Below are 69,236 nucleotides of genomic sequence, written 5' to 3' on the forward strand. Positions count from 1 at the left end.
GTATCGGCACCGTCGCTTTCGCAAGTCGACGGCACGCGAGGAATTGTTCAGTGTGAGTTCTTTCTCGATCACTTTCAGGTCGATGGTGACCAAGAACGTACCTTCAGAACAAAGCTCCAACCCACTGAGATGCCTCGAGAAAATTCTATACACCAAAGTGCTTTAAAGCCGATTGTGTGCCACGACAGATTGACTGAATCTGAGCAATTAGAAATAAACGCTTACGTAGCTCTTGTGTTCCAGCCCTACTTCGCTTCGTACTGACCCCCGAACGTACAGGCCTCGCAAGATCCGCTTAGGAGCATCTTCAACGTCTTCCTTTATCAGTCACTAGAAGGCCGCCATTGGTATGGCACAGATGCCGTTCCACAGATGATGATAGTGATCAAAGTGGCCAGACTGAATTTCGGAAAGGGTCTATTACGCGTTATAAACGTGTTTTTATGCATTTAAATCTCGTTAAGAATACTAATTCACCTTTCTGAAACAGTTTATTTCCAAAAAAAACGATCGATGTCAAACCAGAACCAAGTCTTTCGGTGTCATCATCACCGGCACGAGGTATCACGTGAAAATTTTGCGTCCCTGATTGGATGCAGCCGCTTTAAACGCATTCGAATTGCTCCGAGTTGCTTGCTTATTTCAGCCGGACCCGATCTCAGCAATTCGTGTCGATCTAGGGAAAGCTAGAGAACAACCCGCCATTACTACCAAAATTGCTGAGAAAGATGCTCGATCTGAAGGGGGCCTCACGCACTCACCGCCCTCACGCACTCATGGCCCTCACACCACCTCATGCACTCACCGCCCTCACGGCCCTCACGCCTCTCATGCCACTCACTGCCCTCACGCACTCATGGCCCTCGCACCCCTCACGCACTCACCGCCCTCACACCACTCACGCACTCATGGCCCTCACGCCACTCACCGCCCTCACGCCCCTCACGCACTCATGGCCCTCATACCCCTTACCGCCCTCGTCGCCTTCATGGCCTTCACGGCCCTCACGGCCCTCACCACCCTCACGGCCCTCACGGCCCTCACGGCCCTCACTCACCCTCACACACATGAATTTTCCTGGTTCAGAAGCTCACTCACCCTCACCTCACCTGTGAAGATGAGGGTGAGTGAGGGTGAGTGAGGGCCCTCATGAGTGAGGTTTTCCGAGGTATGATCATCTGTGTATTGCTTGCTGTGCTTCTGGTAATCAGCAATGCATTGGCGGAGTTGCTGCATCTCGATGTGAACGGGCTCGTCAAAACTTGGGAAGCCCCCGATGTCCATACGGGTACGCATTTTACGTCCGTGGATGAGCTCAGCGGGGAGAGCTTCGTCGCTGCATGTGGTGTGCTTCGGTAGACACCCGGAAACTCCTCAAGGCCTGTACGAACGTTGGTTTGTTCCTGCAGGATAGTTTGGACAAACTGCTTAAGCACTTGGTTGAAGCGCTCAACCTGACCATTGGCTTGTGGATGGTATGTCGGAGACCGATGGTGGTAAATCCCTCTGGACTTCAGGAATTCCTGGAATATGCGGGATTTAAACTATGGGCCATGATCAGAAACAATCACCTTCGGATACCATTCCCGGTTGAAGATTCTAATGAGGAATTCACATACAGCTTCAGCCGTAAGTTGGTTACAAAGAGCTACCTCTGGCCACTTACTGAAGTAGTCGACTAGGGCGACTGCAAATCTGAATTGCGATGGAAGTTTGTAAAAAGGTCCGACAATGTCTATTCCTAGTTGTTTCCATGCACCCAATGGGAATGGAACTGGTTGTAGGGGTGCCGCTGCCGTCACAGCTGTCTTGTCGTTCGTCTGACAGGTGTTGCAGTCTCTAATGTAGGTGTCGACCTCGATGTCGACTCTGAGCCAACAGAAGTGCTGGTGTAGACGCTGCTTCATCCGCACAATTCCAGGGCGTGACTTATGAGCTAGATCAATGAGTCGATGCCGTAGCCAAATAGGTGGAACCAACACTTCACCACGTAGTAGTAAGTCATCCACGGAGGAAACCTCTTCTCGCAACTTGTAGTATGTAGATAGTACTTTATCACATTGTTGCTCGTGACCCCATCCAGTGCAGATACACTGGATTACTCGAGGCAAATTAGGGTCTTGCCTGGTTTCTTTCTTGATTTCTTCTTGAGCGATTGTGCATAGATTGCGTACCGGCAAGTGAATTCTTCCTTGTCGTCACTAAACTTGCTGCAATCCGAAGGATTCGGAGTAGGCAGGCGTGACAGTGCGTCTGCTACGACACTCTTGTTTCCTTTCTGGTAATGTACCTCGTAGTCGTACCTGAGGAGTCTCATAGCCCACCTGGTTATCCTCATTGGTTGTCGACCGGATCCTCGTGTAGAAAGCAAAGTAACGAGAGCCTGATGATCTGTCTTGAGCGTGAAATGGCGCCCGAAGAGAAAAAAGCGCCATTTCTCGCAGCCCCAAAGGCACGCCAATGCCTCTTTCTCCCCTGCAGAGTAGTTGCGTTCGACGCTTGAAAGTTTTCACGATGCGAACGACACCATTCGAATTTCTTCCGGATGTGCTTGCTGCAGAACCGCGCTTAATCCGTAATTAGATGCATCCGTTGTGACGACGGTGGGCAGCACCACGTCAAAGTCAGTGGATTGCTGTTTCGTATCGGATCCTTCACAGCAGTGAATGCCTCTTTTTGTGCCTTTTTCCATTAAAAGGGAACATCCTTCCGCAGGAGCACGTGCAGAGGCTCCACGATGGTCGCAAAGTTTGGTACAAGCTTGAGGTAATATGTGAGCAGGCCGAGTAATGATCGTAGTGATGTTATGTTTGTGGGGGCTGAAGCCTGCACGATAGCCTCAATATTATCTTTGCATTGCTTGATTCCCTGTGGTGTCAGCTCGTGTCCTAAGAATTGAAGCTGCTGGACTGCAAAAAAAAAACATTTGTGCTGGTTTAGTTTCAAGCCTGCATCTTGAAGGCGTGAAAGAACTTGCCTCAGGCGGGCATCATGCTCTTCTCTTGTGCGCCCGAAAATAAGTACATCATTCAGGTAGACGATGGTACCTGGAGTACCTCAGAGTATAAAGTCCATCATTTTTGAAAGGCAGGGGCGGCGGATGCCAGCCCAAAACATACTCTGCTGAACCTGAAGAGACATTCATGAGTCACAAATGCCGTTAGGTTTCTGCTTTCCTCTGCCAGGTCGAACTGGTGATATGCCAATGAGAGGTCTAGCTTGCTGAAGACGTGGGCACCGGAAAGCTGATTAAAAAGTTTGTCGGGGCACGGTAGAGGGTGGGAATCCAAACTATTGCAGTGTTCGGCTTGCATAGGCCTACACAGAGCCGGATCTGCCCATTCTTTTTGCGGGCCACTACGATGGGAGACACCCACTCTGAAGCATCGATGCGCTCGATAACCCCGGAGTGTTCCAGCTTCACCAGTTCCTCAGAAACTTTCTCCCGCACTGCGAAAGGTAGTCTTGGTAGCTTTTGTTGGAAAGGAGCGACGGAGTCTTTTGTCTTTACCTTATGTACAAATCCTTTCGCATGACCTAATCCCTCGGAGAACAGATGGGGGAAGTCTTTTGTGATCTCTGGAAGGTTTCTCGCGGAGACCGTTGCCACCTGTCCTCCGGTGGGAGGAGCAAAGTTTAGTTGGATGTCCAATGCACAAAAGGCGTTTAGGCCCATGACAGCCGTGCCTGTTCGTACGACGTGAAATGTGCAGGTGCTGCGTCTTTGAGCGAACTGCACCGGTGCGTCGAATTCCCCCAGAACGGGAATGTCTTTTCCGGAGTAGTCCAGAAGTGTTGTACTCAAACATTCCAACTTGTAAGAGTGGAAGTGTCTTTGGTAGACGTCTTTTGGCAGGATTGAAACGGATGAACCCGTGTCGACTAAACGTTTGGTGGGAGCATGTGCCAGATATGTATCTCACACCTAACCGATTGTTTGGTAAAGCTGGTAGTTAGCACCTGGACTTGGTCGTGCGCTTGTTCCACTCTTCGTACGTGGGATTTTGCTTGTGAAACTCCCTGCTTGCAAACAGAGGCGAACTGTCCCTTCTTGTTGCATTTTCTGCAAGCTTCATTCTTTGCCAGCACTTAGGATGGTCCGCCATGTGGTGTGGTGACCCACGTCTGTAACAAGTGCCGGACGACTTGCTGGGACTTGCCCTCGAATTTTTGGCTTTTATTTTTGCCACTTGTGAACTGGATCCCTCTTCCGTCAAGAGCTTGGCCTCCTTCATCGCTTGCTCAACTTGAGAGGCGATGGCAAAAGCAGATTCTAGGGAAAGTTAGACTCTAGGAGGAGTCCTAGAGTCCTGTCGACTGCACCAATTGTGTTTTTAATACGAACGCCTATGTCAGACAGTACAGAAAAACCAGCTGCTCCATCTCGTGCTCCATTCGTATCCCCCTTCCTCTTCGTCCTCGTCTACCAGCAGCCAGGATCAGCTTGTAGACACAACAGAGAGTATACGCTGCTAGAAAGCTCGCGCTGCAGAACCCAGGGATCCTGGGTTCGAGCCCCACCCCTGCCCGTTTCGATCTGGATGAGCATCGTACCGGCGTGCGGTCGTGTATCACTACTGCGTGAGCACGTTAAAGACCCCAGGCTAGCGGTTGTACCTCACTGGCTAAATTGCTCATCTACAGTGGGTAACAATGTCGCCATGTTCTGGCAGACTAAACTCCTGCTGTATAAACAACTAACGACTAATTTGTTTTTTTATACGCTGCTATTTAACAAAACGGTGAGGGCGACGCGCTCACTGAATGAGTCGAGTATCACATTCGTACATTCGTCCCCTTCTGTGTTCCTGAGTCTCGGGTTTTATTACCATGTATCACATTCTACTCTGATAACACTCTACGCATTCTACTGCAGTAACAGGGCCAGGCAACATATGTGACCGAGTGGTCCGGTCAGCTTTAACCGTGAGTGTGTCATATGGTGGGCACACCTTTTCAGTACTGCTCGGTTTGATCGAAGGCGCAAGTGTCAACACCTACACAAAAATCAGCCTCAGAAGAAAAAACTAAATCTGGTTCTATATAAAAACAAACACAAAGAACAAATGCATAATATGTAAAATTAATATGCATGATTACAAATTGAGTTAAATCCCAGTTACAATTCTTTGCTTCAAGTTGATTCCCAGTTAGGTCCCCATTGGTTCCCAACTGGAACCGGCATATCTCAGTAGTAGTGACTCCAAGTGGACCCAGTTTCAAATCTAACTGGCGTACCCGCAACGACCCCCCTCCCCCCTCCCACCCCCGTTCCCTCCCGGGGTTCCGCGGGGGGTCCCGGGGGTCGCTCCTATCCGTTCAACCTTCTTGCAGCTGGGTTACGCACACTTACCACCTGTAACTGAGAACCTTAACGTCGTAACTCCGCTGTTGGCTCGTTGAAAACTACTCATTAGGTTGCGATAATCAATGATTCTGGTCACGTTTAAGGTCTTTGCAACAGCGAACACCCATCTAAGCGCGCGGGCGTACTCGGCCGGCCGTCACTACCTCCGGTCACGCTGGTGCAAGAAAGCATTGAGCGTCGTGCTATGTTCCGCTCGCTGGCAGTGTAACGAAGGCTACGGGCACGAGATCAGCTGCGAGACGTTTTTTTCACAGGACGAGCGCCCGGGCTGGAGGAGCGTGCAATGTACAATGCAAGGGACAGCCGATTCGGAGCACACTACCGCATCCGACGCACGCGCTAGGGCCACGGCAGCCACGCCCACAATAATAACGTCACGTGACACAAAGACAATAAAAATGTATTTATATGCATTAATACTATTTTTATAACTCATAACTTTTGTCAGGCTGCGTTTAAAACGTTGTAAATAAACAAATGTTGTGACAAAAATGTTTAGTCACGTGACCTTTTACTGTAAAGCTACATTAAAATCAAACGGGTTTATTTTTATTTGTACTTATTTTCAAAGGCACATTATATTCTGTATGTAATAATTTATATTAGTTATTAATAACTAACAAGGTGACGTCACTTCCGTTACGTCACTTCCGGCGTCGGAGGAGTGATTTGCACACAGATGTCACTCCTTCGACGGGCGTCGGAGGAAGTGCGGCCTTTGGAAAAGGGCGTGGTCAAGCGAGGTCTTTGTTGTCATTGTCCTCCCTGAGAATTTGAGAATGGGGGGAGCGGCCTCGTGTCTCTCCCCCTCGCTTCGGTTCACCAGCTGGACGGGAGGTAGCGAGAAGGAGAGGGAATGGGAATAGCAACGTTACTTGTCTCGTCGGCCTCGTCGGCCGTGTTCTTTCGCGCACTCCTTTTCCAAAAATGAGGCGATCGGTTAGAGTTAAATCTGATCAGATAAATTGCTGCGCATGCGCACACTGTACTACACATTCCGTTTCACGCTAAGCCCGACCGGAGCCGACACTACAATTCAATGTTGCCGATCAAGCGGCACCAAAAGTGCATTGTCACGGCTAAATCAAGACGCACGTAAAGTAGCGCAGGCTCGCGGCGCACCCATTGTGTGCGGTTGACTGAATGGCTAAATCGAATCGTAGCGTCGGCCACGCTTGGACGGCTCGGACACGGGATCAATTTTTCTCCATGATGTAGAAGAGTGTAAAGGCTCCAAAACGTATACGTGAACGATTTCTTTTCTGCCAGTGTACCATTACGACGTCAAGGTGACCCTGGCAACTCTGGCAAGGACGATGAGAGGTCGCGTTTCCATGTACCTTAAGGGCGAGGAAGGGCACGTGACTCTCAACCTAAGTCTGAGGTACGTATATGTTTCTATTCTGAATCGTTGAGAAAAAAGGCAGTTGTGTGATAGCGTAGCGTATTGACCCTATTCCGGCACCTTAGCAAGAACGATATGCTCGTTACTTTGGTTCACCACTAGCGACAGTGCGGTCAGAGGCTATATATGGTCATCGAAAGCTCAAGACATGCGGGGCTTGGCGAGTATAGAGGGTCTCATTATCGCCAACCAGCCAATGAGATGGCGGCACAGAGAAGACCGGCGCTGTGACGACCCACTTTCTGACTCTTCTCGATTGGCCCTATCCAATCGCAGCGTCGGTTGCAATCGGACTTAAAGTGAAACGTAGTATAATAATCAAATAACAGCCGCCACAACCCCAAATCTGTTGAACATCGACCTTAATTAAGATACACCAAAAAAAGAAAAAAGCAAGAATTACGAGAATTTGAATTTATATTTTCAGTGAAGAGGAGTACAAGTCCGACAATCAAATGACTATACCTGACCACCACCAGGGAGAGGATCGGGTCGCCAGTGGCGTGCTCTCTGCGCTTCACGAGCAGTTCTTCTCACTCCCAGGCCCTGTCCGTGCTCCGAGTCGGAGTGTTTCTGATGAACGTCCTGAAGAGCATGAGGTACTTGTCTCTGCTGCAAATCTCCGTCGCGTGGGTGCTGAGATCTTGGAATCACGTGACGCGGCCGCCATAAGGTGGCTTCAACTCGTCGCTTCGCTCTTTCCTCTGCGCCTTATCGAAGGCGTTGTATTCGTGTTTTGGTCGCGTTTCACCGGGCTTTCCGCCTTATCGTGTGAAGTATCGCCTGGTGCTTACATTTAATATTTAACTGCAAGCCATCATTATGTACACGACATCTGCAGTTAATTTTGTAACGCGTTTTGACTATTCTCATTGTCGGAATACATGTGAGAAGAGAGGATATGCACGGGGATCAGCGTGAACCCTGGCGCACATTTAGCACAGTTACTTATGACAACTAAAATTTGCTCAGTGATAGTGGCGTAATATTTGGAATAAGTAGCGCAATGTATATGATAATCACGCATTTTCGACTTTAAGGAATGAGACCAAAGTAATCAGCATATGATTCTATGTGTGTTTCCTGAAAGCATCGTGTTTTGCCTTCATAACAATTTTAAGATAGTTGTTTTTGGTTGTAAGTGGATACATGAAATAGATAACGATCGTTTAACTCGCATTTTACGTGATGCTCGGGGTAACGGTAACTTCCACGCCAGGCGATTTGTCCGTTCACGATATTACACCTAAATGTGTTAGACGGTCTTAATCGTTTTTGCGATATAACCACTCGCTTAATCTGCTTATGTAAGAATTTAAAAGAATCAATAAAAAAAAACGACACCGCGCTTGATCTCATGAGTGCAGACATTCAAGTGCTCTTACACACTTCAGCCACCTCGGTGGCTCCGAAGCAAAGCGCCGTCATACCGATCCCCAGGTGGCGGGTTCAAATTCCCGCCGAGGTCCTCGCACTCCGATGGAGGCTTATTGCGACATCAACCGGATCACCGGACATCAAAAGATCCCCAAGTGGTCTAAAAAATCCTCATTCCTCCGCTGGGGCGTGCCAGATGTCCTCCGTTAGTGCAACACGTAAATCCCCCAAATTTGACTCGGCTTTAACATATTTCTTAAGACATACGATTTCGGTCAATTTATTTCAATTATCTCAACACAAAGGTTGCGACTACGTCAGGGAAACAAATCTGTCACAAGGAGCGTGAGAGAACCTAGGGCTCGCATTATGTGATGCCGAAAGGAAGCCGTCTGCATGAAACTCACACGACTTCAGCGGTCTTGAGAGCAGATTGTATCACCTCAAATAAAGATATGTCTACACGTATTCATGAATTGGTGCCTATCATTCGATTCCACTCAAACTTAAGAGAGGTCACATCTCTTGCCGCCCTTTAATTTCATTTGACAAAATTTACGAAAAAGACAAAATTTAAGACTTGACATGACCCTACTACTTACCTCATATACTCAGTACGTCGGGTTCAAATGCTAGTAAAACAAATAGTTTCTTCTCCAACGCCGACGTTGTGAAAATGGTGTTAATGAGTATTTAACAGGGCCGATGGCTAAATAAATTTCCCACCCGGCCTAGGACGGACTGTCGAAATATTTCTCGAGTACTTAATTTCTCTAAAACCAAACAGCCCCAAACAATATAACTTCTTTTTCAAATCATCTGCGTTATTATAGGCAAAATTTCTGAAGTTCGCAAAAGTCTGGTGTCCGCGAAAATAAACAGTGAGCAGTGAACGTGCGACTTCATGCGTGTTTTGCGATTCGGCATGTTGCTAATTAAGTTGTCGTCCTGCTTTTTGTTTACTATACATTTACGCATTCGTCTCTTCGAAATAAATGTTAGGGCGCAAACGATCTGGTGTACATTAAACATGATTCAAAAACTCCGAATCTGCGAATGTGTGTGTCGTTACCTGCAGTCTCGGTTTTTATTTTTGTTGCTGTTTTTTAATCATGTTTAGTCTCTTCGTTAGTTTATTTTTTCTGTAAATTAGAGTCGGGGGTACGGCCGTAGATAATAGGAATCCTCCCTGCGCATCAGTTCATTCGTTTAGCCGCCAAACCTGGCCGAAATTAACGACGAACATGACCAGCTCCATCGAAAAGTGCTCGTAAAAACGTCGGCAATTATGACTCGAAACCATTTCGGGGTTCTCAAAGTGGCTCAGCACCACTGTTTTATCGGTTGTACGCTATAACGAACACATTTGTATCACAAAATCAGGCAAAAATTACATAAAACATGAACACAGCCGCGAGAATGAATAAATGGTGCCCGCGAAAATCTTCAGAAAGAGTTTTAGGATAGCGTACGCAAACACATTTCGTCGTCGTCGCCACGCGCACCAGCCGAACTCAAACGCGCGCTTTCGATTGGCGCAAGGATACAAGGCCCTTCGCGTGCGCCAAGCTTTTGCGGCGCCATTCTAAAACTTGCCTAATTGATTACATGCGAAACGCGTTACGCTCAAGTGTAGCGAAAAGCCGTTACACCAGGCCAAGCCAACATAAAGCATATATAGTCCATAACTAGTCATGGCAAACGCATACAAAACACGAAGCATACTTTGTCGATGCTAAATCATAATTTCTCGAGAATTACCGAGTGAAGTAGCATGGGTTCGTACCCCGGACCGCAAGATCCTTCACACAACACCTTAGCTTGGCGCCATTAGCGAGAGACGAACGGGAGAATTCAAGCAGCTGGAGTGAGTATTACTCAAGGAAGCCTGCGGTAGCATTCACTTGGCGCACGCACCTGACTTCCGACTTCCCACATTACGGATCCTGAATAAATGTAAATTTGTTTCGATTTTTCTGATAAAGCCGGGGAGTGTACGAGTGTGTCGTACGCGTAACGCATGATAATCCACCGGAAGCATTTTGTAACCAAGCATAACAAATCATAACGGATGCACAATACATGCACGACATGATTCTGTGCTCTTCGGGCTTATTAGAATGGCCAAGACGTTGTTTTTCGTGCAAATGTATTTTCATTTCTGCAGAATTGACTTCATCAAAGTGGAATATTCATTATGAAGTCAAGTTCCAATAACTCATTCGACTCCTTTCCCCTCTTTTCTTTTGTGCAGATTCAAGAAAGCAGCAACTGTTTCGTTTTGCCCCGACACGATTGAACAGAAGCCAGGTGGTCGAGCAATACCTTTGTCGTTGTGTAAGCTTTCCGACGACGTCAAACGGAGGCGGTAATAAATATTTAGCGACATTTAAACATTCAAACCTTCATCTGTGACGTTTTTGACCCCTTCTACCTAGTCATATACTTGCTTAAAATTCAACATGGATGTGAGATCTTCGCTGAAGAAACGGTTAGCTTTCCATACAGGTCGCATATTCCAGTTAAAAACGTTGGGAACTTTTCTTTCTAAAACCTGAGGATCGACTGGTTCGCAAACCTTCAAACTATACTTCAAAAGTACATCAAACAACATTGGCGTTCGCCATGTTTTAAATATATATATATATATTTTTTTTTTGCCCGATCTTTTGAAGGTTATTTTTGTGATATCCCACATCGCCTGGTGATAGTTACGGGAATTGCAGAAGGTGAGCAAATTGGCGAAAGGAAGAAAGCATAATTTTGGTTCTTTTCTTCTGGGCTAGGTGGCACAAGCTACCGCCCGATCTAAAGGGTACAGCCGTCAGCACTCATCCAATCATCCATCGGGACACGAAGCGTAGGATTGGATCCGATAAAGCACTATATAGCTCATTCGGAGCAGAGTACCGCAATCTAGAACGCCCTTTTTCGGCGACTAGCGGCGAACGCCCGGGGGTTCCAACTTCGGCCAGAAATGCATGGGGAACGTGAGAAAATCGCTGCTTCCTGATTATTTTGGGGATCTACGGAACGACAGTAGTTTTTGACATAATAAGGGAATAGTTTACAATAATTTGCGCTAAGTTGTGCGCCATGAAATAACTTTTTTTTTTTAATTGCCTGAGCACCATTATGCAGCAGACGACGCGGCGACGTCACACCGTTCACGTGACCCGCTCCGGCCAATCCATAAAGTCCATCTCCGCTGCGTAAAACAATCGTCTGCTTCAAACGCCATTGCTTTGAAAATTCCCTTCGCAAAATTTTCACACGCATCCAATATTATTAAAACTGTGATAAAGTGTTTAGTGCTTTACCAACTTCACGTCAGACTAGTTTTGAAAAGTGTGAACTTGGCGTTTATTTTTTAATCAGCCGTGTTGAGTCGATCTCCATGTATTCTCCTATAGGGCGGCGGGCCTCCTGGAACCTTGAGTACCACGTGACTCGCGCCGAGCTGCTCTGTCGGCCCTGTCGGCCATGTTGTCGGCGAAACACGCGGATCAAAGGATTGCGCTACAACACTGTAGCGCTACTCTACTCTGTAGGAGCTATATAGTGCTCTAGGATCCGAGTCCTCGCCGAACTCTGACGAAGCACTCGTTTTCAATACGAGTGCTTCGTCCAGCGAAACACTCGTATTGCGAAGGCCTAGAAATCCGCTTTGAAATTGTAACGTTTATAAATTTCCTAACCTGAACATGAATAAAACAGCGATAAGCGATTACTAAGTTATCCGATGAATCCACGTTCAATAGAATCTTCAGTACCCCTTTAAAGGGATACTACAACGAAATTTCGGCGCTCATTTTTTGGTCTATACGTGTTCAAAGGAGCAGTATCACATCGGACATACCAATATCTCTTTAAAAAAGTCTCGAAAATGAATTTTAAAACGAATTAAGCGATTAGCAAAGAGCACCTGGTGGATGTCGCTAACGCCTCGTTTGTAATGCTCGTCTAGGAACCTTGACAGCTAGTGACGGAGGTTGTCTCGCCTCCGGCCACGACGAAAGAAGAGGGGAAGGAGGAACTCGCCTCTTCCCGAAAATGCCTTTTGTGTGTCGCAAAAGTCGCTATTGACCCCCTACAAGATTATAGAAGATTAACCCGCCACTCAAAATTCGTACAAAAGCAGCCGCTTCGGTGGCTGGAACGACTAGGCCACCTTCTCGACGTCAGCCTCGCCATAGTTTTGCTCGTTTTGAGACGACCTACGTCACGATTGCGTTGGATGTCACTTGGTCTGCGTTGGGCCTTCTTCAAGCGCTTGCCAGAGTGGGCCGTTTATAACGAAAAATACAGCCACCAGGCTCAAAATACAAACGTGCGATTGTCTTTTACGGATATTGTGGATCATATTCAACCTATTTTTGAACACGACGGTACAGTACCACCGACGTTACTAATGGTCTCTATGCCAAACACCTGCTTAGTTTGCAAAGCTTTCGGAGTCGGATATTTCAAGTGCGGCCCCTGCAAATCTGAGTGAGAAGGCCTTGTGTTTTAGTTGCAAATCCAGGTTACATGCGTAAGCATATACACATATATTCCGAAACAACGATACAGCATCTTGATCTTCAGATCTACCGATACACTCCAGAGGCACTGTTGTTATGATTTGTTTGAAGCTTTGTGTTGTTAGGCACGTATCATTTGCCTTTCTTGGGCTAGTCGGTTTTCCCTATTTTAGTACTTCACAGCGCGTAAACGTTTCGCAAAGGCAGGCACTCGCTCAATTACAGGCACAAAAACATAGACACACAGTACTAAACTCGCAACTCTTTGTATCTTGTCTTCGTTTTCTTCTTATTGTTAAGACAAAATCTGGAAATTGTTTTGTCCTCATTTTTTCCTTCCGCCTATTAAAACGACTTCGTAAAATAGTCCGTGATTATCAGGCCAATTCTTTTGCAGATAAAGTGAGAGATAGGCTCTTCACGGATCCATCGTCAAGCATAGCGATATGCTTCGCTTAAGTTATTTCCTTTGTTAGCTCGTTCTTGCTTCGGTCTAGCAAGCTGCAACTACATAGTTGTGCCGCACCGCCGCAATCCCGGCAGTACAGACCTAAGGTTCAAAAGATTTAAAAAAGAATAGACCTCGTGCTCTACTCACAGTTTCGCCATTGAGTCTTTGGATTTTATTTGTTTATATGAATACTTTCGGCCCTCACCTGATGTGATAACGAAAATTCAAATTTAAATTGAAACCGCCCGCCAACGTGCTCGTATTTTTAATACAACAAGAGGGCAAGTACGCTGTCGTTCCCGTTGCTCAATTCACTCAGGAATTAACCAAGCTCAACATGACTCTAAAAACCAATCAGTTCATTTGACAGCTCTCTTTCCTCGCGATTTTTAATACAACACTCTGAAAAAATGCCTGTAGTTTAATGGACGTATTTTTTTAAAGGCGAGGATCTTTGGCAACTGTTCCTGCTGATCAAGAGTTTACGCATCCGAGATGCGTAAACTCTCAGTGATCATCTAAAAGCAAAGAAATAATCTCTGGTGTGCCTCAGGGTAGCATTCTTGGCCCGTTGCTTTTTAACTTATACGTCAATGATATCGTACATATATGTCAACAGGCGAAGTTTATAATCTATGCGGACGATACTAGCATATTTCTACACTCTAAAAAAAAAAGGTGTCGATTTAACTCTTTTTGGAGTGTAACTGGCTTGTCACAGAATCCACTCTTTTAAACAGTAACTATAACTCTTCGGAGGCAAGTGTATGTTTAACTCTTCCATACAAGTGTTCATTTAACTCTTCTATAGAGAGTCACGCCAATACCTTTGAGAGAGTCAGGGATACTCTTTTGATGTGTAAGTGTAAGTGTTACCTTCACTCCTTTGTGTAGAGTAACTGTAACTCCATGAGAAGTGTTGCCTAAACTCTTTGATGAGAGTAAATTTCACTTTTTTGTGTAGAGTGACTATAACTCTATCAGAAGTGTTGCCGAAACTCCTTGTTGACGAGTGAAGGATACTCTCCAGGAAGAGTTACCTTCATTCCTTCGTGTAGGGTAACTACAACTCCTGAACTCTGTATTCAAGAGTTACGCGTACTCGCCAGGGAGAGTTACCCTCCCTCCATCGTGTAGAGTAGCCACAACTCTATTAGAAGTGTTGCCTAAACTTTGTATGCAAGAGTTAAACATGTTCTCCGGGAAGAGTTGAATCCACTCGTTTGTGGAGAGTAATAACAACTCCATTAGAAGTGTTGCCTGAACTCTATATTTAAGAGTTAAGCACGCTCTCCAGGAAGGTTAGTTTTAACCTTATTGTGGAGTAAATACAACTCCATTTGAATTGAACCTTGAGTCCGTATTAAAGAGTTAACTCTGCTCTCTACCAAGAGTTAATGTCACATAGCAGCACACTTGAGCAGTTTGTATGACCCCTCCTTAGATAGTACTTAACTCTTTAATACAGAGTTTAGGCAACACTTGAATGGGACTGTAATTATACAGAAATAATTGTGTACAGTAAGTACAGACCCATCTGATGTGCTGCCTAAACTCTGTAAAAAAAAATTAGCACCCTCTTCAGGAAGCCCTAAAATCTAAAAGCAGCTATGTACATGTTCACAAGGAGATGAGTGCAAAGGAAATGTGGAACTGCAGCTGAAAAATGACAAAATATAAAGCATGAGCCTGCACAGAGGCTATAGGTTCTCATAAAAAGTCAGCACTGAAATAAAACAGTAGAATGGAGTTTAATAAACCAAAATTTTAATTTCAGCACATGGCAAAAAAGGCAAAACCGGCACACACATTTCCGCCGGCTAACAAGTTTTTTTTTTTTTTGAACTTTGTAATCAAGTCTAAAGCCAAGACGGACTTTATTTGTCCTTCAAACTAATGTAGTGCCCAATCACTGCGAGTGACTGGCTTGCTTTTTGACGGTAAGAAATGTCGTCGACTCCGTGCGATGGAAGAACGAGCGCTGCACCAGCCCGTCACCTCAAAGGAGTGGTCCTCCAACACCACAGTTATGGCGCTTGAGTCCTCTTCGTCAATTCTCGTCACCGGATAGGTCGATCGGCCGTGTCCCTCCTCCTGTGAAGAATGAATGCTTAAATGCAGAGTCAGCAATATTAAAAAAGAGGAAACAGCTTGCGAAGTGCTTTTAGTTAATACCAGTGCACTCATTTGCGAGACAATAGACCATTTTCGAAAATCCCAGGAGCCATTCATAGGATGCGCTCCAATAATTGGCTGGGGCTCGCTTTCTTGCCGATTGAATAAGAGTCCCAACCGAACACTAAGGCAGCACTGATTTCTAGCTCGCACAGCCGCAAAAATCCAAAACCGTTCGTATCCCCTGCTATGAACACCTAAGAGAAAGCTAAACCACATCCCTCGCTCTCTCTCTATTTGTTTCCTTTGTATGCAATAGCAGCCATAAGCGGTTGCATTCATTTATGGTATCCTCAAGTTTGCACCCCATCAGAAAAAGGGGGCAAGGAGAGGGGGCAGTTCCCCTCCCCCTTCTCCCTGACTTTTGAAACAATTATAACAGGCAATATGGGAGTGAGGAACAGAGTTTAGCTTCCTTGCACATCACTCCTCCACCTTCCAAACAGTAGCAAATCAGCTGGCTTCTGCCCATAGCGGTGCAAGACATAGCTTTATTATATAGACACTAGACTGAGGGGTAGGACGAAAGCAATTTCTTAACATCTCCATTTGTCCAAGTTGCATACAATATGTTAGGAACACTTTTATAGATAAATTAGTGTAAACAACGTATTGCGTTTCAGTGCTGACTGCCATATATTATAGTTTATTTCACAACTTAAGAAAGGAAGCTAACGAATGCAAGTAACATCTAAGTTTGGGGAGACCAATCATTAAATATTGTAACTACAGCTCTACCAGGGGATAATTCGCCATAAAGTACCATTGAACCTTAATAAAAAAAAAGTTGTACCTACTAAAATTCACGAATTCTAAACAAAACAAAACAAGAAGAAAAAGAAATTTAAAAGTAGGCCATACCAAGAACATACAAATTAAGATTGGCGAGTATTAAAATAACTGATAAATATGCTACATGTCAAAACAGAACATGCATCGCGGCGAGCTTAAGTTCTACCACAACCGACACTACTAGAAAGTCAGCGAGCTGCTCATGTGTGCCAATTCATCGTGCTGCTGCGCAATAGATGTGGGCTCTATGTTTTTTATTGCATGCGGATGAACTGGTTGCACCACTCTGAATGCAGGGGCAGGCACATGCATTGAAAGGTCGAATTTAGAGCTCTTTTTTTTTCCACATAGTAGAAAGGTTAATCTATAAGTTGCTTAGCCCTACTCTGGCAGCATCACAGCGTCTCTCAATCCTTCATCTAAACTTAAAACATGTTTATTGCAATCTCGACATTTAAGTTCACACCTATATTTATACGTTGATTTGAAAGAAGAAAAGAAACAGTTTTAAGGAATCGCGGTGTTTGCGGCGCAGAAATATGTAGTTATAAATGTACGCATATTGGGGGGGGGGGGGGGGGGGGGGGGGGGGGGGGGGGCCTCTATATTATGTACAAGTTATAAATCAAATCGCTGGCCTCCCCTTCAGCTCACCAGTGTCAAAAGTACTTTTAAATTATCAGTCCAATAAATACCCTGTTATACAAACAAAATATGACAGTTCAACGGAACATGATGCTTGAATCAATAAATCACTCACTTAAAAAAAAAAAAAAAAAAACTTGTCGAGTAAAGACGATTACTGGCAAATACGCTCGCATAGCGCAGTGACATAGCTGACACTCCACAACCACCCGACTAGCTGAATCTTGGCAAAGAAGGACTACTGAACGCCCCGTGCAATTCGGCTTTGGACATACTGGGAGGACTGCACATCTACCTTCAAGAAGACTGCCATATTTTAACAGAAAAAATGAACTAAATGACTTCAATCACGAAAATACCCAATCAGAACGTCTCTCACAGACTATTGGAATAAAAAGAATTTACAAATAACGCTGTACAGGACCTTTCAGGCCGATCGCTGTGGACTACACGCGGGACTCGCCGGAGACTCCCCGCCCAGAGTTAGACACGGTTCAAACGGATCGGATCACGACAAAACGTACATTACGTAGCAAGACCACATGTCTCCGATGGTCAAGAAGAAGGAGAGGATCCTCTCATTGTCACTCACGTGCAAAAGAAAGTGGTCCGTCGTGTCTTCGGTCCGTCGGAGCTGGTGGTGACATGTATGGCCACAACAAAGGAAGATCACGGGTGTGTAGGCGCTGCCGAGAGAACATCCAAGGTCTTGACATTCCGCATGTTGAAGATCGCACTTGGCAATAAACCATCGTTCTTACCGGTTCCAGTTGGGGAAGCGTGGATAAAGGAGATGCCGAGCCGGTTGACCCGATAAAAAAATAAAAATAAATGTCCGCTAAGCAATCAAATGAACCTAAACAACTTAAGAAACTGACACCACGGTGTCCTGATATGAGCATGTTGATCATGCCATTCTTGAAAAGAGCTATCTCTGCCGGAAAAAAAAAAAACTCCATAAATTGCGAAGCGCCTCTGCCCCTTTCCAGTTCGCGGATGCGCGTGTTGGACATTGAGGGGACCGTCCCCACCGTCGTCCAGCCCCTACCTTATCGTTAGGCCTTGGCTCACGCGACTCCACTTTCTGCGTGTGTGTGTGCGCGCGCTTCGCGGGCTGGACTCCCTCACTCCTAAGCTGAAAGTGAAGAGGAAGCTGAGGTGTTCGGTGAGCCAATCGTACATTTGGCTTTAATCACATGATCACGCTCCCTCCCGTAACCACGCGCAGAGAGCGGAGCACGCGATAACTGGCATGGCGGGCTCGACGGTCCTCCGACACTGTCAGCTTAGGTATCAAGGGAGCCCTCCTCCTTCAAGGACGCGGACGCCGAGTCCCCTAGGCTCACAAGAGATTTGGAGGGATTAGTGATGGTGGGTGGGGAAAACGGGAGGGAAATTATTTTCTCAGCACCTTCTCTCGCCCTTTTCGAGGGAGAGATATAGAGCTCTTGCGCCAGGCCGAGGGACCTTCGTAAGCAACCCGTTTCGAGGCCATAGGCGCGCCCCTCCACTACGCTCTTCCCTCTCTCGAATTCGTCGGTTTGTCTCAGCTGGTATTTGCTATCCGGGTAACCAAAAAAACAATATAGTAGAGATTGCTTACACATGATAACTCTAGAACAAGGGGACAAAAAGGAATTGACAGACACGAAGGACTGAACTCAGCTTGAAGCCTCGTCAAAATAAAAAAAAAAGATAATGATAAATCAAATGTCTCCCAACGAAAACAAAAGGGGTGATATAAATTGCAAGAAGATTGTCGGCCACTTGGCGTTCCCTCAGAGCACCAGTGAAGCTAACTAGCTTATGCCTCAAAATACACAAAACAGGAGAGCATGCGCTCAAAGAGACATGCACACAAACATGAGGAATGCGCCACATCGGTAGTCTAAAATATCAACGACATGTGGGCGATCGTACGGGTGTAGTATTATAGTTCCACGTGCAGAATCCTTGTACACGCTTGAACCGCCGTTGTTTCATGTCATAACCTAATATCTTGAGGGTCTACAAATGACGGCATGATTACCTTCCACGCGCTCGCGTGCACACTAGCTGTCTCTTAATTAAAAGCAGAATGCTCCGCCGTCACAGTGAGGACCAGGCTACATGATCTAGGAATTCGCGTCATGGGCTTCTGATAAAACTAGCCCTTTGAAGGCAGGGCAAAAGGGCGGGTGTCAGTCGTGGGGCATTTGATATCGGGTGCTTTCGTGCACTACCCGATCGCACATAGGGCATGAACTTTCTGTAAAGCGGTCTTCTTTAGGGAACTTGGCAGTCCACTGTGATAAATGTTCGTACGACCCTTTGCTGGATAAAACACAGGTTCCGGGCAAGCAGGAACAGAAAACAGAGGGGAAAAATTTCGAGGTGTTCAAAATCAGTGTAAAGGAAGATGACAGTTGCATCAGTGCGTCGTCGCTCGTTTCATCAAATAAGAAATTCAGATTCATTTGGCTTGAGGTATAATAAAGTGTGTATCAGTGGCGTAGCCAGGGAATTTTTTTCATTGGTGTTTTTCTTTGCTTAAGCTGTTTGAAAGACACAAAGAAAAGAAGAGACCGGGAAAAGAAACTGCCCAAACACAATTTTGTTTGCTATTTTCCTGTTTCTTAGACGACAAAAGTCCAACCTTCTTATCCACCATCTCGTTCGTCCAGTATTTAAAAAAAAGTAGAATTTAATGTTAAACGACGAAAGAACGCAGTCAGAAAATATTATAATTGACTTCGAGCAAAAAAGTCTAAACAGGCTCACAAAAAATTACGGTGCGTGCACTTCAATGCGGAATACTCGGGTATCCAATGACTGAAAACTATGGAAAAATTGCCAGAGAATAGCGAAGTTTAGAATACGATTAAACACAAAAACTGCAATGCGCAGAGGGGCTATGAGTGAAGTGAATAGTGAAGCGTCACGCTCATTGCTCCTGCGCGGATCACATTTTTTCAGAAATTATTGTTGTATAGTCATGTTTTAGGCTATTTCCGTTCTTCGTTGTTGTTTTACGAGAAAGTGTGAGAAAAATACCAGTTTCTATCATTTTGTGGAGTCTAAACATTTAGTGGAAGCCGCCGTCTGTCGATTGGAAGAAGTGAGGCCTGGTTCACACTTACAGCTAATCCGCTGCCGCCGAAGCGGAATTGGCCGCGGCAATGCACAGGGGACGCTACGCCCGGCGGCCGAATTCTTGCAGATTCGCCCGCCGATTCGCAAGTGTGAACCAGGCCTGAGAGTACCCTTTCGGTGCTGATTTGCTTATTTCGGTGAATGTTTAAAAGCGCAGCACCTATTAGAGGCGAGATGTTTTGGTGGCGCCCTCCTATGGTTTCCTCTCGTGACGTCATTACCTTATGGACAACAAGTTCGACGGTGTTTATAATTAGCATGGTGGAAGCTATTGCGCTAAGCAGGCGGGTTAAGCTAAGCAGGCGGGTTACATTAGGATACAAAGCCTCTAGGCAAATGCAAGTTGACTGTACCGCCGAGACGCGCTACGCGGTGCGGTCCCTCCACATCTCTGTCAAAACCAGTACTTCCCCAGGAAGTGTATTTAACAAAACCAATGCTCCGCACAGGCCGCCGATTTGATCGAAGTCGAGGCTTGCGACATAGAGACCGACGTCGTTGGCCACAACATCGCTCTCGCCTAGGGTGGACGATGCTGCCTGACGTGAATGTGCCGACTCTAGCTGTTGGAGACGGTGATGACACGCTTTTTTAAGAATAATCATTCTTAAAAAAAGAAAAAAAAAAAAAAAGAACGTCAAGAACGGTTTGGCTTTTGAACTCATTTTTGAAAAAAGTTTCACGACTCACGTGCTGAAAGCAAGCATGTAAACATTACCCACTTCGGCGATTAAAGAAGTCAACTAGATACGCTTTGAAACCAAGTGATTATGAGCATTACAAATATGCTTCAACAGAGCATATGCTGTCGCTTTTCTCTGTTGCTTCTTTTCTTTTTTTTTTAACGATGGCGATGTTTGTGTGTGTGTGTTTTTTGCATTTTTGTGCCATACTGAAGCTAAATAAGCGCAAGCGAGTGAACCCTAAAAAAAAAAAAAAAAAAAAAAAGACGGAGCAAAAAAAAAAAAAAACGCTAAGCTGTTTGTTATTTTGTCGTCCGGTTTTCTCCGCATTGTAGGGTTCGTAAAGTCAAATCATTGCTATTTCGGAATTTTGTTGTGCTGCCCTGAAATTGTCGTCGAGTCCTTGACACTCAAAGGGTAGAGGAACTTTAGTTAAGCCGCCTGCATTCCCCGAAGCGAGGCCAGCGTCTTTCGAGGTCAGGATTTCGCGGCTTTTATGACGTCGGGAGCTAAGCCATTCGCACCTGCGAGCCTGAAGAAAGGCTTCGGTTACAAACGTGGCCGAGTTTGGAGAGGGCTGTTCGAAGAGCCGGAGCCGGAGATGTGTTTTTCACGCAGTCCACGGACAGCGTCGTCTTTTTCGTTTTGCTTCGGTATGTTGTGGGCATGCACCGCCCCTCGCCGTAGTGGATTGTCAAAACGAAACACACACACACAAAAATACTGACATTGGAAAAGCGGAAGGGGTAAAGGTAACAATGAAACTTCGGCGGTGTTCCGACCCTTCAACACCCAACGCCCCGTACCCTGGCTACGCCGCTGGTGTGCAAATATGTTCGTGTTTCCCAAATAAAATTGAGCTGCCGGTAGCCGCTCTGAGTTTGCACTACTACTTCTTTCAGTTCGGTTGTTTGTTTTTTCTGGCGCTTCTAAGTATAGAGTCTATTCACATGACCTCAGACCGCCTTTTAATGTCGAGTCACTACACACAAGCATGGACGCCGAAGGCCATAGCGGTTCGCCGATAGGCGAGTTTGCTTTGCCTTCTTTTATTTTTCACCAAACTCACGAATAAAAGTTCCGCTTTATCGCTCGGCGGCCATGTTTGTGGGTGATGACTCAGCAAGGGAATAGACCCTATAGGTTTGTTGCAGCTGACGTCACTTCCGGCTAAACTGTAGGTCAAAACCAACATTGTCGTCTACTATCAGTGCCTTGTCAACATGTTGGAGGCAAAAAATGTTCTTCTCCTGACACGAAGTGCAGTCCATAAACCCGTAGTTAGGGTACGAAGCTTTTCTATCAAGATCATAAGTCTACGTAATAATCTAAAGCGAAAGTCCCATGCGTTTGGCCGCGACGGGAGGGCGATGCATAGACGCGGACATCGGAGGCCTCATTTGGTGGTCCCTATAAGCTCATGTCGCTGGCGACGCATATGCACAAAGGAGCAGCAAAAAACCACCTGTAGATTATGCACTTTATTTTTTTTTTTTAATTAGCAGAAAAAACATTTGAATTGCGCGTTGCCAAATTTAATACAAAGGTAGGCTGTATCAACTCACTTATTAAAATATCCTTGCCCATCTCCCCTCCCACCCCCGCCCCCCCCCCCCCCCCCCCCCCCCAAAAAAAAAAAAGAGAAGCGGCTAGGGAAAAAAAAAACAAAAAAACCTTCCCCGGAAAAAGAAAAACACGACAACAACAAAAATCTGCGCCGAGCAGCGTCGAAAATGCGCCGACCCCATAGCAGCGCCATCTGTTGACAGCCCGTGATATCGCGAGGAGAAACTAACTCTAGCTACAGTTACTCTAGAGTTCGAGTGAGGGTTAAGGGAGAGTATCATCGAAAGAAGCGGTCGCGAAAGAGTAACTTTGATGAAGAGAGGGTTAAAGTAGGGTAACTTAGGGCAGTTACTCTCCTTTGACACCTTTTTTTTTTTTTTAGAGTGTATCGTCCAGCTCCTACGCCGAGATAACCAATATGGCAAATGATGTTCCACGTAAATTAAGCTCTTGGTCAAAACAGAACAGTCTAAAAGTTAATTCTAATAAAACTAAAGCCGTTTTCTTCTATACAAGAGGAACACCTATCCCATTGCATCATAACATAGCGTTTAATCACACAAACATCGAAGTTTTGGACACTAGAAAAGTGCTTGGCACGTACTTCTCCAGTAACATGCAATGGGACGAGCATGTTAACTTTGTACTACTCAAACTTAGTCAAATAGCTGGTATACTGAATCGAAATAGGTATATTCTTCCGGAATCAGTTAAATTATTAATCTACAATACGCTATTTGTATCTCATATTAACTATTGCCATCTTGTATGGGGCACAACAACAGAATCTAACCTCCATAAATTACACTTAATGCAAAAGAGAATGATACGCGTTATTGCCAATGTCTCATACACCGAACATACTGACTACCTTTTCAAGAAATATAACATTCCAAAAGTTCATGACATATACCGAAGGAGGCTTATGCGGGATTTTTATTATAGCATTAGGAAAAATACCTCTACACTCTTAGAAATAGGAAACTTAGAAAAAAGGCAACCTTCGCATAAAACACGAACTCCAGAACCATGGATAGTTCCTCGTTCTCGAACAAATTATGGTGACCAAATGCTTAAGAATACTTTGCCTCGACTACTAAATTCATTTGAGGAGGCTGGCACCGATATATCCTCTATAACAGCTTCTGAACTGAGATATCTTTTATGTTCATTTTCTGATACCGGTGCTCTTAGAACTGCCTGAGATGAAAACGAGCTATTTCCTAGAATTGTTTTGTGTTCCTTACCCGACCTAATCATGTTAAATTGCAACTGTATTCTAATGTGTGGAGCTGTATCGAATGAGTGAATCTGATTGACCAGGAAGTGTTTTGTTACTTTGTGTGAGTGTCTTGTGAGTCCAATGCTGCCATCATTTAAAGGGGGCCGAGGGCCCCACAAGCTGCGTTTGTAGCTTTTTTCCTCGGCCTCCTCCATTCTGTATGAAATGGAAAACCAATAAAGAAAGAAAGAAAGAAAGATGCATTTGTCAACAAAGAGCTCACGCTTGCAGCCTGGTATGGGAATCGTAGTAGAGATTTAACATGATAAAAAGCTGGGAAGCAAAAAAATAAAGCGAAACAAAAGGCAAATGAACACAGAAAGGTATAAACTATGTGAATATGCCCATTTTCAGCGATCGATACATGAGAACCGGGACTCGTAGCCGGTTGCCTACGGACCGCTTCCCAACGAGTCGCGGTCCGCATGCGGCCCGCGGTCCGCGTGTTTGAGACCCCTGATTTATAGCCTAGAATCTAGATCTTTGTAGAACTTCCCTGGCATACCTCTGCGGACAATTTCGCCCACTTTATTATTCCCCCCTCCCCCGCTTAGGGTTTTAGAGGTAACTTTTATATTAGTTCACATGATTAGAAGTGAATTATACGAAAAAGAAAATATAAACTTCCTTAATTTGTTTATGATCAGCACTCTTTTTGAAGGCCAGGTTATTTATTTGCTTTCGCTTTCAATCCTCACACTTTTTTTCTTTTTTTACTTTGTGCAAAAGAGGTGCCATTTGGTCGAGCCAATCAAGGGTACGTTTTAATATGACGTTTCGCATAGGGCATATCTCATTGGTTGTTGAACTTCGGTCCCTCGAACAAACCGAAACACTTGAGCCTCCCTAGACCGAAATGTTTTTGTGAAAGATTGTTTGCACTATTTGCACTTTTTTTTTTTTTTTTTTTTTTTGTTCCACCCAATTTCAAGAGTATTTTTCTGTTATCTTGAGAGTTAAAAATAAGTGATTACTTTCGCTGTAGCATGTAAGCAAAGCACTCGTCCTTTGGCCTAGTGGCGTCACAAGGGGGGGAGTGGGGGGGGGGGGGGGGGGGGGGTGTTGCAGCGGGCTGCCGCCCCGGTGCTGCCATAGGTGCTGCTGACCCTAGTGACGCCACTGCTTAGGCCTAAATGTATTAGCTTCACTCAGTTTTTTTGGCTGATGAGTATTGCATGCCTGAAGGTACACCTTCAAACGTACTCACTGGAAAACTGACCAAAAGAAGTCAAAATACTCCGAGCCAATGTTTTGGTCGAAGGTCATAACCGCTAACAGTGTCTGTGTCTGCGTCGGTGGTTCAGTGGTAGAATACTCGCCTGCCACGCGGGTGGCCCGGGTTCGATTCCCGGCCGACGCATGTTTTTTGCTTTTTTCTCGGGTCCTTGTTTGATTTGAATTTTGCAGAGATATTGCTAAAATATACGAGACACCTGCCAAAATTCGTGCAACTTAAACTTTTAGCTCCCGTTCTCAGACTGTGTGCTTTCGAGTCTGCCATCGTAAACTTTTAGCTCCCGTTCTCAGTCTGTGTGCTTGCGGGTCTCCCATCGTGGAATTTCGGTGGTATTTGTTAGTTCGTTAATATATATCAACCAAAAAATTCACGCCTTCTGCGTGACGCCTCATCACTGCTCACGCGATTGTTTAATGTTTATGGTAGGAGAATTCGTGCGCCAAATAAATACCGGACCAAAACAAGTTTTCCCAGAGAGATGCCATCATCCTCATCATCGCCATGACTTCGCGGCTTGGAGAAAAGCTTTTTAAATAATACTTTGAGTTACAAAAGTGTCATAGAGGCAAGAAAACAGTACTCGTAAACTAGAACTGTAATATAAGGACCATTGTAATACGACAGTTGACATTAATCTAAAAAGAAAATACAGCGTAAAAAACACAAACGCGCAAATAGGCGCGAAGCCGTAGCCGACCAACGATCCACATCCAAGTCGTAAATATGCGGCTGACGCGGCTGAAGGCAGCTCAGAAAATGCTCAAAATGTCAGGATCCGCTGCAGGTACTACCACCGCAGCTGGTTCGCGAACCAATGCAACCCCCAATACTGCTTCTGCGACCATTCCCGCATCCGCCCCATCCACCGGTCCCACTTCAACGGGTGCCTCCAGCTCCACTCCCACATCGGCCATTGTTTCTGGGATCGCTTGCGCGGTTCCTCGATCCCCCAGCACCGTTTCTGCAGCGGGTGCCTTGGTCACACTGATGGCTGGCATAGGACCTGCACCTGCACCTTCGGGCGCCGTTGCTGTCGTTCTTACAGCAGGAAACACAGGTACCGCGTCCACCGCAACCGCAACTCCAGTCTCTGCCGCCTCTAGCGCGGCGGGAACTGGCGCCGCACTTCACGCGCCCGGTGCCTCGGTTGCTCCTACTAGTACTGGCGGTACATCAGCCCCCACCACCGCCGTTTCTGCAACTCCCACGTCGGTTACTGCGACAGCTACAACCGCTGCCGGGGGGTACCGAAGCTGGTGCCACCTCAGCAACTACCGATGCTCCGGCTGGCGGTACTGAAGCTACCGCCGCCGATGCCGCTGGTGCCACGCCCGCCCCGACCAGGGCTCCGTCCCCGGTCAGATACATAACTATCTTCAAAAATGTCCTGTTCGGAAGACGCGCCCGACAGGTGGTGCTGAACGTTTACGCTCGGCTCCGCTTGGAGCACCCGAAGGCATCGTACCGGGACATCGTGAAGCAGACGACTTACCTGACGGGCATACCTCACGCCACCATCTTCCGGTGGAAGAAGATCGACGATCCGTACGGCTCTGGCAAGCCGCCGCCGGTGAAGCGAAAGCGCCGCAAAAAGGACCCTTCCGCCAACCCGGAGAATGGCGTAAAGAAGGCTCCAAAGGCCAAACGTCAAAAGAAGGCGGCCGCGTCGGACCAGCCCGACGGGCAAGGGACCGCGAACCCCGGCGCTCCGAAGAAGGTCCAGCGCCGCAAGAAAGCGGCGGCTACGGGGCAACCGGGCGAGCCGGGGGCTCCGAACCCCGGTCCGAAGAAGGCCCCGCGCAAGAAGATGGTCCGCCTGGACAACCAGACCAACCAGCCAGTCCCCGGACCGGGCGGTCAGCCCATTCAGGCCAACAAGGTCCAGCGCAAGAAGCCCGTCCGCTGGGAGCAGCCACCGACCCACGTGGCCCCGCAGTCATTTGAACCCGTGCACTACCAGCCGAGGCAGTTCGCGCGCCTGGAACAACAGATCAGCCAGGCGACCGCGCAGTCCATTGACCCGGTGCACTGCCAGCGCAGGCCGTTTGTCCGCATGGATCATCAGCCCGACCCGGTGAACAGCGGACCGCCGCACGATCCGGGGAGTTCGGGCGGCTACGAATCGTGGTGGACATATCATTGAAGAGCTTGGGAGGGATTGCGGCGCAGAGATCAAGACACACGCCTCGCAAATGACAGGTCTTCAATTTAACATGCAAAACCATTGGCTTCTCTTCTTTTTTTTTTTCCCTGGAGCTTGCGAGGAACGAGAGCCTCAGAGGTGCGAAGTTAAAAGCATGGTGCCCGGAACGTATCTTCGACTGGCGTTTAACGTCCTATTCCGCCCTTACATCGAAGGTGATCCCAAAGTGGCAAACCGAGTTGACGCGTCGTGCTCCTGGATGTTGCGATCCCAGCAGTCAATCATAGAAATGCCCGCGAAAAAGGCGAGCGAATGCACGGGTTGTTGTTGCCGCCGCATAACGTCTCGTGTCGGCTTTGGTGTTTGTCGACAGTCTTGCTTGCAACAGAACACTCACCTGCCACATCCACCTCTGCCGACGTGCCACTGCTAGGATCGCAGCGGGCAACAGCCTGACACTTTTAAAACACCATCAGGCAGAAATCAAAGGACCACTTTTGAGGACGCGCTCCTGGCACCATAGTTAAGGGAAGCCGGAGGAATGCTCTCCAAAGCCCCTCGACGAGATCAAAAGTTGCAGTGTGCGTGAGGTGCTTGTCTTGTGCGGCCCCTGGGGAGTATGCCGCTAAACTCCACTGTCGAGGTAGCCGCCAGCAGGACAAGAATGGCAGGGAGGTCTTTCGGTTACACGCTGCCAAAGCACAGCAGAAAGCAATGAGCGGTTGCTGGAAGCTGGGTGCTCGAAAAAGACACCTTGCCGTTCTAGCCTTGTCGGTAACTGTTGTGTTCCTCCTTGACCTCGCACGTGACGAGCGCTTCGTGCATTCGCGCAACATTGCTTTTCACTGCTTTTACATGTACAGGTGCATAAACACGAATCTGTAGTGTTGGTGGACACCCTTCTAAGCAGTGGCGTAAGCAGAGGGGAGTATTTCGGGGTCAATATCCCCCCCAAGATGATCCATACTCCCTCCACCCGAACTTTTCATAGCCGATCCCCCTTGACGAAACAGAATTCTGGCTACGCCACTGCTTACAAGCGTATCTAGAGATGTCCTGTGTAGTCTTCTCTTTGACTCCATTGAGGAGACTGGATGTAGGCGTTCTTAATACTGCATGCATATTTTTCTCGAACACTTGTGAATGCTTGCTGGGCAGAAAGTTTGATGAGATTGAGCTACGCAGCGGCCCGATTTTGGGGCGTCGCTGGAATGCTTGCCCCATAGGACGACTGTTCGTTCTATGGCTTTGCCACTCGAGAGATTCCAATAGTTTTTTTTAGGTGTGAAGTTAGCGAGATCTGATTTTTACTCATTGTGTCAAGTTGAATGGATGTGAGCAACAATTTTACTGTCAAACCAGATTAATTTTTTTCCATATATGTTGTTTCATTTTTGTCTAGTGTTGGATCCTCATGTATCATTAAAAAAAAAGAAAAAGAATGCAATGTACTCCTTTTTTAAAAATTAAATGTGTCACAACATTACTTATTTTTATCCTCAACAGCACAGTGACAAACAAGGTTTTGTGATCACATTGGTGAAGAGTGTGCTTTTGAAAGTTCTTACTTATCTAACCTCTCACTAAATACACTGATAGCTAAGACTCTGCCCAAATGTAGCAGTAGTTATTGGGATCAGATGTAGCTACCAAAGAAAAACATTTGAAAAACCAACATTTAACTGCAGGAGCAGACAGAGGTGATGTATGTGTTACCTGGAAAACGCCATAAAACGGCCGTTCCCACAAAACCTGTCCAAGCACATATGCGAAGTGCAAGTGTTTTTGTGTTTTTTTGCAGGGGTTGGGATGGCGGAATGCCGAGCTCTGATTTGAAAGGGGGTAGACCTCAAAGCAAGGTGCTTTGAGGTCTACGCTTTATCCCCGCATAACAAAAAAATGACAGGACAAAGCTTGCTTGCGACTACATCCAGCTTGTTTATTTGGACGTCACGACCAAGAACAGTTTATAAACTAAGTATTGCATGGAACTGGAATGCTTGGAGAGTAAACAGAAACGTTCGTGAACACGAAAGACGGGCACATATGGCGCCTCACTTGCTCTTAGCGGCGTCACCCGCAGCTTTGGACGCTCCTTCGTGGTGAACGGTGATGGCCCTCGGCTTGTTGGGGTCTTCCTTCGGCGTCTTGCGCGGGGCCTCCACGGCCAGCAGTCCTCCGGCCGACAGACTAGACGTCACCGTGTGTGGGTCCACGTCTTCGGGCAGGACGTAGCGCCTCGTGAACTCGCGCTTGACGTAGGACCCAGTCTCGTCCGACTTCTCTTCGTGCTTGCCGTGGACAACGACGCAGTTGTCGACAGTCTTGACTGTGATCTCCTCCGGCGCGAAGTGACGGACGTCCACGCGAAGCGCGAACTTGTTCGGGTCACTCGCCTCGACGGCCTGGGATCCGCGTCCGCGCTGTTGGAGCTGCTGCTGGTTTTTGGGCTGGATGTAGAAGCGCTGGTGATAGAATGGCGGATCGAAGAGCTCACCGTCCAGGAAACTCGAGCCGAAGTCGTCGTCGAAGAGACGCCTCGCCAGGTCCGAGCCGCCGAAGAGAGGGAACAGTGCCATTGTCAGTGTTAGAAGGATCCTCACTTGACAGCGAGAGGCTGAACGTTTTCGACTCGTACGAGCGAAGGTATGTCACCACCTGTGGTCGGCACCCCCGCTCGATCCGTCGTTTTATAGGCCGTCGTCTGCTCTCCAGCGCACTCTGGAAAATTCGCCCACGTTAACAAGGCAGAAACAAAAACAAGAGCTGTGATTGGAGGGTCTCAGTCATGTGACACAAAATCGGCGCGCGACCACACACGACCGTTCTCGTCCTTTCCAGAATGTTCGGGAGCGTTCACCTTACATGAAACCTACTAGACCATTTACTTCTTTTCTTGGAATTGAAATGTAATTTAAACTACTCTACAAAGGTTAAAAATATTTACGTATTAAATTTAAAAAAAAAAAGACCGGATGCCGGACGCAGAGTAGTTGCTGCTAGCCGAAGCCAGCTTCGAATCCATGTCGAAGTCGCACTCCAGCCGACAAAGGAACGACGCTATGGTGGATCACGACAGCTGAGCAGATTCGAAATGTCAGGATCAGCTGCTGCGAACATCCCCGTCGCTGGTAGGGTTGCAAATACAGCAGCCACGATGGCAGCTATGCGCGCACCCACGTCTACCTATGTCCCCATAAGACCGAACCCTGCCCCTGCGCGTACCGCAACTTCAACTGGGCCTGCCCCCACTGCCCCCGCGCCAGCTCCGGTTGTTCCTTCGTCGTGTCGTACTACCACCGCTTCGTCCGCGCCCAGGCCGGTCACAACCACGAGCGTCACATCAGCCTCGACCACGGCGACAAAAACTACGGTCAGTGGAGCACCGACTACCACTTCGACCGCCACTGCTCCCGCGGCTGGTACGGCGACTACCAGCGAAGCCGGTCCCTCTGGTACCGAGAGCACCACGACGGATCCTGCCAAACCTGCGAGACCACCGTCCCCGGTCCGCTACCAGACCATCTTCAAAAACGTCATTTTCGGCAGGCGCGCTCGAGAAATAGTGATGAACGTTTACTGCTGGCTTCGGCTCGAGTACCCAAACGCTTCCTACAACGAGATCGTGAAGCAAGCCACGCTTCTGACGGGAGTAGCGCCAGTTACCATATACCGATGGAAGAAGAACGTGAATCTCTTTGACCCGGACGAGAAGCCGCCGCCGAAGCGTCGCCGCAAGAACGCCTCGGCGGCGTCGGCCAACGGGGTCAAGAAAGTTCGGAAGAGCCGGAAAACCCCGAAGAAGGCCGCGTCCGGGGAGCCCGGCGAGCCCGGTGACGCGAACGCCCAGCAGTCCGCGGGCGAGAAACCCAAAAAGCGTCAACGCAAGAAGCAGCCAGTGCGCGTTGGAAACCAAGCCAGCAAAGCGGGCGTCGGAGCGGGCATCGGAGCAGCCGTCGGAGCTGCCGTCGGAGCGGCCGTGCCGCCTGCTCAAGCCGCTGCGAAGGCTCCGCGCAAGAAGGCTGTGCCCGTTGCACGCTGCGAGCAGCAGTCCAGCTACGTGCCACCGCAGCCTGTGCAGCCTGCCCACGGGCACTATGAACACAGACAGTTCACACGGCTGGAACCACGCATCCCCAACCCCAATCAAATGCACGGCGGTCAAACAACGGCGCAGTCGTTCGATCCGCCGACTTCGAGTGGTTACCAGTCGTGGTGGACGTACCATTAACTCTGGGGGAAGACGCTGTGCGAATGAGAATGAAAAAAAAAAAAGGAGTACTACATTGTACTACGGGATGAGTTGATTGACTCAAACGTCAGGTCAGAAGCTGCGAACGCCTTGCTTTATCGTTGTAATGAGGTACCACCTGCTTGGCAGTATTGTATAATAAATAAAATGAGATTCATTTGCCTCGTGATGGAGGACGAGTTATTCCCAGCGATGCTTCGAGCATTTAAAGTTGCCACTTCAAGAATGTATGGCATATATATTCCTCGGATGAAATGGGCTACTCGAATCTAGTGCTACAAACAAAAACCAAAACAAAAGTTTGGATTGGGGATTCTCTTGTCACCTTTGTCGCGTAGCGAAAGCAGCGGATGCACAAACATTAAACGTGCTGCTTTGCATAACAACAAACTTAAAGTCACGAACGCTTGCGCTGGTAAACAGTGCGCTAAAAGGACGATAAAATTTGAATTAAATTCGAATTAAATTTGCAGAAGCGAAAGAGTGAAGTTTGAATCCAGCTGACAATCCGAGCGCAGCCAGGACCGCGCGAGTCGCGTGACGGCGTTCGAAAATGTCAAAATCCGTCCCTCCTGTTGCGGCTGCTTCCACCGTTCCCGCAACTGCTGCTACGACGGTCGCTGTAAGTACAACCGGTACAACTACAGTTACTAGAATGGCTGCAGCCACGGCTAAGGATGTTGTCACCGCAGCGACCGCAAATTCTACCGTGGCAACTGCGCCGCGAGTTCCGCGCGCCGTTTTTCACCAGCTTTGCCCCAACGCCACTCCCATTGCCACGGCAGCGACTTCAGCGCCTGGTGCTGTGGCCACAGCGTCTGAAATTCCTACATGTGAATCTGCCAAATCTGCTACGCCACCGTCGACTGCTAGAGTTGCTACGTCCTCAGCAAATGTTCGGTCAACTACAACTGTGTCGACTGCTTCGACCGTTCCGTCTGCTACACCTGCTACGCCGTCTGCTACTGCAACGGCCTCCAGTACTCAAAGAGACCTTTCCCCGTACCGTTACCAAACGTCATTCAAACATGTTCTCTTCGGACGGAGAGCACGGCAGGTCGTGATGAACGTCTATTCCCGCCTTAGAATAGAATGTCCGCACGCGTCGTACAACGATATTGTGAAGCAGACGACGCACCTCACCGGAGTATCGCACAGCACCATATTTAGCTGGAAAAAGATTGTGGACCCCATCGATGATGATATGAAGTCGCCACCGAAGATGAGGCGCCGCCGCAAAAATGCCTCGTCATCCCCCTTGAAGGGTTCCAAAATAGGCACGAAAGAGTCGCGCGAAAAGGAGCTAGGTGCGGAGCAACAGGCCGTACCAAAGAAAGTACGACGAAGGAAGGCCCTGTCTTTGGATGGTACAGAAGCCTACCAAGTAGCCGTCCCGCCAGCCAAGTCAGCAAAGGTTCAGCAGAACAAACCTGCTGCCTCAAACAACGAGGGGAGCCAAGTAGCCACACGATCCGCGAGAGCTACAAAGACTGAACTCAAGAAAGTAAATCCTGTAGAGCGTCCATCTAGTCAAGAGACCACTCAATTCGTCCAACACAGCTATCGTCGACTCAATCAGACTACATACCAGACTGACCGGGGAACCGCAATATCCTCAGAACCTTGGAAGAGTCGTATTATGCGGCGAGCCAATATGGAACAAGCTGACCAGTTAGCCATGACATATGCCAAACCTTGGAGTAGTCAATCAAATCAAGTCATTCATTATGAACAACCAAATCAAGCAAGCACACAGACTTGCAAACAAGGGGAAAGAGGCCCATTCGGCCAATCCGTTCCTTGCGAACAACCAACAAATCAAGCTAATGTACTGGCTGCAGTTTCTGTAAGAGATCCATGCAATGAGCCTTTACATTGTGACCAACAGACTAATCCGGTGGGCACACATGCAGAACCGAAGGCACCGAATCAGTGCCAGGTATGGTGGACCACAAAGTGAGAAGATCAGACAAACTTTGTAAGTTACAGCAGCTTAATATTTATTTTTTTTTCCCCTCAAGTGCCTTTTTTGTTGTGCAATTCTTTTGTCAGAGCTAGGAGCTCTGACACACAACACTTTCATGTTTGCTTGAACGAAGATACCAGCCATCTGTGCCAGGGCATTAGCTGGTGCTTTGCTATGCCACCTGGGATGTTCCATCTAATTTGCAAAAAGGGGAGTAAAACTCCCATTCTGTTGTTGTGAACAGGATATTGACTAAAGAACACAAAATGGGATTATCCGATTTTCTTATCTTGGAGTCGTTTTGCCTGCATTTTTTGCTTTTTATCCAAAGGATAAGGTCGTGACCTTATACTCTGCATCAACTATTTTGCGCTTGTTGTCAAGGTTAGTGTAGCTTCTACTGTGCTTCAACGCTTTCAAAGCTACTTGCACAAGTGCATGCGAACGCAAGAAGTAGTCATGTGCACATGCTGTCGTAGCAGTGCATGGCTACAGCACTGTAGAAGCTATGCTAGCCTTAGGAACTTAACGCAAAGTAGTCGATGCCAAGTATAGATCTCCATTTCACAACCGAGTGGTACTTATGTTTCCCGAAATCACCCGTCCTCTGGAATTAACAAAGTAATAAGTAAAAATAAAGATTTCTTTGCTTTAAAACCATCACACATTGCTTATTTATTGAGTTTGATTTTGTCAGTGATGATTGAAAATTTTATCACACTGCCCCATAATCTTCACTTTGACTCCCATGACCCCAGCTACTAGGAGTTGACTGCGCGGAGCAAAGGTCACGGGAGTCACGATGTGGTACTTCATTGTTTGCACCAGGTCCCCCAAAGGTTCATGCAGTGTTCTCAGTAACACTGTAAACACTTTCCTTTTTCTTTATTCACAACCACACGCAAGCCATGAGAAGAACACACAATCTATGCGGTTTGCTAGCACTTCAAAATCTGTCTTCCTGCCTGGCTTCTAGCACTGCCACATAATTTTGAAGCTGTTACGCCAGCGTGTCCTGCCTGTGTATGATCTTCCGTGCTTTTACCAGCCCCTCTCAAAGTACCGTTGCATCCTGTACTGTTTCTGGGGCGGCGATTGGATTGCCTGCATCTGGTAGGTCACTTAGAAGAAAACTTGCGTGTTGAGAATGTGCCATACACCCATGACCCGTTATACTTCGTTCACCTCAGGCTCTTGGGGCAATGGGAGCTATGTGCTCGTCGGACCCATCGACCGCCTCCCTATCATCGCCCAACCCCACACTCTGCGTGCGGGTGTGGGCGGGAACGCGACCATCTGGAGTAAATTGACATACGACTGATTCAATCTAGCACGTAGCTCGGCCAGATATTGCTTTCTCTCTCTTGACCCCCCCCCTCCTCACCACAGCCACCACTTCAAAATTTTGGAAGTTTCTCTGGCTTCTGGCGCTTCCACATAGCACCTGCCCAGTCCCATCCCCCCCTCCCCCCGACATAGCCATTCCTCACAGTCCGAGGAGTGGCAGTGGTGAGTTACAAGCACATCGCACTGAGCAAAGTAGATGGAAGGCCGCAGCAGCATGAGAACAGCACAGGGTGCAGGACCCCATGCATGGGAAGTGTTGTGTAAGCACCATTCACATATGTACAACTACTCTACTAAAAGCAAAGCTCCTAAAGCGAATTTCCCAAAGCTCGTCGACCACAAGCAAACCTCCTAAAGCTTGTCTTTCAACACGGCAACAGCTGCCGCTGTCAATTGCAGCACACTTTGTGCGATCGTTTTGCAATTTCTTTTATTCCCACAAGGTGACCTACCGGACGAGCCCGCCGTAGAGTCTGGCAAAAGATACGAATCTCTCGCAAGACTCTGGAGCTTGAACCTGTAGAACCGTCAGGGGTGGCATTCGTGGAATCTTTTTGCATTCCTTTGCAGCTTGTTTGTGGCGCTGCTTTGTGTGCTTGACCTCTCGTGGCTTCATCTGGCACGGAACTGCAAATTTCTTCAGCCTGAAGGAACGAACGTTGATTTGAAATGCGTGGCGTTCATAGGGCCGCCGCTTAGTGGCTTCATGTCCGTGCCTGGAATGCAGCCTCAGTGTCACGATCTGACACCACATCATGCAACATCATGATGTCATTGCGTGACGCCAGGCATCACCACGATGTCATGTTACACTGACATCATGTGACTGATGTCCTGCGACACCCATTACAGAGGAGCTATGAATGCTACGAAGCAGTGCCTTTGGGATATGCCGAAGGGATGGGGAGTTTTTATTTAGCCATTCCAGTAGAATGGCTACACCTTGCCTGTGGATCGGGTATAGGTACATTTGTGGACAGGCTATGCTCAGGTGTGGCAACGAAGCAGATAAACTACCTGCAGAAACAATGTCCAGATGTGGTGATATTTGTATCTCCAGTGTAGGACACATACACTGGAGATGGCTAGCAGGCTAGCAGTGTAAGTATGACATAGACATTGGAGAATTGAATATTACCGCATCTGCTGCTGATGCAGTCTAGACGTTCTTCCAGGTGACCCAAGCACCAAGGGGAATCCTGTGAACATATATGTGCACGCTTTGTGCATGCTTGCCTTATTCGTATAAAAGGTTCAAAGTAAACACGAAAATCAGGTGCTCACGAATGCATGTGTAAAGTGCTCTTAGACCTAGATTCGTGCTTCAGAATAGTTACCGCTGCAGACGCCAGCACGTGCAGCGCGTATAGCAACACTCTCAGCAGGATCCTGGGTGCTTGGGTAATTTGGTAAAAGGTCTATTTGCAGTACTAGTAATTAGCATCTTAAACAAGACCGGTCATCTTAGGGCAGTGGCGTACCAACTTGTTTTTAAGTGGGGGGGGCAAACACCCCCCCCCCCCCCCCCCTGGGGGCTGGGGGGTGGTGCCCCTGGTATCTCTTAGGCGTCGCCGGCCAGTGTTTGCCCTGCCCAGTGGCGGCTGTTTCAAGGGGGGGCAAGACACATGCCTTGCCCCCACTCGGAGAGCTGGAGGGGGGGGCAAGCGCCCCCCTTGCACCCCTGGTTGGTACGCCCATGTCCCAGGGTAATTCTGGAGATTTCTACTCAGTAGTGTTTGGCAATTAAAGGCGAATTCCATTCAAGCGAAAGTTCCAACGAAAGTGTAAAATTTTTTTGTTCCCACCAAAACAATCTTGGGTTATCTTTCTTTAAAGCATGACAGGTAATAGTGCCTAAGTGTGTTAACACACCACAGCTCCGAGCACATGGATCCATGTGCTCAGTCGTGTATCACAATTGCATGTGGCGCACCTTACCAGGCTAGTGCCCCGACCAAATTTCTCATCCACAGTTGTGGGATTTTGCTAGCTACCAACACAGGTACCGATAGAGTAACCAAAGGGTTGCCTCAACAGCGGCGGCAATCTCAAAGGAGACGTCAAACCTAGTAGCGCGGTCCCCACAACTTCGCGGCAATATAGACAACATTTAGGGCTACATTACCGCGGGTCGGTTCGATTAATTACCTCCGTTGGTGCCAATGATCGTCTATCTTGTCTCACTCTCTTGAATATAGCGAAAGAGAAGACACACATACCAAAGTAAGGACAGAGTCCAAGAGCATTTATTATAACTCTCTTAAAAGAACTACCATGTCCCCATCCCAAAATGCCCCCCGCGCCGGCAAGGTAAGAAAAGGTCCTTACCTGGCCAGACGCGGGGTTCTGGAGAGCCAAGACTGGGGAAGCATCGGAGAAGTCGCTGACACACGTCCTATCTCTTTCGCGATCACCCGGACGAGTCCCTTTCCCGAAAGCGGGAAAACAAGAGGCGAAACCTCTTCGCCTGTCAGCCGTGATCCGCATCCAAGCGGGGGGACGGAAATCGGTACCCCTGAGAGAGAGTGAGAGAAGGGCCCCTCCCCAAGGCAGGGGACCCTCCGCCTCATGTATATAACTCTCTAGCCACCCTACCTCACGAACAGGTCGGAGCTCACGGCGAAGGAGGCCAAGTGTTCCGACCCGCGGCCGTTATTACAGCCCTCGGGGAAGGGAGACCACAGGAATCCCCACATCCCCCCCCCCCCTTCCCCTCCTTAAAGGGGTACTCCGCCGATTTTTGAGCTACCTCAACTAACTATATTTTCTGACTCCCCGGCCTTTACCCTTTCTGGTATGCTATTTAGTATCGTGAAATTCATAATAGTTATTGCGAAATCGGCAAATGAAAATGATGCAAAAACCGACATTCAAATATACCCGCCCTTTTCAGTGCCGTGACATCAGTGGAAGGTCAGCTTGCCAGTCGGGCGAGCAGTCTAAAAAATAGAATATGCCAATCATTTGTTCCGTGCTGAAGAGCGGGTCCTGGAGCGAGCTTCCAAAGCATTCATTTGACACCATGAATCTGCTTCGAATCAGTTGGGAACAAATTCTACAGTCCAAAAAGTGAACCCCTGCCTTCCACTGACGTCACTTTTTCACTGTTGCCAGTAGAGACTTTCAGTTTGAAAAACGCGGTGAGGACCAAAATTGTAAATTCAATAACTTCGTGAAAAAAAAGAATATTTTGACCCAATATTTGGGATACTATTTTTGCGATGTTGTTTGGCGAGTTTAGCGAAATTTCAAGCAAATCGGGGACCATGAAGAAATCGGCGGAATACCCCTTTTAAGGGGCCCTGCAATCATATATAAGCGTCCACCTTTTTTGCGGTTTCCACGTCTCTTGGGGTTCAGGCAAGCCAGCGGGCACGGAGAGAGTAACTAAATATCAGTGCGTCATATTTTAACCGGACGATGCGGAAACCTCCTCCACCGACGAGGGCGACCTGCAGTACCGAAAGCGGGCAAAATGTGACGTCTTTGGTCCTGGGCTTACTACTGGTCAGAGCCGCTAAAAGCTTCTTTTTAGTCGAAATACAAAATATAAGTGGCGCGAACCGTTTCAATTCTTTATAAAAGTAGTTTTTGTTCAGTATTTTAGTTAAAAAAAAGAAACAAATGCAGTTCATAAAGTACGGAAACAAGAAATGACCCGCCGACATACCCGCCATCAAGCGGCGGAAAAGGCGACGCATAATAGAAAGGAGTAGTGGGATCAGGCGCCGACACGGAAAGGTCACGGATGTACGTGGCAGCGCTGCGCTCGTTTGGGCAGGAGGATCCGACCGGCTCCAAGCGTTCCGAAGGCCTTCGGGGAAAAGCTTTGTCTTGCGGTTTGGCCGTTTCGCGGTATGGCAGCGCAAAGCAGCTCCCATTGTGAACTGATCTTTAGCCCGTGTTTGCTGTCGTTTGTGGCCAATGAAGTGTCATGCCGAATTAGTATTTAATCGCGCAGCGAATGCAATGAGAGCCGCTCTGGCTGCCCGCTGCATACAGCCTATCCAGAACATGCTTCAATGTCGCCCTCTTGCGCCGTCGACTCAGAGTGCGGCAGCCGTGAGCGCTCGATAAGCTCACTACCCCTCTTCTAGTTGACGGCCACTCTCAAGCAACCAAGGACGTCATGAGGGAGGTTATTTTTTGCTTGCTTTTGTAATTTTAATTTGCCTATAACTTTTAAAATAAAGGGAATTTCAAGAAAAGAAAAGTTTCACTAAGTTACTACATTCAGTGCGCTCAGGTTCGGTGCAAATTAAAAATTAGTAAAAAAATCATTGCAGGGCCCCTTTAAAACGGTAGGTGGATTTCAATAAATATTAAAGGAGGCCCACCTGCTCTCATAAAATAATATCTCTCTGCGCACCCCCAACAAATACACGCGACACCCAGCGCGCGTCTTCACAGTCTCTGCCGTCAACAGCTGGCGCGCAGGACCGAAAACCCGAAAGTTCGTCCAGGTGCACGAACGCGGCCATCACAACCTTCCACAGCATCACAGGCGCGTGCTGATACAACTGGACACAGGTGTCGCGGTACGAGCTGGCCTGCAGTGGGGGGCAGCCAGGCGGTCGTGAAGGCGGAAGCACCAAAAAGACCAACGACCGCCGCCCACCAGCGGAGACCAGCTGGGGAAGTCCCAGACACATCGCCCGAGGGGTTCGGCGCCATCTCGGCCGCAGTGGGCTGATGAAGGGGGGTGGACAACCTCGGAGCAGACCTGCAAAGTCGTAATGCGCCAGCAGCCAACACGCCCAGAGCCGGCTGTAGACCTCCCGAAATGAAAAAAAGGGCGCCGCAACCTCCAAACGAGGGGGCGCGCGGAACCGTCGCTCGCCTGCCGGGCCGCAAAGGCGGCAGAAACGGGCAGAAGAAAACGACAAACAAACCCCACAAAAAAGGTGGCCAGTTTGTCAACGGTGACAGGAAGGCACTCAGTTGAGAAACGGACCCGACGAGCGGTCAGAGGACATATGCCAGAGTGACACGCTTCGACACCGGAAGAAGAAGCCATAAAAAGGGGCCCCTCCGTTCGAAACGCGTCCACATGCCAAGCAAACTAATTGAGTTTGCTTAATGTGGGCACCGGGGAGAGAGCTTCTAGGAAAAACGCCGAGTTCTCAATCCTTTGCACAGGCAGCTAACAAAGAGGCTGCCTACGGGTGAAGCAGACATTTCGTCGAACGCCATTTCATCGAGAGCCATTTCATTGAATAAACGGACATTTCATCGAACGCCGTTTCACCGAACGCCGTTCCATCAAATCGCTAAAACCCATTTCATCAAATTTCTCTGTTATGGCTCTGTTCCGAGTTTTGGGGCATAACAGGGCTTTATAGATGCTTCACCTTGCATTTGTTAAGAGTAAGCTTAGTCACTGGTGAAATTGTTTTGAAGGTGGTGCAAATTACTATAAATAAAAACAATTGGCATAAAAGGAAATAAAAACAATTGGGTATGCGACTTACTGAAAAGCTTTACTCATGTACATACATGACTGAAACCACGACACTGCAAATAAAGGACAGACACTTAAAACACTTTTAAGTGTCTGTGCTTTCTGTTTTTGTCTTATTTTTAATTGTTTCATGTGACATGGAGAGGGGTCATTGTTTCATGGAGGCTTTCTTCTCCAAGCAGGATATGTTCACGATGGAACTTATCTCGTCACTGCACCCCAAGATATAAAAACAGAGAAAAAAAAGAAAAAAAAAAGAGAGAATTAGATGACGTTGTGTATAAAAATGAAAGTAAATTCCAAAATATTACAGACCTTAACGTTGTTCGATGAAAAGGCGTTCGATGAAACTGCTTCTATGAAATGGCATTTGAGGAAACGGCGTTCGATGAAACGGCATTCTATGAAACGGTGTTCGATGAAATGTACGGACGCAGCTGCCTACGATACCCGGTTTTAGAGTTACCGGAAGAGTCCATTGACTATAAGTGGCCAAAAACAGATAACAGTCTGCAGCTTCTGAAGTCGAGGTAAACGGAAACGGGGACTTCGAAGGGGCGAATGGAAACAAACCGCCATGCATGCGCGTCTGCGAACGGGGAAGATGCAAGATCCCGTGCAAAATAGCCGCCATCTTGCTCCCCACGGAGGAAGACAAAAAGGGCTGCAGCTCACACGCTCAAACCTGCTAGCTTCGCCAGATATTCGAGCTAGCTAATTTACCGAGGCTAGAAAAACATGTCTTGCACTCGATACGGCTTGATCGAGGGCTCACAACGGAGTGGAACCTTCTTTTGAGAGTATTTACTACGGTTGATTGAATGTAATTTCATCGAAGCACGCTTTAGAGAATGGGCACGTTTTATCGAAGCGCGGTTTAGAGAAAGCAGAACGTCAGTTTAGAGAAACGCCATTTATCGAAAAGGGGACGCTTTTTAAAAAAAAACTTTCCTACTTCTCGCGTGTATCACTGCTGCGCGTGTTAAGCCGAGCCCCCCGCTGCGCTCCCGCCGCTTCGCGGCAGCAGTCTGCGGCGGCTCATTACAAAAATGTTAACTCACCTGACTTACCCGTACACGCCGCTTTGCGGCGGCCGAATTCGCTAAAAGGAAGCTCATCGCCATTTGCTCTAAACTGGGTTCTCTATAAAGGCATTCGATAAACCGGGGTCGGTAAAACGGCGTTCGCTAAAACAAGCTTCTCTAAACCACACTCCTCTGCTTTTGAGGCAAGGCCAGGTTTCAGAGCAACGTAACTGCGAAGAGTCTTAGAGTCACTCTTCCACCTGGATCACGCGAGTCTGACAGATATCGCCAAAGGGCACTCTGGCTACATGGCGCCCGGGTTTCAGAGAAACATAACCTCCGAAAGTCTTAGAGTCACTCGTTCACCCAGATACTGTCACAGTGCGCCCCAGACCGCGTAGTGCCACCACCATGAACGCAAAAATAGTCATGTTGAATATACCTGACTGGGGTAGAAAAAAACATAAAAGTCGAAGAAACAGAACGGGACAGGACGACGTCTCAAACTCAGCTACCAGGTTTATTCAGTCCTCCTCCTTATATAGTCCACAAACAGCCCACCACCAACACAAAGGGGCAACTCTAACCAGTTCAACCGCCAAACCCTCCAGACAGTCACTACCAACACAAAGGGACAACCTCTAAGCAGTCCAAACGCCAAACCCTGTAATTCCAAGCTAGCGCTATGGACGGCCTTCATGCCGATTCACAAAGATAACTCAGCAATCTCCCCCAAAATATAACAAAAGGACCATTACCTCTTCCAAAGTAACAAGGATCCACAAACACATACACAAAAAAACAAAAAAAAAAACTTTTTTTACTTAAACTGTTTCCCTTTCCTCCTCGACGAAAGGATGACACGCACTTAACCTAAAACGGTGCAAAAGTGAACAGTACAGCATTTCCCTCTTTCCACCCAAAACAAAACAAAAAAAAATATATATATATATATACATATATATATATATATATATACATATATATATAACTATATTTTTAAAAAACTTTTGGAATTTTTACCGAACTGTAGCGACGCCTAGCTTATGCAATTACCTAAAGACTTTATTCGCACCGTCTCCCTTACTAGCCTTTTCGTATCATTCTTCTCCTTGTGAATGATTTCTGCCTCCGACCAAATAGCAGTGCAGTTGTTACATTCGTTGACATGTTTTGCGATTTCTGAGTTTGGTGCATTGCTCTTCACGTTTCTTTTGTGTTCACTTAATCTGCCGTTGATGCATCGTGATGTTTGTCCTACATACTTAAACCCGCATTCCAGTAGTATCTCATACACCACACCATTCTCGCAATCTACCGATTTTTCTCGACGGTTCTTTTTGCAATTGTTCGCACCTGTTTGAAATGGCGTCAATCTACTAAGATTTTTTCTACCCCAGTCTCAGGTATATTCAACATGGTTAACATCCACCAGCTCGCCTGCACCCTTACTATTGTATCTCTGCAAAACTAGTGTCGTTTTTGGAAAACAACAACAGGCTGCAGGAGTACGTTGGCATCAAGCAGATACAAATCTTTCCCGAAGAAAAACCCTCCGCGCCCGCTGCAATACCAGCAGTGAATACAGCACGCGCGTCAACAGTGTGCAAACTGTCCTAAATATGGCGGAGCCTCCTCAGTGGGCGAGGGCTTGGGCCACTGGCGGGACCGCCGTGAAGCAGTGTGCTTGGGTGGGCCAGGTGGGTTAACATTTTTGTAATGAGCCGCCGCAGACTCGCCATGAAGCAGCTTGAACGGGGTTAAGTTCCTGCCGCTACCCACAGAATGTAATAATCTGACAAACAAAAATCTAATGCTGTACTAAGGCAGCAATTTGGATGGGTTGGTATACGTTATTCGTGGTGAAAAGCAGCTCAAAAACGAAGGCGACGAGAAGGAACAAACACGACAGGACAAAGCTGTACTCGCAACTGAAGTTTTACTAGTAAAAAATATTAAAGGAAACCGCATATGCAAAAGAGATAACAGAAACCAACAACAACCACCTACTCATCTATCAAGCACAACACTAACATAAGTGCTGAGTAACCTCAAAAACCACTTTTCATATTCGCTTGCAAAAAGCAAACCTCTTTATCAGAAAAAGCCATGGACAGAGCGCTGACAGATAGATCCCCCAACTGGAAATTGCTTTTTCCCTCTCTTTAGCCAGGACACCAACTTTACCAAAATCCAACACACACTCGCAACTACTGCAATGTGTTGCCAAATGCCCCCCCCCCCCCCCCCCCCCCCCCACAACAGTGGCCTGCAGTGAATAGGAATGCTCTCTAAGCCTGTCATTGAGACAGCTCCCCATCTGCCCCACATAAAACTTATTACGAGATAAAGGGATTTTGTGAACAACAGACGAAACGCAAATCACAAAGTGTTTTTGGTGCGCTGTAGAGCAGATGGCTTTCTGGCGACTAGCCCCGTCACCAACCCTAGAATACAATTGGTTCAATTTCTGAGGCTCCCAGAACACTACTGGTATGCTGTACCTGCCTCCAACTTTCTTCAGGTTATGGGAGATTCGATGTAGGTACGGAACGATGACCATGCATTTTCTGTCAATTTCCCCTTTAGCCTTCTCCACACCTTTGACCTTCTTCAAAAGGGAACTTGCTACCTCCGTCAGAAGCTTCACCGGAAACCCCGACGTCATTAGCCTCCCTACCTGCTCCTGAAAACTGTCATTCATCATCTGGGCACACGACTTCTTAAGAACCGAAGAGGGACACGAGACAGCAATCCCTCTCTTCACCACTCTGGAATGTGAAGACCAATAGGCAAACTCATGTTTACAGACAAACCGGAGCGCCCCTAGCGGACGCCACCGGCGGGGCGCATGCCCGATGGGGGTGTGGGCAAGGAGCTCGCCGTCGCCCATAAACAAACCATTGTATTGCGATGTTGTCGGCGTCGGTTTTGAGTCTTCCTGCCCTTTTTCGCGTTCGAATTGTTGATTCTACGTCTTTTTGGCAATGCCTGACTATTTGAGCTGCCTCAACAAAATTAACGAGGCTCGTTACACCGCAAAACTTCGCCTGAATAATGTGACATGCGGAGATTCATTCCGCATGGAAGCTTCAGAATGTACGCTAAACCCTGATTCGCATGATAAGATTTCGCTCGCAATTTTCAGTCGCCACGTCACTCGGGCTACAAAAACGTGAACCGTATCTCAGATGGTCGACGTCGATACTGAAAATCGCAAGCAGAATCGGACCAAGTGAATACGGCATAACAAGTCGGTGATGGCCACTGGTGACAATTATCAATATATCCTTGTATTTACTGTTTACGCCGAGCCTCCTTACCAACCTTCAACCTTAAGTCTTTTGAGGCCTGCACTTACTTCTTATCGCAAGTACTGGGCCCACAATTGGTCCACGGACCGGTGTCGTCTAAAAGAGCAGACGACAAGCAGAAACGTTTGAAAGAGCAGACGACGGTTCGAACGATCAGGCGGCCGTTTGAACTTGAAGACGCACTGAACGTAGTCCGCAGGTGGTCCGTACAACTTGGCGGTTTTCCGGCATTCATGTTGGAACAAAACAAATAAATCCAACAACCACAAGTATCCGTGAATTCAAGCCAAAGTGCTTCCCGCCCAAGTAATTGTGGTCCGACGGCGTCTGGTTTTCCCTTTTCACGGCATATATCCCCGTTCTTGGACGAACCGAGCACATGAAAACTGGCCCTCAAACCTTTCTCGACTCTTTTGGTACAGCCCCAGTCGCGGCGTTTTGACGAGAAGGCAGGTTTTTGTCTGGTTCCTTTCAAAACAACGCAGGAATACACGTCTCACACGGGGACTTCTGCCAACAGCCCCAGACCGGAAATGCGCCCGACGCGCCACCACTGCGCCGTGACGTAACAGATATGAGTTTGTGTATAGTCCAGCATTGGCTTCTTAGAACAGGGTCTGTAAGACCAACACATGTGAATCTCCCCCCGGCTGACCGGCAGGTCTAAAAATTGGAGTACACCTGCTTTAGGTTCCTCAAACGTGAAACTAAGTCCCCCACCACACTTACTGAAAGCTTCCAAAACCATATTCTGCGTGTGTCGACATTCCATGAGCTTTTTCGTAGAGGACTAAAAAGTTTACGAAACGGAACACTTTTTTTACTGCAGAAGAACATATGGCACTTTTTACAGGTCTGCCTACCTCAGCACGGAAAATATCGCTCAAGATTAGCGCCACGCATGACCCAATGCTCACACCTTTTTCTGAAGAAACATCTTATCATGCCAGTCAACCATCATGGAGCTCAAATAAAATTGTAACAGCTCAAGGAAGCCTTCTAGAGAGACACCGCTAGCGTTTCTGAATCCTAGTTTCTTGTTAGACTCAATGCATGACCTCACCCAGGATAACAGCTGGTTGTGGGGCAAAGAATAAAACAAATCTTCAACATCCACACCAAAGGCTGTCCGCTTTCCTGCCTGTATATCTTTAAAGAACTACTACTGCCTTAGTGTTGTGCACTCAGTAAGAGTCTCTGACATCTAAGGGCGACAATTGCTTCTGGAGGTACGAAGCCATCTGACACTGCCAAGTGCCCTTTTCGGTAACAATGGCCCTAAATGGCCAGAGGTCCTTTTGCGTTTTGGCACTGAAAAATATGTCGAGATGCAGGCCAAATGATTTTTTAATCCTCCCTTCCAGCTGCTTCAGAGAAAGGCTATCGCATAACTTCATTGCCCTCTTTTCACCTTGCTCAACGCTACGTCCACTTGTTTAAAGTTTTTGTTCATGGTGGCACTAGCTTTTTCACAGAAAACTCCCTCTGGCATAACCACAAACGAACGCTCCTTGTCAGATACCAAAACATGCAACCCGCTGTCTACCAGGTACTTGACTAAAGACTTCAATCCCACCTGTCCACGAAATTTCTGAGAGTGTAGAGAGTCCATGATAAGTGGGATTGAAGCCTTTAGTCAAATACCTGGTAGACAACAGGTTGCATGTTTTAGTGTCTGACAAGGAAGGTTTGTTTGTGGTTATGCCAGAGGGAGTTTTCGGTGAAAAAGCTAGTGCCGCCATTAACAAATATTTTAAACAAGTGGACGTAGTGTTGAACAAGGTAAAAGAGGGGGCACTGAAGTTATGCTATAGCCTTTCTCTGAAGCAGCTGGAAGGGAAGATTAAAAAATCAGTTGGCCTGCATCTCGACATATTTTTCAGTGCCAAAACGCACAAGGACCTCTGTCTATTTAGGGCCATTGTTACCAAGGGGCACTTGGCAGCGTCAGATGGCTTCGTACCTCCAGAAGCAACTGTCGCCCTTAGATATTGGAGACCCTTACCGGGTGCACAACACTGAGGCAGTAGTAGTTCTTTAAAGATAAAGAGGCAGGAAAGTGGACAACCTTTAGTGTGGATGTTGAAGACTTGTTTTATTCTTTGCCCCACAACCAGCTGTTATCCTGGGTGAGGTCATGCATTGAGTCCAACGAGGAACTAGGATTTAGAAACGCTAGCGGTGTCTCTCTGGAAGGCTTCCTTTAGCTGTTTATTTTATTTGAGCTCCATGATGGTTAGCTGGTGCGATAAGATGTTTCCTCAGAAAGAAAGTGTGAGCATTGGGTCATGCGTGGCGCCAATCTTGAGCGATATTTTCTTTGCTGGGGTAGACAGAGCTGTAGAAAGTGCCATGTGTTCTTCCGCCTTAAAAAAAGTGTTCCGTTTAATGGACTTTTTAGTCCTCTATGAAGGATCGAGCTGATGGAAGTTACACTCGGAATATTGTCTTGGAAACTTTCAGTAAGTGTGGTGGGGGACTTAGTTTCACTTTTGAGGAACCTAAAGAAGGTGTACTACAATTTTTAGACCCATCGGTCAGCCGGGGGGAGATTCACATGTGTTGGTCTTACAGAGCCCGTTCTAAGAAGCCTGTTCTGGACTACCGGTCTTGACATTCCAAAGTGGTGAAGAGAGGGGTTGCTGTCGCGTGTCCCTTTTCGGCTCTCAAGAAATCGTGTGCCCATACAATGAATGACAGTTTCCTGGAGCAGGTAGGGAGGCTAACGACGTCGGGGTTTCCAGTGAACCTTTTGACGAAGGTACCAAGCTCCCTCTTGAAGAAGGCCAAAGGTGTGGAGATGACTGAAGGGAAAATTGACAGAAAACGCATGGTCATTGTTCTGTACCTATATCGAATCTCCCATAACTTAAAGGAAGTATGAGGGAGGTACGGCACACCAGTACTGTAATAAAACTTCAGTTGCGAGCACAGCTTCATCCTGTTGTGTTTGTTCCTTCTAGTTGTTTCCATTTTTTAGTTGCTTTTCACCATGAATCAAATGCTGCACAGGAAAGCCTCTACTACGGTTGCTCCACACCTCCATTAGCCGCTAGCCAACTGTGCTTATGTTCTTTGCTTTTGCAAAAGGCCATATATATCATCCATTCATAGACAGTACATCATTCATGTACCATTCACCTGAACATTGCGGCGACGACGAAGACTGGCAGTGGTCCACAGCCCACCTGGGTCTTGTCCGATTCCGGCCCATTTGGGTATGTTCTTCACCATGCTGTCTACTGAAAATGTGGACATCATGAGTGCGACATCAAAAGCTGAAGGGCAACACTTGCAGAACCGTGGCAATGTGAGTGTACCATGGCATGCAAACTCGAGGGGACTAGGCCTATCCACTTTGCCTACCGTTAATAGGCCCCTTTTGAAAGACCGTTCTTTGTTGGAAGCTGTGGAAGCCCTGCATGGAAGCTGTGGAAATCCTGCTCTTCAAATGCTACCAAATCTATTTTATTGGCATCTTGTGTAACTTTAGATATGCATATGTTCTGCCGTGTCGGTTGTTCCGACATTATACAGTGGTCTCAACCTTCTGACAGTAGTTACGTGACTTTCGAAAGGGGTCTATATGGCTTCTGCACGCGTGAATCGTGGCTTCCCCACGTAACTTTGAATTTCAAGAGGAATGAACGCGCAACTTTGCTCCGTACAGGAGCTTATATACAGGAACTTGTAATGTATGCGCCAAGGCGTGCTGAAGATGACGACGACCAGACCGGTGCTCGTGCTCGGACTCGTGCTACTCGGCATTCGAGGAATCCGCTGGCTGTATTCAAGCATGTACTGTTCCGGACTAACCTGTAAATAGCTTGTATATAAATGTACATAACAAATTTGGCGACGAGGAAATCGGCAACAGCGGGTGATACTTCAACCACTCAGCATGGTTGACTAGTAACCACTTAAGGCCCGTTCACACTCTTGCGACTGCTTGCGACCTCTTAAACCTGGGTTCCTTAAAACTTCTTAAACCAGAGAACACACTGGCGCCATCTATTGGGAAGCAGTGTAAACTCGGCGGTCCGGCATATTTTTTTTTATTTCTCGCGCAATATCCTTTTTTTTTTTGGCTCGAAAAGCTTTTGTCAATGTTATAAACGAGCCTTTCTAAGGGTATTACGCACATTTGACCTCGGAAATCCCGCAAAACCTTCGCTTTTGTGAAATGCAGTTCTAGGGTCACCGCATAGATGGCGCCACAATGTCAGTGTGTTCCCTCACTCTAGAAACATTTAAGAAGTTGTAAGAGATCTTGTCTCTCTCAGTCATACTCGGTCGCAAGAGTGTGAACGAGTTTTTACTTTCGAAGCTTTCAAGGCAGGTGAGCCGGAAACATGGTCGTTGTACCTGCAACGGTTGGAATTCTATTTCGAGGCGAATAGAATCGCTACACCGAAGTTGAAACGAGCAGTTTTTTGCAGCATCTGTGGTGCCGAGACATGTGCAATCCTGCATTCTTTCTGCCCACCCAAGACTCCATCTGAGACGGACTTCTCTGACATTGTTATGAAGTTGGGGAACCACTTCGCACCGAAGCCCTCGGAGATTGTGGAACGTTTCAAGTTCCACAAGCGGCCTCAGCGTAGCGATGAGACAATTGCTACATTTATCGTGGATCTACGCCGTTTCGTAGTCACTTGCAATCTCGGAGACACGCTCAACAGCAGCTTGCGCGACCAGATTGTACGTGTGTGGGGTGAAGGATGAATCCTTGCAATGACGTCTCCTCAGTGAAGCCGAACTTATACTGGCTCAAGCAGAGAAGATGGCCATCGCAGCGGAATGTGCAAAAAACGACGCTATCCGAACCACGTCCCAAGACGTCAGCCGAGTCCACAGCATGGCTAAAGACGGACCTGGATCGTCAACGCCTGCCCAATGTTTTACGAGGCCTACAACAAAACAAACAGGGTTTTCCTGTTTCCAAAGTAACGGGACACATCAGCCGTAGGACTGCCACTTCAAGAACACCACTTGCCATTTTTGTGGCCGCAAAGGGCATATCGTCCAGGCCTGCCTCCAAAAGAAGGCGAAGAAAAAACCCTTTTCGGGGCAAGGACAAGGAAGAGCGCAAGCTGATCTGCTAGACGGTAATGCTACCGAAACATACGAGCTGTGTAACCGCTCGTCTAATGAGCCCTCCATCCTCGTAGAAATCAGGATTAATGAACAGTCAACAATGATGGAGGTCGACTCCGGATGCATGTTCTCTGCCATCAGCAAAAGAACAATGGCACGACTTTGCATTCCGAAGCAAAGGCTGCAACCATCCACTGTTGCGCTGAGAACCTATACAAAACAACCGGTAACCGTTCTCGGCAAAGTACACATCATGGTACAACACAAAGAAAAGTCCGCAACTCTACCACTCCTAGTGGTCAGGGGAGAATATGCAAGCCTTCTTGGACGAGACTGGTTCAAGCCTCTAGTAATCCGACTCACTGGTGTCCATCTGCTTGAGACTGCCCAACAAGGTAGTGGATTCCTAGAGGAGTTCAAGGGCATCTTCGACAAAGGCCTGGGGAAGAGCCGGGGACCACCTGTTCGTGTGGAAGTCGACACCTCTGCGACACCAAGGTTCTGCAAGGCAAGACAAATTCCTTATGCTATGCGACCCAAGGTGGAGGAGGAACTCGAAACGCTTGTTAGGCAAGGAATCCTTGAACCTGTGAAGCACTCGAGCTGGGCTACACCAATTGTTTCAATATTGAAGAACAGAGAATTGCGAATTTGCGGTGACTACAAGAGCACCGCTAACAAGGCAGTGAAGTGGGAATCGGAATCCTACCCATTGCCAACACCAGAGCAACATCCTCAGCAACTTGGCTGGATGCTGCCATTTCACACAGTTTGACCTTGCACAGGCCTACCAGCAGTTGACTGTCGATGATCAGTCAGCGAGACTTTTCACCATCACGATGCACAAGGGACTTTTTAAAGTCAACCGACTACCATTTGGAGTATCTGTCTCAGTAGCTACCTTCCAGCGCTACATGGAGAAGCTACTTGCTGGAATGGAAGGTGCACTGATCTTCCTGGATGACATCCTTATCGGCGGCAAGTCTAAAGATTAGCATGACAAATGATTGCAAGAAGTTTTGCAACGACCCCAAGATGACGGGCTCCGCCTTAACGGGGAAAAATCTGCATTCATTGTAAGCCAAGTTGTCTTCTTGAGATTCAAGGACGACAAAGATGGAGTGCGACCTACCAAAGACAAAGTCAGAGCAATACATGAAGCTCCCGAGCCGAAGAACAAGCCGGAATTACAGGCATTCCTCGGCCTACTTAATTTTTACCATCACTTTCTCAAAGGAGCTGCCCACACCCTGGAGCCACTGCACAGACAGCTTGACAAAGGTCCGAGCTGGACATGGACTGTCCGTGAAGCGGAAGCTTGTCGTAAGGCAAAGGAGCTGCTCAAGTCAACAGCTGTTCTTGCGCACTACGATGTCAACAAGCCCTTAATTTTGACTTGCGACGCTTCTCCTTACGATCTGGGAGCTGTCTTGAGCCACGTGTCCGCGACTGGAAAAGAATCACCAATAGCTTACGGGTCCAGAACCCTAAGCAAGGCGGAGCGGAATTATTCGCAAACAGATTGTGAGGCTCTGGGGGCCATATATGGAGTTAAGAAGTTTCACCAATACATTTATGGTCGACCAGTTACTATCATCACAGATCACAAGCCTCTACTTGGGTTACTAAACCCCCACAAGGAAATTCCAGCTATGGTGTCTCCAAGACTCCCGAGGTGGAGCTTGATGCTTGCTGCATACGACTATGAATTGCAGTACCGTCCTAGCAGCAAATTGGGTAATGCTGATGTCCTCTGCCGGCTGCCTCCCCCAGCCACAGTAGGAACACATTCCTGTGGCCGACATTTGGATGCTAGAAACCGCTCCAGAATAACCTTGGAATGCAGAGAAAATCGCAGCATCCACGAGAAGGGATAGAATACTTGCGCGTGTCCGGCGCTGGATTATGCATGGGTGGCCAGATGACAAGCAACCTGACGAGTTTAAACCCTATGTAACAAGGAGAGATGGATTATCAGCTTACAAGGGATGCATCCTTTGGGGAAGCAGACTTGTGATACCCAAGGTGGCCCAAAGCACCATACTTGACGTTCTGCACACAGCCCATCCAGGCATTGTAAGGATGAAAGCACTGGCACGAAGTACAGTCTGGTGGCCTGGAATCAACCACGACATCGAAGATAAAGCGGCATGCTGTTTCGGGTGCCAAGAGAGCAGGCCGTCGATGCCACGGGCCCCGGTGCATCCCTGGGAGACGACTCAACATCCCTGGTCACGGCTACACGTTGATTTTGCTGGGCCATTCAAAGGAAAAGTTTTTCTTATAGTGGTGGACTCATTTAGAAGTATTTATCATGAATTTAATGTCGTCCTCAGCAGTCATTCAGAAACTAAGGATGCTATTCGCCACGCATGGAGTGCCGGACGTAATTGTAAGCGACAATAGCACGGCCTTCGTTTCAACCGAATTTACTGAATTCATCAACTGCAACCAGATCAGACACGTTGCTGTAGCACCTTACCACCCTCCATCGAATAGCCATGCGGAAAGGATGGTAAGAGAGACAAAGGAGGCACTCACTCACATGGATTCAGGCGACGTAAATGTCGATTTGGCTTGTTTTCTTTTCCGTCAGCACGCACTGCCACATTCTACGACGGGCAGGAGTCCTGCGGAACTTCTCATGAATCGACAACGAAAGACTGCATTAAACCACTTGCACCCTGACTCACAGTTCCATTCATCATGGAAACAAGAAGACAAATTTCTTCAGGAAGGGAAGAAGGCGCGTACATTTTGCGTAGGAGATGTCTACGCAAGAAATTACTTGTCTGGCGCCAAATGGTTGCCTTGAGTAGTCACAGCTGTGACTGGTTCATTGTCCTACCGCATTGAGAGTGAAGATTGACGAATCTGGCGTCGTCATGTTGACCAGCTGCGCAGAAGGTCGGCTGCAGGACCAGAAGGGAAGTCTTTATTAGACTTCAGTTTCGCCCCTCCATCTGGAGTAGTTCCTGAGGAACCGGACGCCGACGCTGATGCTACACTTGAGGATGAACCAAATGATCCGCCATCAGAAGTGCCCAGGGCGTCATCCAGGCCCTGCAGACTCACACGCCGTCCTGCCTACCTAGAGGACTATCTGTCTTGGTCTAGTAGGGAGGAGTGTAATGTATGCGCCAAGGCGTGCTGAAGACGACGACGACCAGATCGGTGCTCGTGCTCGGACTCGTGCTGCTCGGCATTCGATGAATCCGCTGGCTGCATTCCAGCATGTACTGTTCAGGACTAACTCTAGGCCGGGTAGGTTAACACGCGCCCCAGTGATACACGCGCGACATAGGATCAAAGCCCCGTGAATGAATGCACGTCTCAAAGCCAGGAGCGGGTTAGGTCGCACTTTGGCGTTAGTCCGTCCTTAGGTCGAAGTATATCGGAAAAGTCTGCTTGTGACAATTGTCGCGCGTGCTGTTTGATGTGAGATCTCAGTGTGGATGCACAATTCATCTCTACTTTATTTTCGTGTGTGTGTGTGTGTGCACTCACCGTTCGTGGTCTCTGGGAACCTGCAGAGCGATTTGGGACCGTTTTTAGTTTTGTAGCTTCGGCACCAATACATAGAACATAACATTGCAGTTTTTTTTTTTTTCTTCTTTTTTTTTTTTTTTTTTTTTTAGATAAACGGAACTATCGCAAGAATCGCAGAAACAGGATGAAAGCTACAGAAAGTGCTACAAAACTACAAAGCAGACGGAAAAGGCAGGAGACAACGGAGACAACGACCTAACGTTGGCTATGGATGCATTTCTTCCCTGGCTGGAATAAAAATTCTTAAGAAACGTAGAAAACACTGGTAGAAAACGAAAATAATTTTTGCATACATTTCATCAAAAAAAGTATCTAAATTCAAGTATACCTTATGACAAGTCAAAGAAAGCAGTGCGGCGATAAAAAAAAACGCAGTTTTAAGGATAAAATACTGATCAGTGGGAATTCAACGATCCAACATCGATCGCTTAAAACAACGATCCAAATCCAAATGCGGCAGACGCCATTACAGATTACGCGCGATTCAGTCAAGTGCAGTGTTTACGATTCGCAAATCACGATAACGTTCGAAAAATGTCGGTTTCGGGCGAGCAACTGACCACTGCATCCGTCACAACTCTTCACGTCCCCACTGTAGTTCCCGCCGTGTCCACCGAAACCACAGCTGCCTCAGACTCGGCTACGGCAAGCACGCAAGCTACAGTCACCGTCGCTCTCACGGCCACAACCGCTACCTTTGCGGCCTCAAGCATTCCGAGGCCTACGTCTCCACAATGTTACAAAACCGCTTCCACAACAAGCCGCCTGCGGCTCGGGGAAGGTGCGCAAGCCGTCGCGATGAACGTTTACGCGACGCTCAGGGAAGAGTGCCCATCGGCCTCGTACACTGACATTGTGCGGCAGACCGCGTACCTAACGGGCGTCTCGTTCGCGACCATTTTTCGCTGGAAGAAGTTGATGGCACCGCCCGGCTTGTTGCCTGGCGTGCCTGTCGTGTCGTCTTTCAAGCGAGGGCGCAAGAAGAAGTCGACCGTGTCTTCCCTTCGCAACGGCGCTCGAAGCGTTCCGAAAGGCGGTCGCAAGAAGCCGGAGCTTGCCGGCACGGAACCACGTCGAAAGAAGCGGGCAAGCAAAGCGACGACGACGACTGGAAAAGGTGGCAGCGAACCCGATTCGGGTAGTGCCGGCACTGCTGCCACCAAGAGTTGAAATGGCACCACCGTCGCCAACAAATCCGCTGCGCTTTTGACGCACTGAAGCTTTGTTGGCGCAGTTCGGTGTGTGTGTTGTGCCCTTCACAACTCCTGTGTCAAGAGACGAATGCTTTAGGGAACAGAAAAAAACAACAACAAGCAAAAACTCGTTTGAGGACTGCAGATGCGCTTGGTACCATTCTGTTGTTTATCTCCTCGATACAGGGGATTTTTCATGCTCATCCATAAATGAAGGATATGCACTGATATTAGATTGTGAAAAAACGGTTGCCTGTTGTGTGCGGGAGATATTTTTGTGTTTGTTTTATTGCTGCTTATCTGTGCTTTCATGAGACTAGCTTTACGCAGTACACCGTACAGGATACGGCCTTAAGATTGTGTTGGGCCTTACGGCCGTGAGGCCGTTTGGTCCAACACATTGAAATTATCCACTCCAGCCTAATTTCGCGAGAAGTTTTGTCCATTCTTTTCAGAGAGGGTGAAATGTTAAAAAAAATAAAGAAAAATCGGAGGCCTTCTATTTTCGATGTGCTATGCCAGCCTGTTTATTGTCTGCACGCTGGTTTATGAGCTGGCTCCCGGATGGCTCGCTGAGCGCAGAAAACGCTGAGAACCATAGTAGGAGACTGGCAAGCATCAGTATAAAAGCGATAATTAATACTGTTCACGAAATGTATAACTAATAACCACCTGAAAGCAAGATCACAAACCAGTGTGCCGACGGCGAACATCCGGTACAGGGCATAGGTAATGCACGATCGAACGCCGTTCTTTTTCTATTCTTAATATTTTACCACTTTTAACTAAAGCACTAAAAAAAAAAAAACTGATGTGAAACTACGTTTGTATGGCCAGTTTAAGGTGTGTGCGTTTGGAATATGTGTAGTACACAGAACCTTAGATCACGCTTACATTGAACAATAAAGTGGCAAATTAACCTTTAAGTGAATCCCCCCAATTCGCACAAAAAAAAAAAAAAAAAAAAAATGCTGGGTTAATCAAACAGCTGGTTTTCTATTTATTCAGTGGAAGATCCAAAGGAAGGTTTTACCTTCCGTTAAGATCCGTTTGGTATGGTGGCCAATGTCAACTGCCCGTATTAAACACAATGTTATGCAACAGAAGTTGGAACCTGAGGAACATTTCCACATCTTCACAAGTTCCGTGATGGCGCAAGGTGGATAACGCGATTTCTCTGAAAGGTGTGGGCGGCTCCCAAAATGCTCGGAAGGAGCCGCGAAGACGCCCACTACCCCGCCTTCGCATTGTGGCGTGAAGTGTAGTGGCAAGAAACCTAGGAAAAGTCTCGAGCATACTGGGTGTGGCGGCCTGAACAAGTGGCCAGCAAAGACAAAATTTTAAGCGCACGTTATTTTCAGGATAATGGTTACCTCCATTCATAACATTCCTTTGTTTTTGTGTGTGTCTGTGTGCGCGCGCACTTTATGTTTTATTTAAAAAAAAGAAACAAAAAAAGAAGAAAAAAAAATAGCGAGCGATCAAGAAACAAGACGACTAGTGTTGTCGCCCATTGAATACTTTTTGTTTTCTTCTAGGATGAGAATTTTTAGTATTTGACATGTTTCCCGCTCAATTTTCCGTACATGTGTGCTTGTCACCAACTCGACGCGCATTTTTCGTTTCTCTTTTTTTTTTTTTTTGCGTGTGTTTTTGTTTATTTTTTAATTTTCTATTAGTATAAAATAAAGGTCATTCTCTCATTCAACGAGGATCACGTAACGTGATCCTCGTTGAATGAGAGAATTACCTCTATTTTATACTAATAGATACGTTTTCGAATGTTCCAGAAGTAAAGCTACCCGCGTGCTTCCAACAACCAGCAAACCAAAAATAGCGCGGCCGAACCAGAAGAGAGCAGACGACGCGAGGAGATTCTGGCGCTTTCGATTGCGCAACAGCCAATAGCAAGCGCTCTCTGAATACGTCACGCGGAGGCTCGCTCCTGATTGGATGGGGGCGCCTGAGCAATTTCTCGAAGCTTCTGGAAGGGAGAGCGGAGCCTACAAAAAGGCGGGCCGCGCTCTTCCCGCCCATACATTGCTCCGAGAGCGCAACTTTTGAAAACTGATCGACTTAGCGCCGAGTGAGACGACAGAAACCCGGAAAACAACCATGCCAATCCGAAGCAAGAGTGGAGCGCCGGCCATCGGCATTGACCTTGGCACAACCTACTCGTGCGTGGGTGTGTTCCAGCACGGTCGCGTGGAGATCATCGCAAACGACCAGGGTAACCGAACCACGCCGAGTTACGTCGCTTTCACGGACACCGAGCGCCTCATCGGAGACGCTGCCAAGGCCCAGACCGCTCTCAACCCCGAGAACACCGTGTTCGACGCCAAGCGACTGATCGGACGTAAGTTCGACGACCCCAAGATCCAGGACGACCTCAAACACTGGCCCTTCAAGGTGGAGAGCGATGCTGGCAAGCCCAAGATCAACGTGGAGTTCAAAGGAGAACGGAAGAAATTCAACCCGGAGGAGATCAGCGCCATGGTGCTGACCAAGATGAAAGAAACGGCGGAGGCTTTTCTCGGCCAGAAAGTCAGCGACGCCGTGATCACGGTGCCGGCGTACTTCAACGATTCGCAGAGGCAGGCCACCAAAGATGCAGGAGCCATCGCGGGCCTCAACGTGCTTCGCATCATCAACGAGCCCACGGCAGCCGCCCTGGCCTACGGACTGGACAAGAACCTCAAGGGAGAGAGGAACGTGCTCATCTTCGACCTGGGCGGTGGGACCTTCGACGTCTCCGTGCTCACCATCGATGAAGGCTCCATGTTCGAAGTCCGGTCCACGGCAGGAGACACGCACCTGGGCGGCGAGGACTTCGACAACCGGCTCGTCACCTACTTTGCCGAGGAGTTCAAGCGCAAGCACCGTAAAGATCTCCGCTCAAATGCCAGAGCGGTCCGGAGACTGCGCACGGCATGCGAGCGAGCGAAGCGGACGCTCTCCAGCACTGCCGAGGCCACCATCGAAGTGGACGCCCTCTTCGAAGGAATCGACTTCTACAGCAAAATCACAAGGGCCCGCTTCGAAGAACTCTGCATGGACCTGTTCCGAAGCACCCTCGAGCCCGTGGAACGCGCCCTGCAAGACGCAAAGATGGACAAGTCTCGGATCCAAGATGTTGTTCTCGTCGGAGGGTCCACGCGCATTCCCAAGGTGCAGAAGCTGCTGAAGGATTTCTTCAACGGCAAGGAGCTCTCGATGGGCATCAACCCGGACGAAGCGGTCGCCTACGGCGCCGCCGTGCAAGCCGCGGTCCTCACCGGGGACACCAGCGAGAACATCCGAGACGTGCTTCTGGTGGACGTGGCGCCCTTGTCCCTTGGCATCGAGACTGCGGGCGGCGTCATGACCAAGATCGTCGAACGCAACTCTCGGATCCCGTGCAAGACGTCGCAATCGTTCACGACCTACTCGGACAACCAGCCTGCCGTCACGATCCAAGTGTTTGAAGGGGAGCGCGCCATGACCAAGGACAACCACCTTCTGGGAACCTTCAACTTGACCGGTATCCCTCCCGCGCCGCGGGGCGTGCCCAAGATCGAGGTGACTTTCGATTTGGACGCAAACGGCATCTTGCACGTTTCGGCTAAGGACGAGAGCACCGGCCGACAGGAGAGCATCCGGATCAGCAACGACAAGGGCCGCCTGTCCAGGGAGGACATCGACCGCATGCTGGCCGAAGCTGAAAAGTACAAGCGCGAGGACGAGATCCAGCGGGAGAAGGTTGCGGCCAGGAACGGGCTCGAATCATACGTCTACGGTGTCAAGCAGGCCGCCGAAGAAGCCGGGGACAGGCTGACCTCTTCGGACAGGGACGCTGTCCTGGACAAGTGCAAGGAAACGTTGTCCTGGATGGATGCCAACACACTGGCCGAGAAGGAGGAGTACGATCACAGGCTGAAGGATCTGCAGCAGGCGTGCTCGCCCATCATGAGCAAGCTGCACCAGGGCACGAAGCAGCAGAGTGCGCCCAGCCACGGCGGACCCACGGTCGAGGAAGTGGACTGAGCTCTGCGTGCTCTACGGACTCTTGTAGATATGACAGTTCGCGGTTCCTAACACGTGTAATGTAATATGTATAGTTGTACATATTGTTTTTAACTTATAAATAAAGCTTACACAATCTCCAGCTTTGACTTGTTTATTGTATCGTTCCCCTGGCAACAGGGAATGGTCGCTGAAAGACAAGGTAAAGCACAATTATGACTGAAAAAGAAAATAGGAAGTTATAGTCTTTGTTTATTTCGCGACGCAAACATTGTGGTATATACCGGGTGTTTCTGCGAAGACTTTAAAAAATCCTAAAACTTAAAGCGTAAAAAAAAAAGAAAAAAACTTTCTTCGGGAACAAACTACCAGCCACGGCGGACGTCAGGAATTGCCAAAAACATAGTAATTACCCAACTAATTAATTAAAATTTGTTAATTAACTTTTTAATTAGTGGAAATAGACATATGGTTCTAATTAGAAAGTTGCTGAGCGTTATCGAAAACCACTAAATCAGTCACTTTCAAAAAGAATTTCGGCGCGTGAGAAGCGTAGTAGTGCACTAAAGTTACCGCTCTTTGAGCAGGTACAAAGCTAGCGGTTGCGATAAGGCGCCCGCGCGATTTTTCCGTCTCTTATCTAGCCCCAGCCTTGTACCTGCTCAAAGAGCGGTAACTTTAGTGCACTACTACGCTTCTCACGCGCCGAAATTCTTTTTGAAAGTGACTGATTTAGTGGTTTTCGATAACGCTCAGCAACTTTCTAATTAGAACCATATGTCTATTTCCACTAATTAAAAAGTTAATTAACAAATTTTAATTAATTAGTTGGGTAATTACTATGTTTTTGGAAATTCCTGACGTCCGCCGTGGCTGATAGTTTGTTCCCGAAGAAAGTTTTTTCTTTTTTTTTACGCTTTAAGTTTTAGGATTTTTGAAAGTCTTCGCAGAAACACCCGGTATATATACACGTATGTTACAAGATAAACTCCCCCCCCCCCCCCCCCTTTTTTATCCTCCTATATATATATAGAGAGAGGAAGAGGAGGAAAAAGGGGGGGGGGGGGTTATTTTGTAACATACGTGTCGTATCCAAGTACTTGGCAAAACTTTTTTCTTTTTATTCAGTGTCCCTTTCGATTTTTTTCGGTCGCGCACCAGTCACCTAGCTGTGTTTGGAGATTTGTGTTTGTCCTTTGTCCCTCTTGTTCCCCTTCTCCAGGGATTATTTTCGTCATTGTTGTCCAGCTCGCTTGCACCTTTGCATTTATTGCATTATAATCATAACCTTAAATTGCAAGCTTCACCCTTGTCGGTGTTAGACTGGTGGTGGCTGATAAAACCCGTTTGCTCTACTGATGTCTAACCCCTGGTTAGCTCAATTGGTAGAGCGCTCCACCTGTAATGGAGAGGTCCCGGGTTCGATACCCGGACCAGGCGGATTTTTTCGGTCGCGCACCAGTCACCTAGCTGTGTTTGGAGATTTGTGTTTGTCCTTTGTCCCTCTTGTTCCCCTTCTCCAGGGATTATTTTCGTCACTAGATGCTAGAGGTTTTTATCTGTCAATTCCTTTTTTATGCATAACAGATTCCTTATCAGTTTCTACGTGGACCATGGCACGACGATTGCGCGCCAACGTTCCGCTCGAACTTGCCTGGAAGCCGAGCAGTCACGCAGCACTTGTTTCCAATCTGTGTCCAGCCTTGGCTTCTTCTAGGCGGTGTTGCCCGGCTTGTCTCCCCTTGCAGCTGAAGAGAAGCTAGCGCTACCTTCCCTGTAGAACCCCTCGGGGGACAGATATCGAAACGTCTTGACACGTACCTCTTTCGAGCAGCTTTCACGTTTCTAATTCATAGAATAAACACTACCATACCAGTGACTCGAATATACACATGCATTTTGACCGCTCTCTCTCCCCCTCCGCACCCCAGGTCATGAACATCGTAGTCACCTCAGCCCCCCCCCCCCCCCCCCACACACACACAGCAAACAATTTCTTTTTTTTTTTTTAATATTTGAACACGCTATTGCACGACCCACTTTAACACCACTGTACCACAGAAACGTACCCACACACCAGTGCGCTTGCGTCATGGACAAAAATTATGCACAGGCTTTTGTTTTACGTTGTTAATTAAGGCTATCGCATATCTTCCGCAGTTCTACGACGATAGCCGTCACCTCAAAAAACCGAAAAAATAAAAAAAAGTCAGTTTTTTTTTTTTTTTTTTTTTTTTCTTCCATTCAAGGCTTATTTCACATTAGAGTTATGTTCCTGTGTCAAGACGTGCACGCGTTTCAAACACCAAAAGCGCCGTTTCTTCCTGCAGCAACCAAACCTCGTAAAAGCGACTTCGCGCGACGTATGAATAATTCGCAGAACATCTTGTTTTTTTCTTTTTTCGTTAGTTGCGCGAGCGCGAGGGAATGAGACGAAACCCTGCGCGCTCTCAACAGCGGGGGGCCGCAACACTGTACTACAAGCTGGACTGGCCTTGACCACGCCAATGTAGAAGTAGAACACGCAGCTGGGCAGAGTTTTAGAGTTTGAAAGGAGGGCGTCTCATCTGACTCTGAGAGAGGAGAAAGCAACGTGCGCACTGGTTTTTTTTTTTTTTTTTTTGTCCGCACTGGTTTTTTTTTTTTTTTTTTGTCCGCTTTTTTTTTTTCAAACTCTACATTTGAAAATAAACACAAAAACAAAAGCTACGATTTGTTTGTAATTTTAATCGAGCCAAGACCTTCATTGGATATATCTTCGTTGGTATATTCAATAAGTTGTAATTCATTCAAGATATCTTTTTGAATATATCTTTATTGGTATGTTCAAATAATATATTTTCATTTAATATATCTTTTATAATGAATATACGGCGAATATGCCTTTATTTACATACAACAAATATATATTTATTTACTTACAATGTATACATCTTTGTTCTATTTTTATTAAATTAATGAAGAGATCTTGATTTACCATATCATGAAGATAACTTCACTTACAAACAATGAATTTATTTTCACTGAGAATGTTTTTGTAGTTCGCTTATTTAATTTTTCCCGCTCTATAGTATAGGAAGACATTAGTTGACGGAAGGTCTCACGGCTAACTAAATAACTCCAATCAATCGTTAAAAAAATAAAAAAAATCACATACTTGTCGCTAGCGCGATTTATTTAGCGATCCAATAAAATTGAATCAGATTTGAGGAGACGAGAGAGGTATTAAAACGCATTAATATCACTCAACAAAAAAAAAAAGAGAAGACCTTGCAGGAAGTAAGATATTTTTAAAGATTTTTAAAATACACCCGGAAGTGCAACGATTGGTTGCATGTGCCATTTATCTTGAAGCAGTACTTACTTACTTGCAGTAGTATAATAAGTGCATAAACGCCGGAATCAACACAGGCCTCGCCGCCGCTCGCAAGAACGCCCCCTCCTTATCTATCAGGTCAGTGGAGGCGACGCTGACACAGCCGGCACCAGATTTTATGTTCGCGTCTGCTTCGATTATCTCTCTTACAGTCTTGACCTTATGGCCGGCAAGAACAGTGCACGCGTTGAACGGCGGCGAGGCCTGGGGATTTGCTGAAATGACCGCGATGCATATACGAGTACTTCCCAAATCACGGCGATTAAACAGTTGATGTCAGCGCTCTGTGTTGTCCAATCTCCTCCTTTGTCCTCGTCTGAAGCACTACCATATTTTTAACGCCCAGTACCAACTCCTCAACAATCTGCACTAATCTGCAACGTACCCCCAAAGGAATTGTCTGTTTTTCACCGCAAAAATAAACTATGCTTAGCCAAACGACCAGGCTCCGCTAAAACGTGGTGCGGGCAATCCGGACGAGGTGCCACAGTAAAGCATAGTTTACATTAATAATAATAATAAAAAAAAAAAAAAAACATTTCTATGATAGTTTTTGGCCGTTGATCTTGGGTTTTCCTGTCAATGAAAACACCCAAGAAAAAAGAGCGGAGGTAACATGTACAAGCACGGGAATAAAGCCTTTTCAAATAATTTATTGTGACAAATACTGATGAGAATGTTGAGAAGGTGGAGCGAGCGAAATTTATAATCCCTATTTAGAAATGGTTCAGGAAGCAGAAGTCGACTTGTTTTCAGTGGCTAAGGCTTCTTCAACGACGACAGGGATGATCTTGACTTTCTTCGCTGACGTCCTCGGAGCTTCGATGGCCAGCAATCCCGTCTTGGTGTCCAAGCTTGACGTCACGGTCTTCGGGTCGACGTCCTCGGGTAGTGGCAAGCGCCTCGTGAACTCCCGCATTACGAAACCACCGTCCTCGTGAGTTTCTTCGTGCTTGCCGTGAACCACGACGTCCCCGTCGACGGTACGAACCGAGAGTTCTTCGGGCCCGAAGCCGCGAACGTCGTAGGCAACTTCGAACTTGGTTGAGCGTTCTGCTTCTTGCGCCGCACTTCGGCGCTTCCGTTGGCAGAGCCGTCGTCTGCTGCGGTCGCACTGCTTCGAACAGTCGTCGTCGTCTTCGACCCAATCCAGCATTTTGATGGGCGACCAGAGGTGGTCGTCGCTGAGAAGGGGGCAGAGGACCATCTTGACAACCATGGCGGTCTCGTTTGCTTCGTGTAGACCAAGCGCAGAACAAGAGCAAGGTGCTGCGTGTTGAGCGCCCGTAGCAGGCGACGCTCCTTTTATGTGGGCAACGTCGTCTGCTCGAAAATGCGCGAAGCTTCGGGAACGCAGATGCGAGAAAACGCGAGAAAGAGCGCAAAGCCGAATTTGATTGGACCGAATGCTTCACTTGACATTACGTCATGTTGGCACGAGATTCAAACAATATTACGTCCCATCGTGCTTCAGCCATTGCAGCTCGTTTCTACTCTCACTCCTGACGGATATCACTAAACTACGTGATTTTGGGTAATTACCACTACATGACGCACATTAAAAATGCCTCTTCAATTCTTCCTAAACAACGAAAAAAAAAAAAGAATCTAGTACGGAAATTTGGCAAGGCGTCAATAACTCTATGGTCTCCACGTCTCAATTCCGTACGGAGATGACATGGTAAGTAATTAATAGAGGCCACAGAAAATAAAACTGTATATCTTGAAGCTACAAAAAAAAAAAAACCAAAAAAGTAAAAAAAAAAAAAAAAAAAACCGTTCATTTTACGCCAAGTTCTTCTTTACTCCGAAAGATGGCACCACCTACCCAAGCGCATGATGGGGCTCCCGAACATTCTTGAAAAAACGCGAAACACCGCGATCCCGCTTTGTGTCACGTGACTACAACCCTCCAATCGCAACGTTCGTTTTTGTTTCTCTTGCGCGCCGCCGCGAACCTTCCAGAGCACGCCGGAGAGCCAACGGCGGCGTATAAAACGAGGAGTACGCTGTGGCGTAGTCATATTTCCGCTCGTTCAGTCGATAGAATTTCAGTTCTGAGACTAACTGAGGATGGCACTGTTCCCACTTCTGAACCGCAGCGTCTTGGGCGGCTCGGACCTGGCGAGGCGTCTCTTCGACGACGACTTCGGCTCCAGCTTCCTCGACGGAGAGCTGTTCGACCCGCCATTCTACCACCAGCGCTTCTACATCCAGCCTAAGAACCAGCAGCAGTGTCCGTACCAACAGCGACAGCGCGGACACGGACCCGGGTCCCAGGCTGTCATGGAGAGCGACCCGAATAAGTTCGCGCTCCGAGTCGACGTCCGTCACTTCGCGCCGGAAGAAATCACCGTCAAGACTGTCGACAACTGTGTCGTAGTCCACGGCAAGCACGAGGAGAAGTCGGACGAGACCGGGTCCTACGTCAAGCGCGAGTTCACGAGGCGCTACGTCCTGCCCGAAGACGTGGACCCACACACGGTGACGTCTAGTCTGTCGGCCGGAGGACTGCTGGCCGTGGAGGCACCGCGCAAGACCCCGAAGGAAGACCCCAACAAGCCGGTAGCCATCACCGTGCACCACGAGGGAGCGTCCAAAGGAGGTGCTGTCAAGAGCAAGTGAGGCGCTCTCATGTTCGTCTTTTTGTGTTCACAACCGTTCCGTGCTTCCTCTGCGAGCATTCCAGTTCCTCGCGTTACTTGTAATCAGTTTCTTTGATGTAATGTATGAATAAACAAGTGTATATGATCCCCAACGAGCTTTTCTTTTAGTTTCTTCTTTCGGCACTAAAATGCTCGGACCGCGGTCACTGCTTGTGGCGGTGCCCGAATGCATTTTGCCGGACAATTTTTCGCCGTGGGAAACTCCCCTCCCGCGCCCGCAGCACCCTGTACTGTAACAAGTTAGTATTTGAATTTTGTAACTAGCAGGGTTACTTTTTTTCCTGTGTAACTGTAACATCGTTATTATTTAGCAGGAACGTGCTCATGACTGAGTCATTTTTACCCTCTTTTAAAGCATGACCATAAAAACAGGAAACATGCTGAAATAAAAAAGGGCATCGCCAGTGAAGGTTTACCATCGAAGGACGACCACGTCCATCGGTGGTAAACTATCTTTTGAAAGTTTCAAGAATGTATTGTTAATGTTATAACTTTCTACAGGAACGAAGCTGCGCCGAGAAATTCCTTAGGAACGCGTCCAAGATTAAAATGCACTTTTCTTGAAAATTCATGGTAATAAAACCAGAGACCCAGGAACACAGAAGGGGACGAACACAACACAACGTCTGTTGTGTTGTGTTCGTCCCCTTCTGTGTTCCTGAGTCTCGGGTTTTATAGCCATGAATCATCACCAGCTCGCTTGTTTTTTAAGCATTATTTCAGTATTTCTTGAAAATGTCTGCTTTCTACGTGCAGAAGCCCAATTTTCCAGTGCATTTTACGTCGACATCGCAGATCGATGCCGCCGTATTGTATATCTACTACTATTGGATCAGATTGTGTTAACATCTCATTGCTTCGTAACAGGAATTTTGTATGTATGTATGGCCACCGGTATACATAGTGATAATAAACCTTCTGTATTCAGTAAAATCTTGATTTGATTAATTTTAACTTTTTTATTCCTTCCCCCCTTCCCTTCATCCCCCCACCCCGCCCCTTTATTTCAACCGCTAGCACCCCCACGTAAAATACACTTCCGGGGGTCGCTGTGCCGAGTTGTAGAGCACTAGGGGTGTCGCGAACCGGCCGCGGTTCGAGTTCGACCAGGTTCGACTTTTTCGAACTTTTAGTGGAAAGTTCGTCGAACCTTGTATTGAGGTTCGACTCGTGTGCGCTGATCGGCTATTTCAGTCAATACAGTACTAAAATTTAAGTTGTTAACTTCTTCAGTGAATAGAATTAGTATCTTTTAATTGCAGCCGTTCACACAATAAAATAACCCTTTGCATAAAAAAAGAAATTCTCCAAACCTAGACATGCTTGTATCAAGGTCTGACCACACTGTCCACAGAGTCGAACTGATCGAACCGGTCGAATCTGGTGAAAAGTCGAAGGTTCGTCGAACCGGTTCGACCCAGTCGAACCCCGAAAGTTTGACCAAAAAATCTGGTTCGACAAAAGTTCGCGACACCCCTATAGGGCACCGTGCCTGGAGCAAGGAACTCGTGTGTCGCCTTTTCTGCGGTACGACATAAGGTGAAATAGAGTATAAAATCTAGCGCGTGAATCACCCAGGCATTTTTCTTTCTCTCCCCTGTAAGCCAGGCGAAACGCCACATGTTTGTTGCAAGAGCAGCAGGGTTGTCTTCAACGAAACGTAGCTAGGCGTGTCGATGACACTAACGATGATGAAATTAACTGTGGATAAAATGTAGCATGCTGAGGAAACAATCTGTCCATAAAATGTCGTTTGACGAACTAATTGCCACCGATGTTCCTGTCCAATCTGGAAAACAATTACTGATAGAGATTCAGAGTTTGCTGCACATCAACCATTCCATCAAGCTCTGGAATCCGGTCGTTTAAACGGCATCCAGTCTGACTAACGTGCGAAAATTCGCATGCCATGGGGAAATTTATGCATCATGGCCTCTTGACACCCAGTTAACACATCTCTGTGGTATTAACCAGTCTGCTAACTCAAAAGTGGAAACTCTAGAAACTGATTAAGAGGTTGAACAAAAACAGCTGCCTACCAGCCAAAAAAGGTACTCTACACAATTTCAAAAACAACACTTATACAATGGTTTCTTCTGCCAAAGTCTCCAAATCACATAAAAATGCATAAGAAAAAAAAAAAAAGGTAGGCACACCTGTTTATTGGGCGTTTTGCGATCCATCACGCTGTTTCCTCAGCGAAACTGCATTTCGCTTCACGCTCTGCCGATCATAGTGCACAAAGTGAGCGCAATGGACGAACGCAGGAAGAAGTACTGGGCAGGGCGGAGCACTACCTAAAACTGATGTTTTATGAGAGGAGAGAGGAAGACAAAGATAAAATTGAGACTAAAATCATAGAAAGAAGAGTAGAAAATCTTTTTGTTTTCTTCTTTCCCTCTCTAGCAGTCTTTCTTCTCCTCTTTCTATGATTTTAGTCTAAATTTTATCTTTTTTCTCCCTCTATCGTCTCATAAAACGTCAGTTGTAAGTAGCGCTCTGTCCTGTCTACTCCTTATTCCTGTGTTTGTCCATTGCACCAATTTTGTGCACTATGTTTAACCAACTATAGTTATCAAATTAATCTGTTACAGCTTCTCCGCCGATCACTCAAGCCATACCTTTGCATAGCCATAGTCAACTTAGACATTTCAAAAGATGCTCTCGTGGAGATGATGACATGACTTTTTAAGGCGTAGTCTAGAAGTTTTTTGCGCGACACAAGCGTGTCTACAAGCGAGTAGAGACGCTTGTCCGTGTCTACTCGCTTGTGATTGTCCCTTCCGTCGCGCAAACTTACTTCTAGACTGCATCATGAACCAACTCGGCCACGACAAGTTTTAATTGACTTTTTTTTCGTAAGCTATACCATGACACTCATCTATTCCCTGCCTTTGGATGGCAGCTGAAATAGGGAAAATAGGCTTACGTGCAACTTTGCCATACCCTCGGACCTGAAAATGCGCCCTCGTGTGCACAGTTCGGTCTAGACCACCAAAATCAATCTTGGAAAGGATTCGTGCTAAAGAGGAACCAACGCAGACTCATCGCTGCGTAAAAACACCTCGACTGCTGTTCAATTTTATGTAAGGCAACAGCTTGGAATCTCTATAAACTCTCTTCTACCAGGGACCCCGGAAGGGTATGTCACGTGGGGGGGGGGGGGGGGGGGGGGGGGGCTAGCAGGCTAGCGGTCGAAATAAGGGGGCGGGGAGAAAAGAAAGCAAAGCGAAAAAATTAAAATTGAAAAAAAGTTATTACGATATTACTTTTATAGATGGTTGATTATCACTACCTGCACCGCGTGTCCATACATTCACCCAAAATTCCTGTCACGAAGCAATGAAATGTTGACGCAATCTGATTCAATAGTAATCGATCTACGGTGTCGATGTAAACTGCACTAGAAAATCGGGCGCTTGTATGTAGAAAGCTGAAATTTTCAACAAAGCTGTAATCGTGGACGCATTCATGTGAAATTTCTCGGCGCAGCTTCGTTGCTGTAGAAAATGATAACAATGCAATCTTCAAAATTTCAAAAAAAAAGTTTACCACCGATGGACGCGGTCGTCCTTCGATGGTAAATCTTCACTGGCGATGCCTTTTTTTATTTCAGCATGTTTCCTGTTTTTATGGTCGTCTTTGAAAGAGAGTAAAACCACTGCAGTCATGGGCACGTTACTGCTAGAATGTAAAAGTGTTACAGTTACAGTTACTCAGGGGAAAAAGTAACCCTGCTACAGTTACAGTTACAAAATTTAAAGAGTAAATTGCCACAGTTACATTTACTTCGCTAAAGTAATGCCGTTAGTTTGTCGTTATATTGCAAAAATATTTAAAAAAATCAAAAGGAACCTTTTTTAATATGCATTTAATTGATTTTTCGTAAGGCATTGTGTTGTTCACGGTAGTGAATCGGAGTTTTTGAGAAACTAAGATTTTCCTAATAACCAATATTGACATGTTTAATCCATCCTAATTCAATGTTTACCATGAATTTCTCCCCTGAACGGAACGGATTTCTTTGGTGAGGCGAAATGGGACAGAGCAACAAACATCGTGCATATGTTAAGTCAACAATAATATAAGCCATACCTCGGGATCAGCTTTGTAGATGTGCAACTCTAATCCACGTCATTCGAGTCGGTTCTTACTGCGTGCGCACAACCTTTCATGAAACACAAAGCTTCTCTATGTAGCGGCAACAGGGCCGTGCACAGAAAATTTCTTTGGGGGGGGGGGGGGGGGGCTTCTGGAACACGGTGGCCATCTTGAATGGCTGTTTTTTGTATTTTTTTTAAAGAGAAGGATGTAATCGACCTATAATTAACAATAGCGAGCAACGAAATGTTTCACATGCACCATCACAGCGGGAGTGAATTGTTTCAAAGCTTCCTCCAGCTTACGACAAAATTTATTTATTGGCCCAAACTCCGCCCCAGTAAGCATAACTGGGGTGAGAGGGAACCGGGGTTGAGAGAAAATGAAAAATATATACAGCCATACTTGGACCAGCTCCCTAACCGCAGCCCCGCGCATCCTCCGCAGGGTCCGGTGATACTCGGAACCCCTGCGACTATAGACACAGCTCGAAACGAATCTTCGTCATTCTCTTTCCATCCTCTTTTCACCGTGCGAAACACCCCATACCCCCGGCAGGCCCCCCAAAGCCCCTGAGGCGTCGCACGCTCGCGGTGTTCTGGGAAGTTGGACTAACGAACAGAGAACCGATACGAGCTTCCCTCAAACGTACGTGTTTATTGCTCGAGCAAACATTTCCTCTGTGTCACCTTATAATGGACTGCAGAGGGCGCTACGAGCCATCTCAGCCAATCCAGCTCCGAGTGTCACCTTACCCTCTGTGGTGTGCTATGCCCAGCTCAAGGTCACGGGATTCTCTCTCAGCCCTCGATTGGCAAAGACGATCTCTAGCATCCGCTATGGTCGACTGTGCGGTGGAACGGAGCGTGGTATGAGGATGGGGAAGCGAGGCGCCCGGGGATCTTTTGCCGTAATCAAAAATAAAAACACCGACTTGACATAACAGAAAAAACAATTTCATTAGACGTTTCGCCTCCCATGCGGGAGGCATCATCAGTAGTTAAACAGCAAATGCGAGGTTCAGCCTGTCCGTGTAAGCTTCGTGGAGAGGGCGGGATGGCACCCAGGGCTTTGCCCAGGCACTTGGCTGAGAGGGGAAAACAGGAGG

The 69,236-nt window shown here is 47.3% G+C and overlaps 8 protein-coding genes and 1 non-coding gene across 11 annotated transcripts; 6 read left to right on the forward strand and 3 right to left on the reverse strand.

The window, feature by feature from the left end:
• The first annotated feature begins 24,688 nt into the window (after positions 1–24,688).
• Trnag-gcc lies at positions 24,689–24,759 on the forward strand. The gene has a single exon. It is a non-coding gene; the product is annotated as a tRNA-Gly (tRNA).
• A 551-nt stretch (positions 24,760–25,310) lies between these two features.
• On the forward strand, positions 25,311–28,226 carry LOC8025895 (mucin-5AC). The gene is given in 2 exon segments (XM_029971384.3): positions 25,311–25,875; positions 25,877–28,226. Coding segments are annotated over 2 exon segments (1,419 nt in total). The 5' UTR covers positions 25,311–25,359; the 3' UTR covers positions 26,780–28,226.
• Positions 28,227–28,697: 471 nt separating this feature from the next.
• On the reverse strand, positions 28,698–29,487 carry LOC8025894 (alpha-crystallin A chain). The gene has a single exon (XM_002399840.5). The coding sequence runs from the start codon at positions 29,356–29,358 to the stop codon at positions 28,834–28,836; it is 525 nt and encodes a 174-aa protein (XP_002399884.3). The 5' UTR covers positions 29,359–29,487; the 3' UTR covers positions 28,698–28,833.
• Positions 29,488–29,765: 278 nt separating this feature from the next.
• Positions 29,766–31,200, forward strand: LOC115312564 (protein PRRC2C). Its single transcript, XM_029971370.4, has one exon. It carries the CDS (start codon positions 29,874–29,876, stop codon positions 31,008–31,010), a length of 1,137 nt encoding a protein of 378 aa, XP_029827230.2. The 5' UTR covers positions 29,766–29,873; the 3' UTR covers positions 31,011–31,200.
• Positions 31,201–31,280: 80 nt separating this feature from the next.
• LOC115312563 (cell wall protein DAN4) lies at positions 31,281–33,817 on the forward strand. Its single transcript, XM_029971369.4, has one exon. It carries the CDS (start codon positions 31,585–31,587, stop codon positions 32,989–32,991), a length of 1,407 nt encoding a protein of 468 aa, XP_029827229.2. The 5' UTR covers positions 31,281–31,584; the 3' UTR covers positions 32,992–33,817.
• A 4,857-nt stretch (positions 33,818–38,674) lies between these two features.
• Positions 38,675–52,838, reverse strand: LOC120838008. 3 transcript variants are annotated; one of them, XR_005798011.2, is made up of 3 exons: positions 52,749–52,838; positions 47,286–47,386; positions 38,675–39,067 (listed from the first exon to the last, which is right to left on the reverse strand). XR_005798011.2 is itself a non-coding variant. In XM_042289517.1 (3 exons), the coding sequence occupies exons 1-3, from the start codon at positions 52,831–52,833 to the stop codon at positions 38,843–38,845; spliced, it is 408 nt and encodes a 135-aa protein (XP_042145451.1). In that variant the 5' UTR covers positions 52,834–52,838; the 3' UTR covers positions 38,675–38,842. The 3 variants fall into 3 exon arrangements, 1 of the variants encoding a protein (XP_042145451.1); XR_006077563.1 differs by lacking the exon at positions 52,749–52,838 and adding an exon at positions 51,783–51,832; XM_042289517.1 differs by having other exon boundaries at positions 47,286–47,383.
• A 3,131-nt stretch (positions 52,839–55,969) lies between these two features.
• LOC8042924 (heat shock protein 68-like) lies at positions 55,970–58,127 on the forward strand. Its single transcript, XM_002415881.5, has one exon. The coding sequence runs from the start codon at positions 56,099–56,101 to the stop codon at positions 58,004–58,006; it is 1,908 nt and encodes a 635-aa protein (XP_002415926.2). The 5' UTR covers positions 55,970–56,098; the 3' UTR covers positions 58,007–58,127.
• Positions 58,128–61,994: 3,867 nt separating this feature from the next.
• LOC115312592 (protein lethal(2)essential for life) lies at positions 61,995–62,682 on the reverse strand. Its single transcript, XM_029971404.4, has one exon. It carries the CDS (start codon positions 62,578–62,580, stop codon positions 62,089–62,091), a length of 492 nt encoding a protein of 163 aa, XP_029827264.2. The 5' UTR covers positions 62,581–62,682; the 3' UTR covers positions 61,995–62,088.
• Positions 62,683–63,306: 624 nt separating this feature from the next.
• LOC8043348 (alpha-crystallin B chain) lies at positions 63,307–64,119 on the forward strand. Its single transcript, XM_002416230.4, has one exon. The coding sequence runs from the start codon at positions 63,435–63,437 to the stop codon at positions 63,984–63,986; it is 552 nt and encodes a 183-aa protein (XP_002416275.3). The 5' UTR covers positions 63,307–63,434; the 3' UTR covers positions 63,987–64,119.
• The last annotated feature ends 5,117 nt before the right edge of the window (positions 64,120–69,236 follow it).

Source organism: Ixodes scapularis, unplaced genomic scaffold, assembly GCF_016920785.2.
Source record: "Ixodes scapularis isolate PalLabHiFi unplaced genomic scaffold, ASM1692078v2 PGA_scaffold12__126_contigs__length_90152505, whole genome shotgun sequence".
Classification (NCBI taxonomy): domain Eukaryota; kingdom Metazoa; phylum Arthropoda; class Arachnida; order Ixodida; family Ixodidae; genus Ixodes; species Ixodes scapularis.

Excerpts from the sequence above, each read along its gene's own strand:
- LOC8025894 (XM_002399840.5), bottom strand. The coding sequence starts at position 29,358 with ATGGCACTGTTCCCTCTCTTCGGCGGCTCGGACCTGGCGAGGCGTCTC.
- LOC115312564 (XM_029971370.4), top strand. The coding sequence starts at position 29,874 with ATGTCAGGATCAGCTGCTGCGAACATCCCCGTCGCTGGTAGGGTTGCA.
- LOC115312563 (XM_029971369.4), top strand. The coding sequence starts at position 31,585 with ATGTCAAAATCCGTCCCTCCTGTTGCGGCTGCTTCCACCGTTCCCGCA.
- LOC120838008 (XM_042289517.1), bottom strand. The coding sequence starts at position 52,833 with ATGTTATGTTCTATGTATTGGTGCCGAAGCTACAAAACTAAAAACGGT. Across the intron at positions 47,384-52,748 it reads GTTCCCAGAGACCACGAACG|ACAGCATGGTGAAGAACATA; the intron begins GTGAGTGCACAC and ends CATTTTCAGTAG. Across the intron at positions 39,068-47,285 it reads GTCGTCGCCGCAATGTTCAG|GTCTGCTCCGAGGTTGTCCA; the intron begins GTGAATGGTACA and ends ACGACTTTGCAG.
- LOC8042924 (XM_002415881.5), top strand. The coding sequence starts at position 56,099 with ATGCCAATCCGAAGCAAGAGTGGAGCGCCGGCCATCGGCATTGACCTT.
- LOC115312592 (XM_029971404.4), bottom strand. The coding sequence starts at position 62,580 with ATGGTTGTCAAGATGGTCCTCTGCCCCCTTCTCAGCGACGACCACCTC.
- LOC8043348 (XM_002416230.4), top strand. The coding sequence starts at position 63,435 with ATGGCACTGTTCCCACTTCTGAACCGCAGCGTCTTGGGCGGCTCGGAC.